The sequence below is a fragment of the Juglans regia genome, chromosome 11 (genome assembly GCF_001411555.2).
Source record: "Juglans regia cultivar Chandler chromosome 11, Walnut 2.0, whole genome shotgun sequence".
NCBI classification, from domain to species: Eukaryota; Viridiplantae; Streptophyta; class Magnoliopsida; order Fagales; family Juglandaceae; genus Juglans; species Juglans regia.
Genome location: NC_049911.1, coordinates 17,486,742 through 17,558,830, shown reverse-complemented (window position 1 = coordinate 17,558,830; position 72,089 = coordinate 17,486,742). Strand labels below are relative to the sequence as shown.

At 37.1% G+C, this 72,089-nt stretch overlaps 1 protein-coding gene and 1 long non-coding RNA gene across 2 annotated transcripts; one reads left to right on the top strand and one right to left on the bottom strand.

Annotated features, from left to right (window-relative positions):
- Positions 1-28,799: 28,799 nt before the first annotated feature.
- Positions 28,800-32,161, bottom strand: LOC108993644 (auxin efflux carrier component 5). The gene is made up of 5 exons (XM_018968630.2): positions 31,342-32,161; positions 31,043-31,128; positions 30,790-30,947; positions 29,236-29,312; positions 28,800-28,999 (listed from the first exon to the last, which is right to left on the bottom strand). Exons 1-5 carry the CDS (start codon positions 32,028-32,030, stop codon positions 28,927-28,929), a joined length of 1,083 nt encoding a protein of 360 aa, XP_018824175.1. The 5' UTR covers positions 32,031-32,161; the 3' UTR covers positions 28,800-28,926.
- A 14,098-nt stretch (positions 32,162-46,259) lies between these two features.
- On the top strand, positions 46,260-49,219 carry LOC108993593. The gene is made up of 3 exons (XR_001996531.2): positions 46,260-46,721; positions 46,817-46,888; positions 48,997-49,219. It is a non-coding gene; the product is annotated as an uncharacterized LOC108993593 (long non-coding RNA).
- Positions 49,220-72,089: the final 22,870 nt, after the last annotated feature.

The following is a 72,089-nucleotide window of genomic DNA, read 5'->3' as shown; positions in this document are numbered from 1 at the left end:
AAAATACGACTTTAGATCCACAATCTCTGCTCCTAATCTATAATTCGTAATGTTTTCAAATAAGTAATATATGGTTGCAATAGAACTAAATCTTAACTAATTACGCGGGATTGTTGATACCCGAAACTTTTCCTTAATGAGGAAACATGAAATACATTGTGAATCCTTTCGTATCCCGTCAGTAATGCAACTCGATATGCTATTGGGCCTACCCTTTCTATCACTTAGTCTGGCCCAATGTACCTTGGGCTTAATTTCCCTTTTATTCCAAATCTCTTGACTCCCTTCATAGGTAATATCTTGAGGTACACCAAGTCACATTCCTCAAAGGTCAATTCCCTTCCCACGTCAACGTAGCTCTTCTACCTATTCTGAGTAGTGGCCACCGTCACTCATATGAGTTGGACTTGTTCTGTCATCTCTTGTATGATCTCTGGTCCTATTAATTTGGCTTCTCCAACTTTATCCCAACATATCGACGATCTACATTTCCTCTCGTATAGTGTCTCGTAGGGAGCCATTTGTATGGCTAACAGATAACTATTATTATATGCAAACTTAATAAGTGAAGCACGACTTTCCTAGGGTTCTTTAAAATCCAATATGCATGCTCTCAACATGTCTTCCAACGTTTGAATGGTCCTCTTCGACTAGCCGTCGGTTTGGGGATGGTAAGCACTATTGAATTTTAGCTTGGTGCCCATCACTGCTTGTAAACTCTTCCAAAAATGAGAAGTAAATCTTAGGTCTCGGTTCGATACTACAGACTTAGGAACTCCGTATAACCTAACTATCTCTCTTATGTACAACCGAGTGAGCTTGTTTAGTGCATCCATGATAGTGATTGATAAAAAGTTGGCACTCTCATCAAGCGATCTATAACTACACATATAGCAATCCTTATCATTGGGGATTTGGGGTAACCCAACCACAAAATCCATGGCGATGTGTTCCCATTTCCTTTTTTTTAATGGAAAAGGGCTATGGTTTCCAACCGGTATTTGATGTTCAGCCTTCTCCCTATGAACGTAATGCATCTTTTAATGAAGTGAGCAATGTCCTACTTCATTCATTCCCACTAGAATCCTTTCCTAAGGTCTCGATACATCTTCGTACCTCTAGGGTGTATTGAATATGGCGACGAGTGGACCTCGACTAGGATTCGTTCTAGGATTTCAAAATTAGTTGAAATCACTTTTCGTTCTCTTTATTTATTTATTTATTTTTTTAAAAGAGCCGGAAGCCACTCACAAAGCAACCTCGTCCCAATTTTATTGAAGAAAAACCTCACTTATGGCAGAGGAATACCGTGGAACAAACAAAATATATCCAAAACCAAATATTCAACAAACCCAAACCCCAAAAACCAACAAAAAAAACTAAGGAGAACTTAGAAACCATTACTTCCTTATGGAAGGACATCCCAAGGCATCTAACCTAATAATGCCTCTCAATAGCCTCAGTATGCAATCACCAGGAAGAAAAATCCTATTTAGACCCTCCTCGCCTTTCCTTGCCAAAAAATCCACAGCTTTGTTACCTTCTCTAAGTTGATGCACCACTAGGAATTGAACTCCATCTAGTTCTTGAAGGAGAGAGTCCCAATAATCCCAAAGATACCATAAGTTACAACCTCGCTTCTTCACCCAATCAACCACTACCTTAGAATCGCACTCCAAAATAACATTTCGACAATCCATCTCTTTACATAGCCGAACCCCTTGAAGTAAAGCTCTTAATTCAGCCTCATTGTTTGTTCCGAACCCATAGTGAGCAGAAAAACCTGCCTTCATCCGACCCCTATGGTCCCACAAAACACCACCCCCACCACAATTCCCTGGATTGCCACGACAACTGCCATCCACATTCAATTTCCACCATCCCATAGGTGGTTTTAACCATACAACTTGCAATGGTTTACGTACTACCTGTTCCGGAATATTCATTTCCAAAGCCTTCAAGACCTGTGCATCAACTTTGGAGACCTTCTTATCATGCAAATCATTTACCATAATACCCAGCCATATCCGAACAGCTCTCCAAATTTCCATAGTGTTGATATGAACTCCCTCCATCCTGGCTTGACAACGTCGACGCCATAATTTCCAAGTAATGACGCTTGGTAACAGGCCAACTAAAATGCCCTTCTGCGTTCCTTTTTTCGCACATGCCATCCAAGCCTCCACTCGTTGCCACCAGGTTCTGGTTTGTACACCAATGCCCAGTGCCAGTGAAGCAAAACGCCAAACCTGTTCTGCAATCTCCCCCGTAGCAAGCACATGGTCTAGTGTTTCAGTCTGTGGGGATTGACAGCAGTTATACTTTGAAGCCATAACAACTCCACGTGACTGCACCTTAGTATCCGTAGCTAAGAATTTAAAACGGGCCCTCCACATGCAAACTGATATTTTCTTCGGCAAATATTTACTCCATATCCAATCCAACCAACCATGATAATCTCCTCTCACTTGGATTAACTCCCATGCACTGGCTATTGTAAAATCTCTCCCCAAAGTAGGTTTCTAGATTAAAATATCTTGCCTAGTGCGCCCTGCACCAATTTCCCTCATCACCTCATCCGCCAACTCCTCACCAATTAGCTGCTGGAGCATGTCACAGTCCCATGAATTCCCAACCCACACGTCTTTAATTTGTAATGAAGGCGTACTAACTAGCCCCACCAAATTGCATAAAGGACCATTCGAAAACCACCTATCATACCAGAAGGACGAGCTCCCCTCTCTCACTCTAACTTTGGAAGCCTCACAAACATCATGCATAACTGAGACTATAGAACTCCAAATTCTCGAATTGTTGCTGCGAGCTACCATCAACGAAGCATGCTGTCCTCTTCCGCATTTCAATGCCATGAACCGAGTCCACAATGAGTCCACCGACAAAATACGCCAAGCCAATTTCATATGCATCGCTTTTTGAATTTCCAGAAAATTCCTCAAACCCAGCCCACCCTCTTCTGTTGGCTTACTGATCCGAGACCACTCACACCACTTCTTTTTTGCTTTCCCATTCTTCTCTCCCAAAAAGAAAAGTGGCTAGAATTGAATTACTTTTTTTAAGCACAACTTGAGGGACGTTCATCACAACCAAACAATGGGAAGCCATACTAGATAGTACATGTTTGAGCAGAACCAATCACCCCCCTTGCGACAGAAGCCTTGCCTTCCACCCCGCCACCTTAGCCCGAATTTTCGCAACCAAATGATCCAGGTGAACAACTTTCAAGCGCCCACATACCAGCAGAACCCCCAGATACATGACTGGGAAATTACCAGGTGCAAACCCCGTTAAACGCACCAACCCACACTGCCTAGCAGCACTAATTTGTGGCGAGGAAAAAATTGTCGACTTCTCTTCACTAACCCGCTGGCCTGACCAACGCTCGTAGCATGATAAAATAGACCCCAATCGTCTTTGAGATCTTTTTTCACCATTCAAAAAAATTAGAATATCATCCACATATAACAGATGAGACACCAACGGTGCCCCTCTAGGATGATAATACTTACCAATACGACCCTCCTCAAATTCTTTCCGAAGAAGCCTTGAGAACACTTCTTGCATCAAAATAAATAAATAAGGCGACAAAGGGTCACCTTGCCGTAGGCCTCTCTTGGACTTGAAAAAACCTTTATAAGACCCATTCATCATCACCGAATACCAATGGGAGACCACACATTCCTTCACCAAGCTACAAAATTTTTCCTAAAAACCAAAGCTAGACAGAACATTTAATAAAATTCCCAATGCACCCTATCATATGCCTTTGCCATATCCAACTTTACCATCACATTTCCTCCAACTATCTTTCTCTTCAACGCATGAACCATCTCTTGAGCAAGAGTTATGTTTTAAAAAATACTATGACCCAGAATGAATGCCCCCTGTTCAGCCAAAATTAGTCTAGGCAGAAAATCCGTCAACCGATTCACCAAGATTTTCGAAAAAATCTTGTAAGCCATGGAACATAGACTTATTGGCCTGAATTTCTCAAAGCTCTTGGGATCCAGCACTTTCGAAATTAAAACAATATATGACGAAGTATAGTACCTTGGTAACAGAGAACCCGCAAAAAAATCCCTTGCGGCCTCCACCAGCTCTTCTTTCACAATATGCCAGCAAGAAATATAAAAAGAGGAACCATACCCATCCGGACCAGGGCTACTATGCTCTGGAATCGAGAAACAGCCTCTTTCACTTCCTCTTCCAAAGGCCTGCGGCACAAAATGGAATTATCCCCCTCAGATATTTCCAATCCCAAAAGAGAAGATAGATCTGCGTGTTCAATCTGCGGCATTTTTGTAAGAAACTTAGTGAAATAATCCACCACCCCCAAGTGCACCTTCTCTCTGCTGAATCCAACAAAGTACCATCTGCCAACCTCATCTGAGGAATAACTGAACCACGCCTACGCTGCGATACAACCGCATGGAAAAACTTGGAGTTCTAATCACCTTCTTTTAACCACTTATTCTTTGCTAATTGGGCTAGACGACTCTCCTCTCGCTTCTCCCAAATATCAATCTCCAATTTAGTGAAAATATAATTGGCTTCAATTTCTTTTGAATATCCAGACTGCAATTGGGCTTCCAAGACTGCCATCCTCACTTCTAGCTCCTGTATATTAGTATCCACTCTCCCAAACATAGATTTATTCCATATCCTCAGCTCCATCTTAAGTCGCTTCAATTTTGCCGCCAGCTTAACCATTCTCGAGCCCAACGTAGGCTGTTTCCATGTCTCCTCTACCAACCTTTGAAATGAACCATGAGAGCACCACATTTTTTGAAACTGAAAAGGAGAAGGCCCGTACCTAGTATTAACATGGGATAAACGAATCACCATGGGACTATGGTCCGATGTCTTTCGTTTAATATCCTCCATCTGCGCCAAATTAAAATGGTTCGAAAATGCCACATTCATAAGGATGCGGTCAAGCCTCGCCCACTTTCGTGCAGCCCCCTCCTGCCCATTACACCAGGATAGAGGATTTCCATGATAATTCAGCTCCACTAGACCACAGTGATCAATACACAAATTAAAATCATCCATAGCTTGAGAACCTCTGGGACAACCCCCCACACGTTCCCGGTCCTCTCTCGTATAATGTTAAAATCCCCCATAACAATCCATGGAGAACCAGCAGACCTACAACCAACCAGACTCTCCCATAACTCTCTTCAACCCATCTGAGTGCATTTAGCGTAAACGAATGAAACCAACGTCCGTGTCCCATCTAACAAAAACCATCCCGTAATCATCTGCGTTGACACACTAACAACCTCAAAATCATATGGAGCTCTCCACAACATCCAGATTTTCCCCCCTACACCCTCGTTTGAATAAAAACCATCGAAACCCAACGAACTGACTAAACGCTGAAGTTTATCTATTCTTGCAAAAGGCTCAAATAGCGCAACAATAGATCCATTATTTTTCTGAACCAAACTACGCAACACACGTCGAGAACTGCCCAACCACCTTATATTCCATGCAATGATGGACTCTGTCATAGATTAAGTTTATTGAGACGGGTAGACACCCGCTGAGATTGACGAAGCACAAGATTTTTTTGTTTAATACCTTCACCCTGTTTCGGAGAAATATTAGAATCATATCCTTTATGTTTGGCCAAGCCAAGAACATTTTCCTCCTCTTCCACATCAGTACCATACGAATCTGGTGGCTCTTCTATTGTAAACGACTGTAGGTGACACTCCATATCAAGCACCGTAGAGACCATCTTAGCTTGACCACGACCCCCACTACGCGGCGATTTATATGCATCAACTAGTATCAAGTCCATAGCAGGACCATCCCCCTGAGCATCCTCAACCGCCAGCGACACCGTGGTTTCTATTTGGATTGAAGGTTGCTCGACCACCTCCTCTTCCTCACATGGTTCCTCCACCATTTTCATCTCAATATTCACTAGCTCTCCTATTGAAATGGTCTATGTTTCCTCCCTAGAAACTGCTACCTCTTTCCCTTGCACTGTTTCCACTTCAACCCCATTTTCCTTCTGGATTTCCTTCAACCCATCTCCTGGGACCTCCTGCGAACTCTTCTGTTTAGGAATCTCTTGCCATATTTTTTCATCACCCCTTTTGCCACATCTCATCCCTTATGCACAACCTCTTCACTAGCTCGACATACAACCGACGTGTGACCCTAATGGCAGCACTTGTTGCAATAGAATCCAGGTCTTTCATACCGAACCTCCTGCCAAATTTTTTTGTTTGCCATTACAATTGGAAAGCTCTAAACCAGTTCATCTGTAAAGTCTATTTCCACACACATTTGAGCCCCCGAAGCTCTGGTTCTATGCAGAGTAGCATTATTAATCCCCAAAAATCGTCCAAACCTTGTTGCTAGAATTTGTAGAAAATCCGTGCGATACATATGAAGAGGCAAGCCTGGCAGAAAAATCCACTGGGGCGCTAGCGTTGATTCTTTCCGCAAATCAAAATCCTTTGTCCATCGAAATAATCGAAAAACTGATCCAGCAATCAACCGACCCTCTCGTGCCCAACCATGCACAAAATCCCTTTCAGTCTGCATCTTCACCAAAACATGATAGTCATCCATAACACTCACCGTCAGAATCTCCAGTAAACCCCATGACTTAATAATCGCCAATCATATATCATCAATCGTAGGCCTCATACACACAAACTTCATAACAATAGCATAACAAAAATCCTCTGCAGCCTCCAACATCTTTGGTTCCGTAAAAATGAAACTGGGCTCCCCATCCACATCCACAGGATATCTCATAGGAACCTTGAAAGATGAAGGTGTCACTGCCTTCGGAACAATTTGTACATATGACAGAGTCCCTCCATCTCCACCAGTAGCCCCTTCCGATGAAGGAAGGGCAGAGGGCGCTGCCATGGGCACACCCTAGGTGAACCCCGAAAGCACATATTGAGAAAAACCTTTTCGTTCTCTTTAAAATAAGGTTCCATCATTAAAATGTACAGGTCCCTTTCCTCACCCAATCCAGAAGTGCTTAAATATAGTTAAATAAGCACTTTGTCGTACGTGTCGATGAGTTTTGGATCCATATATATATATATATATATATATATCTTATAAGCTTGTACATTAAGAGTTAAATACCACAATATCACATCATCACGACCACTGATGTAATTCCCTGCTAAAGATTTTTCTTCAAGTTAAAATTTCCATTTTTGTAATACGGACATTAATTTTATGTTCATTGCAAATGGTCGATTATGAACTTATAATTGGCAACAACAATTAGGACTATAATTGAGCCAAGCTTTAAATTGACAAGTTCAGCTCAACTTAAAAAATTCGAGTTCAAGATTTTTATCTAATCATTGTTCGATCTAAACTCAATTAGCTAAGCTTCCAGTTCGAGCTCAACCCAAAAACGAGCTCGAGCTGGCACAACTCGAGTTATTTTTTTAATAAGATTTAATAATTAATAATTAGAGAAATTGTAAAAGAAGTTATAAATTTAATGAAATTTTTACAACTAATTCTTAGATCCTCTATTGAAATTTAAAATTGTAAAAATTTATAAATAATTAATATATAACTAGTTGATATTTATCCACTACTAATATATGATAGTAAATATCAACATTTCATATTTGGTTCCTACATACTAATATATGAAATTATTAAATCATACTGACTAACTATTGCATAAATTATAAAACAAAACTATGAAGTAAATTCAATATATAGACATAAGTGACTAAGCATAAGTAATTAGATTACATACTATATATCTATTTATAAAATGTTTGATGCTTAAATTATTAACTAATACACAGACACAGACACACACACACGCATGCACGCGCGCGCACGCACACACACACACATTTATTGATGTATGAATGAGCTTTAATCGAGCGAGCATAAATGAGCGGGCCTTAACTTAGCAAGTATGAAGTGGGCTATCGAATAGAGTGGTTCATTTACAGCCCTAACAACAACATAATATTGTACGTGCTTTATATATATATACATATATATGTATGCACTACAACATAGTTGAGTTTTTGTGACGGTTTTGCAATTGTAACAGTCCCTAAACCGTCACCAAAAAGCATTTTCTGTGATGGTTTATGGAAACCATCACTAAAGGCAGCCATGAAATTGAATTACATTCAAACGTATACATATTCACGTTCAAATGTGCCTTGGACATTCGAACGTTGAGGCTACTTACGTGTGAACGTGTAAATTTTTGGCGCCAATGTTCGAACGGTAGTCATTCACGTTCGAACGTTAATTGATTTAATATCAAAGTTGGATATTTCAAATTAAAAAAGATTGAGAATTGAAATTCAAAAACAAAACAACATGATAAAAGCGGAAAATACTCAAAACGAGTTGTTTACAAATGTATTAAATTCTTCAGTCAATGTATTGACCTTTTCATTTAGGATATCTAACCGATGGCCAACCTCGATGACACTCTGTTGTACTGACACGATCTGTCACTCGATGTGTGCAGTAATGTTTGAGACCATCGCATCATCCTAAGCAGTATGCACATCGAGCAAAGTTGGTCAAGCATCCCCGCAGATGTACCCGTCGACAGCTGACTAGTACTCCCAATATGGGGGGAGCAACATCAGGCCCAAACTAGATCAAAGGAACAAGATCTGGTACAGGGCCAAGCTGACGTCGAGCATGCCCCCTCTCCTGTTCAATGCTCCAATGGTGTGTGGTTAGGTCGATAGGGCTGATCTGCTCTGTTAGCCACTCCTCCTCCCAGGGTGTCACACTCCAGGCTAGAAATAGTCGGGGTAATAATGACTCCATATGGGAGGTTGTTCGTGGAGACGATGCTCACCTCATAATGGATCCTCTAAAAAATACTAAGCAGCAAGTCGATGGGCTCTCCACGTGCAATCATATAAGGAACTGTGCACGAGTTTGGCTAAATGTGGCCTTATGTGTCACAGGATCCACATTTGTTGCAACAATAAGATAAAACATGCAAAAAAAAAGGGAGGCTTTGTACCTGCCTGAATGAGTTCTTCCTATCGAGCTACTCTCTGTCTCTCCTAGTAAGGATGTAGAAATTCTCATCACGATCGTCATCCACCTCATTAGTACCCTCAGCCTCCGACCGGTCAATTGGGCTAGTAGATGATGCAAAAGTGCCTATGCATCTACTCGAGAACCATCCCTAGGCTTAGCATATCCTATAGTCGATGTCTCAGCTATGCGACGAATCCCCAATAGCTCGACAATGACATCCGCCAAGACCTCGAACTAAACACTGTGTACAATCACGATGTGAGAGGATGCATCGTGAGGCATGGAGCACATCCTCATATAAAACTCTAGAACCATTGAGTGTGCAAATACTGGTCCAGCCTTTCATAGCGAACACGTCTTTGAGGTTTGACGTCTCCCATATGAGTTCGTTGAACATGTTGATTAGGACTTCTCATTCCGCCATCACTATTCAAGCCCCGATTCGAGCAGTGTCCTAACTTGTTCCTTCCCTCCCTTGTTTCTTAGTAGTCAGAAGATGAGCCATATCATGAAAGAAAGAAAAACATTGAGCAATATTAGTACTATGATGCATATTATGTACTGTAATCTAAATTATTTCAGAAACACGTTTGAATGTTAACCTTCAACATTCAAACGTTTTAGGCTTTACATTCGCACACTAATTTTCTATAGGATAAGCATTTGAACATAAGATGAGTTACGTTCGAACGTGATGCTGGCAAACACACATTCGAATTAAACCAAGTATATATTCGAATGGTATTAATAAAATAAAAAGAAAATTATTATATTCGACTGTGAGCAAGCTCTTTAATGTATCTATTAAGACGTTTAAACGTACATTAACAATTAGGTCGAACGTTTCTGACCTTTCTGGAAGCTGAAAGGTTTTACATTTGAACGAATGTAAAATAAATGTTCGAAGGTAAGACTAACGTTTGAACGTATGTGACACTCAAGAATATGAACAATTTGATGTTCGAACATTACAAACGTACGTTCAAACGTTACAAACATATGTTCAAACGTTACAAACGTTACAAACGTACGTTCGAATGTAAAGTACACATTCAGATGTACTCTTATGTTCACACATACTATAGAACATTTGCACGTATTGTAGAACATTTGCACGTTATTTGATTTATGTTTGAACGTATTAGCCATCTTCCTCATTTGAAAGGTCTAACGTTTGAACATGAGGATGTAACGTTCGAACGTTATTACATAGAAATGGCTGAGTCGACTCAGCCATTCCCATACACCTTAAAAACAATGAAAGTGACCAAAAACAACTGTACAAATGAAGTATACACTTCAAGAAAGGTTTATATGGTGGCCGTTTGACCATTGGTAACCCGTGGTTGCCGAAAATCAAGATGAAAGTTCAGCCACTAGTGGGTTTCAAAAACTCCCGAAATCTCCGTTAAACATAAAAAAACATACTAAGGGTTAAATATGGATGCCTACATCTTTTGTGACATTTGTGGTAGTGTTTGACGATGGGGCGATGTATTTGGTGGCAGTGCGAATGGTTGCGACGAACGTTAAAAGCAGATTAGGACTTTTGTTTGAAATGTCGTTCTGCGTTTAGACGACATCTTATATACGCGTGACGTTTGAATGTTATAGTATTAACGTTCAAACCTCACTTAATGAGCGAGAGAGCCATCCGAATGTTACAATTTGTACGTTCGAATGTTTGACAATTAATTCCCGAGACATACGAACGTTATTTTTGTACATTCGAATGTTTGTCACTTAATTCCTGAGACATTTGAACGTTTTTAGAATGAATTTTTAATAATTTATACTAAATAATATATTATTTATAATATAATATATAATAGTTGTTATATATTATATAATGTAATAATATTATTATTGATAATATAGTTGTTATATATTGTGAATATGTGATTATCGATCAAGAATATTATTACTATACTATATGTAATATACTTAATATACTATACGCATACACTATGTACTAGTATATATACTATACTAGTCTAGTGTTGTTAATATATTAATAAATTATAAATAAAAATTAATATTATGTACTAATATATTATATAATAGTCTAGTATATATTAGGCGGTTAACGTTTGAACGTATAGTGTTAACGTTCGAACGGTCCACTTTTTTTATGCGGTGACTTTTCATTTAAAAAGTCACTGCCATAAGTCAAAAAAATTTCAAAAAAAATAAAGACAGGTCATCATTAGAACGCACGGGTTGAAGGCAATTCATCCCATTTGCCTTCAACCTGTGCCACATAGTGAGAGAGAGTTAGAGTGAGAGAGAGCTTGAGCGAGAGAGCTTGAGTGAGTGAGTGTGATCTTTCTTTGTTCTTGGAGAGAGGTTAGTATTGTATTCTTTTTTTTGTTTATTTAGATTTATTTAAGACTATGATTAGAAAAGGTTGGATAACAGAGATAGTCTCTAGGTTCTTTAGTAGAGCTGATATTACTGCTTGCGTGCAGTTTTCACCGTTGCTTTGTGCTATTCCGGTTCAAAGCTATGGAGGATAATCTGAATGATTTGTATCAGTGTCTGTCGTTGACGGAAGAGGAGAATGAGAAGGTGGTGGTGGAACTAGATAAGTTGGAAAATGCACTATTATGTGGGGGGAAGTATTTGATTCTAAAGCTGTTCACTGATAAGCAATAAAATAAGGAAATGTTTACGGCTACGATGAGGAAAGCTTGGTGGCCTGTGCACCAAGGTCGATTCAAGAATCTGAATGTAGAGTTGTTCCTTGTGGAGTCTGATGATATTTGGGATAAAGAAAGAGTTCTTAGAGAGGGTCCTTGGTCGATTGACAATTAACTTATTTTGATGAAGGAAGTTGATGGTGGTTAGCGAGTTCATCAGATTTCGTTTACAATGGCTTTGTTTTGGATTACACTACATGATCTTCCCTTCATGGCTAGGAATGAGTACGTGGGTCGTTTGGATGGCAAAAAAGTTGGCAGTATAGAGAAGGTGGATCTGGTTGAAGGGGAAATAGCATGGGGCGAATTTATGCTAGTGCATGTGGTTGTTAATGTGCTCAAACCTTTAATGTGAGGAACTAAAATTAACATTGGCATTGGGAAATCTTTCTAGGTTCAATTCTCCTATGAGAGAATGCCCAACTTCTGTTATAGAAGCGGGTGTATAGATCATGCTGATAAGGACTGTGTTCATTGGGGAAAATCCCTGATTTCTAATGCGGTTGAACTCCCACATGGTGCTAGCTGAGCGCTACAGGGTCAGGTGAACGTGGTAAGGTTTTACAATCTAGAGATAAGTCTGGATTAGTGAAACACAATTTAGGTCCTGTTATGGGATCTTCTTTGGTGGCGAAACCTGGTGATCGTTCGGCAGGTGAAACTAGTGGAGTAAATCTCGGAAGAGATAAGGGACTTGATATTCAGTTTGTTAAAGACATAGAGATAATGGCCATGTTGAACAAAGGGAAGCAAATGGCGAGTTTTCAGGATATGGATACTGAGATCATGGTTGTACAGGGTCAACTCAACGGCTTTCAATCAAAGGGAAACCCTTATGTTTTTGAATCTGTGAGGAAAGTTACTTTTGAAGGGCTCGTGGATGGGCTTCCAAAGTCTCAAGGCCCAGGAGTGGAATTTATAGGAACAATGCTGGATGGGCCTCAGGAGATGCATGGGATTAATAAGTTCGTAGATAGTGTGCTATTGGCAAATGATTATGGGTTTTTTGATCCACAAGTGCTGGTAGATTCAAGTGTAGTCCATGTAATTAGTGGGCCTGATGGTATTACTAGTAGGAAATGAAAATGGATTTCATCTTTTCATCGAATAACTAAGCTACCGAAAGAGGAAAAGGGGATTATGGGCATCTCGCGAAAGAGGAAATTCAATGAAGCAGAGGGGGATCAAGGGATTTCTAAAGGCAGAGAGGCTAAAAAACACAACCTGGTCTCGTTGGCTGCGGGCGAGGTCAATGGTGATTCAGCAAATTGATTGGTGGCGGTTGGGGTCCAGCGCCGCCTAGAACCATGAGAATTATGAGCTGGAATGCCTGTGGGCTTAGGAACGCACGGGGCATTCGTACCATCTGTGATTTGATTAGGAGGGAAGGGCTTGATGTGTTGTTCTTGCAAGAAACAAGGCTTTCAATTTGTGAATTCGAGCACTGTAAGTTCAGATTTGGTTTTTCTAATTGCTTACCAATGTGGAAGAAGGGGTTTTAGCTTTGTTACGGGGAAAAAATGTGAATTTATCTACTATTAATTACTCTAATTTCCATATTCATGCTGTTGTTCAATGTGATTTGAATTCTTGGTTTTTATCTGGTATTTATGGAAATCTTGATGTTAGTCAAAGGTTTCGAACCTGGGAGTTGATGAGGACTTTGAGAAGTGCGAATGGGAATCCTTCGTTGGTCCAAGGGGATTTCAATGAAGTGTCGTGTCACTCTAAAAAAAGGGTGGCAGGCCCTGACCTAAGAGACAAATTGAATCCTTTAGGGCAGTTGTTGATGACTGTGGTTGGAGAGAATTGGGATTTAGAGGTAGTATTTTTACCTAGTGTAATCGTAGGGAAGGGGAACAGTGTATCAGTGATGTAACGCCCCGTTCCCTGAGGTCCTGAGAGTTAACTCTTAATACCTCAAATCAACTTAAATAGTACAACTATAAAATCCGAAAAAATCCAATAAAATATTAATCAATCTAATCAATCCAAATATCTAAGTTCCTCCATAGGGACAATAAAGAAAATCTCAATAACATAAATTAAAAACTCTCTAAAACTTGAAATTATCCTTAACTCATCAAATCAAAATATCTGAAACATAAATTTGGTTTACCCATGCTCCATATCCTTGATCCTCAACTGAAACATTCAAATCATCTGAAAAATATTGTGGAGATAAGGGGTGAGTTATCAACAACTCAGTAAGCAGAGAACATATACTAGTATGTAAACATGAGCATTTTCAGAAAGTTCAATATGCAGAAACAAAAACATTTTATTTTTATATGCAGATCTCAGAAAAACGTGTTATCAGAAAATCAGAGCGACTTTTCAATCTTTTCATACTCAAAATCAACAATTCATATTTAAGGATCAATTTCATATTCAAAAGCGCTTTGGCATAACTTAACTGAACATCTTCATTTTATCATATCATATCATATACCATGTTTAACCCCCGTGGTAGGGTTGTGCTATCCCCGATGGCCAAACTAGGCATGTATCATATGGTGAACTTCCCCTTTTTCAATCTCGGAGCCCCGAGTGTGCACACAGGAAAGAACACGTAAAAAGACTACTTTGTTTCCAAAGTGGGTGCACTCTATCATATCATGGTAGTACCAACCATATCACATGAACCAGTATCATCATCTCAGAACCATATTCAGAACAGATAAGTATGCCAAAGTTTTATCATATCCATATCATATCAAAACACGTGCGAAACATATTCATATCATTTCCATTTGATCAAAAACAGATCAAAATCATTTCATATCACATGCATAAAAATCTCAATGATATCATATTCGCTCTTTTGCATATTTCAAAAACATGTCAAATATTGCTCATGTCTACACATTTCATGTCAAAAACATTTCTTTTCTCTTTCATATGTATCTCATGATGGAATGCGAAACATATACTGAGGTTGTTTTTTACTTTTTCTTTTTAAAACAACATGCACATTTTTTTACAAACCAACCTCAGTTCATTTTTTTTTTTATGCAAATCTAGTATAAGAACCCCGCTTACTTGGACGACTTAACTTTTCCTGAATTTTCCTCAAATATGTGGAGTCGACTATAAATCGTCACCTATAAAGATAACCACGTAAGTTTCCGTAAGTTTCCAATCAATCACGTATTTCGATATTTAAGTCTAAACTTCAAAAATAACCTATTTTAATTCCTCGAAACTTAAAACCCTCATAATTCCAAAAATATATCATCACTTTCTAAAATCATCAATATCCACCATAACCAAAGTCAAACTCAAAACACCAATATTTAAACCCGAAACTGTCAATAAATCTCACATCATAAATCAATCACTCAAACAACTCCATAATTCAATCCAACCGACCCCCCCTTACTCCTCGGACTCAGTCCGGCACAACCAACCAATTTACAGTAAATATGAGTTAGCGCTAATGTAACACCCTGTATTTTTTAGTGTATTTTTTTTAATTGAATGATTATTTGTTATTAATTTAAAATTAGATTTTCAGATTTTAGTGGGTTTATTTTTATGATTTTTAATTTGTGAAAATTAAATTTGACATGTTTCCTTAATATTAATTATTGTTATGCATTTAATTTTCTTTTCATATTAAATTAACTTATTGTTGGATTTAATTATTTATTTTCATTTTAATCACTGCGTTTGAATTATCTTATTTCACTTGCTGTTTTAAAATCGTCTCCATTAGATTATTTTTTTTTTGTGACCCAAGATGTGAGGACTGGACCTCATTTCTTTCCTTACATTTTTCTCTTTCCTCTTTTCTTTTCTTCCTTTTTCTTTTTTCTTCTTTTCTTTCTTTTCTTTTTTTTCTTCTCCCCTGGTTTCTTTTCCGCGCGCCGCAACCCCCCTTCCCTCTCTCCGTCCGATCCTCCTTCTCACCCCAGCGCCACCGTGCGCCGGCGGTGGTCGACACCGCCTGGCTTCCCAGCACCCCCACCCACCGGAGACCTCCCCCTCCGGTTTCCGGCCCCAGCCGTGCAGCCATTAGCCTCCATGCACCACACGAAGCCGCGACATTCCTTGCACCGCTGCGCCGCCGTCGCGCCATCTCCGACGACCATCTTCTCACCACATCGTCATCTACCTTCTAGCAACCTAATGCACCAATCCTTGACTCCGATTTGTCACCAGTGAAGCCCCATCTATCTCCATCTCCGATTTGAGCATTTTGGCCTTAAACCGCCGCCCACGCCGCCATCCACGGCCAACCACCACAACCACTAGCTTCACCGACATCCCTAAGCCCTACCCTATCAATTTCGGGTCTTCGTTTACACCCGTTCAAAAGTGGGTTTTTGAGACCCACGGCCACAGTGCATTTCTCACTATTTTGTTGCTGCATTGCCGCTTCTAGCACCTTCATGATCTTTCAAAAATTATATTATATCATTGTAAGTATTTTTCCCAAATAACTTTTGAGATTAAATGTATTTTTGTGCTAATTCATTTTTACTGTGAATTTGTTAGTTGTGCCGACTGAGTCCGAGTAGTAAGGGGGTCGATTGGATTGGATGATGGAATTGTTTGTGTGAGATTGGTTTATGCTTTAAAATTTGTTGGTTGTTTCGGGTTTAAATATTGGTGTTTTGAGTTTGACGTTGGTCATGGTGGATATTGGTGATTTTTAGGAAGTGATGATATATTTTGGGATTATGAGGGTTTTAAGTTTTGAGATATTAAAATAGATTATTTTAGAAGTTTATGCTTAAATATAGAAATCCGTGATTTATTGAAAACTTACGGAAATTATGTGATTATTTTTATAGGTGAAGATTTATAGTCAACTTGACATTTTTTGAGGAAAATTCTGAAAAGCCAAGTTGTCCAGGTAAGCGGGGTTCATATACTAGTTTTGCATTAAAGAAATGAAATGAGGTCGACTTTGAAAATATGCATGTTTGTTTGAAAAGAAATATGAAAACGACCTCAAATGTTTGTTCTACATATGCATAAATTCTATATAAGAGAAATTATTTTCTGACATGACTGGTGTAGACATGAGCTAGTTTTGTGCACTTTGTTTTTGAATTATACAAAAAGAGCGAATATGAAAGTCTAAAAGTTTGTTATGAACAAATGAAAATGTTTTGTTTCTGTTTATTTCGAACATGTGAAATGATCTGAGGTGATTCAGTATTTTGTTTTGATATGATGTGTTATCTGAAAACCTTGGCATGAAGTTCTGATTCTGTATATGATTGTAATCGGATTTTCGATGAAATCTGTTCTGTTTTTGTTAAGGCCCAGCCACGGGTATAATGGTGGTTTATAACCCTACCACGGGGGTGAAACATGGTATATGGCCCAGCCACGGGTATAATGGTGGTTTATAACCCTACCACGGGGGTGAAACATGGAATATGGCCCAGCCACGGGTATAATGGTGGTTTATAACACTACCACGGGGGTGAAACATGGAATATGGCCCAGCCACGGGTATAATGGTGGTTTATAACCCTACCACGGGGGTTAAACATGGTATTGTCCCAATGTGATACTAAACGATGATGTGATTATAATGTTTCAGTTTGGAAATGCCAAAGGATTTTCTTTTCGGTAATAAGTTTGTTTTTCTGAAAATTTCGCTCTGATGTTTTTGTACAAAGTTTTGTTTATGCATTCGGAAAGAAAATATTTTGTTTTTGCTTTCTGAAAGTAAATGTTTTGTTCTGCTTATCAAATGTTATAAATCCTCATGTTTACATGCTAGTATATGCTCTCTGCTTACTGAGTTATTGATAACTCACCCCTTATCTCCACAATATTTTTCAGATATTATGATGGTTCATTTGAGGATCAAGATTATGAGGCATTGGGTGAGATGTTTTAAGTGTGGTGGTTCAAGCATAGGAAGTTTTTTATGAGTATTGTCGATTTTATTAAGAAGTTTTATTGTGTTATAATGACTTGGTATTTTTAAAAATTTGTTATATTGAGGAAATTAGATTTAATCGAATTTTCTATATGATATTGAGAATTTGGAGTATTTTTTTTTATATTGTTGAAAGGTGAGTTTAAGTGTTAGGAAGTAACTTTCTGACCCCGACCGGGGCGTTACAGCTAAAATACATTTAAATCTCAAAAGTTCTTTAGAAAAATACTTACAATGCTATAATGTAATTTTTGAAAGATCACGGAGGTGCTAGAAGCGGCAACGCAGCAACAAAACAGTGCCAAATGCACTGTGGCCGTGGGTTTCAAAAACCTACTTTTGAACGGGTGCAAACGAAGACCCGAGATTGATAGGGTAGGCCTAGGGATGTTGGTGAAGCTAGTGGTAGTGGTGGTTGGCCGTGGGTGGCGGCGCAATAGGCGGTTGAAGTGCAAAAACACCTAAAACGGAAATAGAGTTGGAAGTGCTTCACTGGTGACGGATCGGAGCCGGGGTTGGGTCCAATGGGTTGCTAAGAGGTCGAGGATGAAGTGGTGAGAAGATGGTGGCCGGAGGTGGCGAGACGGCGGCGCGCGAGCACAAGAGGTGCCGCGGCTTGAGTGAGCTCATGGTGGCTAACGGCGGTGCAGCTGGGGAAGCTGGGGGGCTGGGCGGTGTCGACCACCGCCGGCACACGACGGCGGGCTGGGGAGGAGAAAGATCGGATGGAGAGAGAGAGGGAGGGAGGGGCTGGGTCGCTCATGGGAAAGAGACAGGGGAGAAGAAAAAAGAAAAGAAAGAAGAAAAGAAAAGGAGAGGAAAGAAAAATGGAGGAAAAGAAATGAAGTCCAATCCTCATATCTTGGGTCACAAAAATGATCCAACGGAAACGATTTTAAAACAGCTAGTGAAATAAAATAATTCAAATGCAGTGATTACAATGAAAATAAATAATTAAACCCAATAATAAGTTAATTTAATTTGAAAAGAAATTTAAACGCATAACAATAATTAATTTAAGGAAGGCACTTCAAAAATAATTTTCGTAAATTAAAAATCATAAAAATATTCCAATTAAAAATCCAATAATTTTAAAACAAGAGAATAAATTCTGAATCATTAAAAAGAATTCCTTCATTAAAAATACACTAAAATATGGGGTGTTACAGAGGCAGTTCAAATTTCTTTTCAACATCAAATATGTATATTTTCCAAAATTAACCTCAGCTCATTTTATTTTAAATGCAAAGTCTAGTATAGGAACCCCGCTTACATGAACTTCTTAACTTTTTCGAAATTACTCAAAAACGTCGGATAATAATTAATCGTCACCTATAAAATAATCACGTAATTCTCATAAATTTCCAATTAATCACGTATTTCGATATTTAATCCTAAGCTTATAAAATAATCTATTTAATTCCTCAAAACCTAAAATTACCAATCATCACTTTCTAAAATCTTCAATGCTAATTTAATACTATGACTAAAACATTTAAAAGTCAGACCTATTTACTAATGAAAACAACTTATGAAGCTTAATACTAAGTAATATAATTATCCCAAAATATTTTAAAATAAACCATAACTATTATTAAAAAGACTAAAATATATCTAAAATGTAGAAATAACATTACACCAATATTGTTTACTCTTAAAATAAACCTTTACTTAATAACGTGTTAAAATATTTAAGCGATTCAAGGTAAGTACAAGTAAAAATTTCGTTAAATAAAAATAAACAAATAGCTTTAATCGTAATTTAAATGTTTAAAAGAAAAAAAATACACAATTACTAAAATAATTTGTTACCAAAGTAAAATTTGAAAATCCTATTTATTTCTGTAAACTTTTCTTATACCACCCGTATAAACCATGTAAAAACAGACCAAAAATATCAACTTGAACACATTCTAAAACTAAGGGAAAAACTGTAATTCCTTATTCAAAAGTTTACATATACTGGAATTGCATTCACGCAGTCTCTGTGCACAACCGTGAGAACAGGGGCACGAGGTACTCATTGCCAAGGGAGGAGTTGTGAGCGACGCGGCGAAGAAGGTCACGGTGGTGAGGCACTGCGGTGGTGCACTGGAAGAGAGAGAGAGAGAAAAAGAAAAATACGGTGAGATAGAAACAAAGAAGATGGAGAAGCAGTGCAAGCGTTCGGCAAAAGCTCACTGCGAGTGACAAGACAGAACTGAGGCGGCTCGAGGTTGACGAAAAGGTGACAAACGGCGGATTCTGTGGCTAGCCCAAAAGTTTTCCCAACATACGGTGGTGACCAACCGAAAAAGTGGTGATGCTCTGTTTTTTAGAGGAGAAACAAGGGCTCTCCTATTTTTCTTGGTGATGGTCAGCGGAGGTTCCATGTGGGTTCACGGCGGCTTAAGGAGGTGTAGACCAGGTTCGTCGGGAAGGCGGCTGCGATGGCTTCCTGCGGCATGCAACTCGGTGCACGCTACGCGGAGTAGGAAGGCAGAGGCTTCCTGTTAAACTGGCGTGGTGCTTTCCGAATGGGTGAGGACAGGCTGTGTTGCTGCTGGGACGGCGTGGGTCGAGACCGAGCTAGAGGGTGAGCGTTGTTTGCAAAGAGGAGGAAAAAAAAATGCTAGGCTAAGGTTTCGCGTAAGAGGGTAGCGGCGGAAGCTTTCTTCGAATAGAAATATATAAAATATATATAGGTGGATGAACAAGAAAGAAAACCCTAGAGGAGGAGACGTGTGAGTGGATGAAGATGAGTTGTGTGTGAGCATGCACGACGTGAACGAGAGAAAAAAAAAACTTACGCGAAATAAGAGATAAAGACCGAAAGAGAAAAAAAAACAAAAACAAAAAATGAAACATGTGGGAAAATAAATAAATAAATAAATAAACGTGTGCAGAAAATGAAATAAAAAAATCATTACTCTAGTCCGTACTATAAAAACTTAAAATATCAAGCTCCAAAAAATAAATAAATAAAATCCATAGTCAAACTATACCAATTTTGGGTCCGGGTGTTACAAGTGAAACGCTAGATCGTTGTCTAGCTAATTTTTCTTGGTGGAACTTATTCCCAAATGCCACTGTTACTCATAGCTTGGTAGCATACTTGGATTATGTGCCAATTTAGGTAGATATGGAAGATGTTTTGGAGCTTTCTAGAGTTAAAAAGCCTTTTAAATTTGAGGCTATATGGGTGGCTGAGGAGGCTTGTGTGAGAATTATTCAAGAAAATTGAGAAAGATGTGCATCTCAGCCCAACATGGGTGAGGTGATGAATCTCATTAAAAGCTGTGGAAATCAGTTGAGTTCTTGGAATAGATAGTCTTTTGGGCATGTGCAGTAGAAACTTCTCAAAGCAAAACAAAATTTCGCTTTGCTTCATGATAAAGGCCTATTATGGGTTGGTAGAGAGGAATATGATTGTGCAAGAGATGAGGTGTAGAAATGACTTGAAAGGGACGAAATTATGTGGCGACAAAGGTCTAAAGCGTTGTGGTTGAAGGAGGGAGACCAAAACTCAAACTATTTCCATATGAAAGCTTCAAAGAGGAGGAGGAAGAACAAACTTATTAAAATATAGGATGATTATGGGATTTGGCATGAATCTCAAGGTCGGGAAAGAATAATCTTGGATTACTTCCAGAATTTGTTTACTTGCTTTAATCCGAGTGGTTCTTTGGATTTTTTGGAGTCTTTATGAGGTAGAGTGAATACTGCAATGAATCATGAGTTGATATGGATATACATTGTGGATGAGATCAAAAGTGCACTTGTCCAAATGGATCCCTGAACAGCTCCAGGTCAATATGGTATGTCTCCAGTCTTCTTTCAAAAATATTGGTATGTGGTGGGTGAGTCATTGACTTATGCAGTTTTGGAGGCATTGAATTCAGGTTATTTTCCAGTCTCTTTAAATCACACATATATTACTCTTATACCAAAAAAGAAATCTCCTTTAAAAGTCAGTGATTATAGGCCCATTAGTCTTTATAATATGGATTATAAATTGATTGCAAAGGTGATTTCTAATAGATTCAAAACTGTTTTGAATGGGGTTATTGGGGAGAGCCAAAGTGCTTTTGTTCCTAGTTATATGATTACAGATAATGTTCTAATTGCTTATGAATTAGTGAATTCCTTAAAAGAAGGGGTTTATGTCTTTGAAATTAGACATGAGTAAGGCGTATGACAAAGTTGAATGGAGCTTTATTAAGTCAGTAATGGAGATGACGGGGTTCAACCAAAATTTCTTTAGATTGATTATGTATTTTATCAGCTCTGTTTCTTGTTCAATGCTAATCAATGGTTATCCAAAAGGCCCTGTAAATCCAACTAGAGGATTGAGGCAAGGGGACTCTTTATCCCCTATTTATTTCTTCTTTGTATTGAAGGTTTGAGTACATTATTAAAGGAAAAAAGGGTTAAAAGGGGATATTTGTGGTTTGAAAATCTGTAAAGGTGCTCCAAACAATAATCATCTACTCTTTGTAGATGATAATGTTATTTTTTGTAAGGCTGAGGAGGGGGAAAATAGAAGAGTGCATGCTATAGATAGATATGAATCTGTTTCAGGTTAGAGAATCAACAAGGAGAAGATAGCTATGGTATTTAGTAGCAATGTTTCAAGAGAAGTTAGAAATGAAATAAAACAACTTTGGGGAAATAGATTCAGCAGTATGAACGATACCTGGAACTTCCTCCTATTGTCGGTAGGTCTAGGCATAGAGCTTTTCACTCTATAAAATAGAAAGTTTGGGAAAAGTTTCAATGTTGAAAGAAAAGTTATTATCTCAAGGGGGAAAGAAAGTGCTTTTAAAAGCAGTGACACTCTCTATACCTTCCTATTCCTTGGGCTGTTTTTTGTTACCTTCTTCTTTGTATTCTGATTTGGAGGGATTAGTGTTGAAATTTTGGTGGGGACAAAATGGAGAAGAAAGGAAGATTCATTGGATGAGTTGGTCTCGAATGTGTGAGACAAAGTCTTGTGTGGGGATGGGGGTTTAAAGAACTCATGTTATTTAATTTAACACTTTTGGCAAAACAAGGTTGGAGATTGCTGCAAAATGATAATTCTCTCATATACAGGTTGTTTAAGTCAAAATACTTTCCTAATTCCACTTTTGCACAAGCTAGGTTAGGAAGGAGTCTTTCTTACACTTGGAGGGGAATATGGGAAGCAAAGAAATGAATGTTTGAAGGTTGTAAATGAAGGATTGGTGATGGAAGAACAACTTGAATATGGTCTGATCAGTGGATTCCAGGGCATGGGGCTATGCTTTCAGAGGGTTTGATTGGGCCAACCACTAGTACTAAAGATGTTGTTAGTACTCTCTTTGAAGCCAATGCAAAAAGTTGGGATATGCATAAGCTGAGATCTCTCTTCAATCCAAATGTGGTGGTAGATATTCTCAAGATAGTAATCTATCCAAGAGCAAATAGTGATAGGCGAATCTAGGCTCATGAGAGAAATGGAGTCTTTAGCGCGAAAAGCTGCTTCAGGTTTCTTAAAACAAGGTTGGGATCACATGGTGCAGAAACTTCATCAACTAGCTCTACCAAGGTTGTATGGAGACAGATTTGGAAGATGCCAGTGCTAAGTAAAATTAGAGTTTTTGCTTGGTGTGCTTGCAAAGAAGGACTCCCCACAAAAGATAATTTGTTGAAGAGAAAAGTAATAACTGATGCACAGTGTGGGTTTTGTGGTTTCTAGTGTGAAGATCTCAATCATGCTTTGATAAATTGTGCTAGTTTACAGGGTATTTGGAGGGAGATCTTGCCAGAAATGAGCTTTGCTGATGATATGAGAATATATGATATTGTTTTATCCGTTTTTAAAGGGGTAGTCAGTGAGAAGTTGCCTGTATTCTTTGTATTGGCGTGGAATTTCTAGTATAGACGTAACAAAATCGTACATGATCAAGTCATTCTAAGTCCAAAATTGTTGCTGCCAATGCACTGAGTTTGCTTAGAAACTATAAAGAGGTAAGATTTCAGCCTAATGCCTAGTTGAAAAAGTATTTTTGTTGGAAACCTCCACCAACAGGTTTATTAAAGTTAAATGTTGATGGAGCTGTTTCTACGGAGGTAGGCAAATCTAGTATGGGTTGTATTTTACATGATGACCATGGTAAAGTTCTAATGGCATCTAGTAAGCTTGAACATGAGGTTGAGGAACCAGAAGTTATTGAACTAACTGTTGTTTTTCGAGGGCAAAAGCTGTGTTCTAGTATGGGCATTACAAACATTCAAGTTGAATCAGATTGCTTATTAGTAGTCGAGGCTTTGCAGCGTCATCCAATGGAAAATTCTCTGCTTGGGCTATTATATCTAGAAAATAAGTTATTTTCCACATATTTTGCTAAATGTAGTTTTATCTATGCACATAGAGAAGAAATAGGGCAACTCATTGTTTAGCTCGTTATGCAATAAATGTAGATGATATCGCTATGTGGTGTGATTGTATTCCAAACTTTCTTTCTCAAGTCCTTTGCCTTGATAAATGTCTGTAATCTCCTTTTATTAATGGAAGTTACGATTCTTATAAAAAAAAAATTATTTTGTTGTAACTATGTATTGTTTAGTTTGAACCAACATAGTATTGTGTTTTTGTCTGAAGGATTATTTGTTGGGGCTTGTTGAAACTTTTTCATTTGTAAAGGGATATTGTTGTGCTAGGTATATTTAAAAACTTTGTTGGGAATATGTTCTGAATGGATTGTGAATATGTTGTGATTTTTTGTGAATTGATTGTGAATATGTTCAAAATTTAATAAGAATATGTTGTTAGTTAATTGATTTTGATTTAATAAGAATTGATTGTGATTATGTTGTGAATATATTGTTAATTTGTTGTGAATATGTTGTGAATTTAATAAGAATAGCGAGTGGAAGGCAACAGGGTGTGATTTTTGCAAATAGTTGCAAGGTGTGAAGTTGCCAGATAGTTATGCCTCCAATCTCGGTAGACGTGTAAACCCTGATGACTAGAAAATAAGTGGATTGAAAAGTCATAATTGTTACATATTTTTGTAGAAATTGTTACTGGTGGGAATTTGTGGGAAACTGACTTCCAACGTGAGTGTCGCCATAACTGAATTTTGCATGTTTTTCAAAGATTTATATTCTCGGGTAGTAGATTGAGATATCTTATGGAAGATGGAAGAAGACGTTGCTACTATACTGTGTAAATTCAAGTTGATATTTTCAACATAATTTTTTGATGTAATGGTCCATTTACCTTGAGAGGTACTATTAGGTAGCCCGATGCAGTTCCGTTGGATGTATCTAGTTGAAAAATATTTGGGTAGATTGAAGCGTACTGTTGGGAATAAAGTCCGAGATGATGGTTCAATAGCAGAGGCTTATATACTCAATGAATGGTTGACATTTTGCTATCTATATCTTCGTGGTGTTGAGACATGATTTAATCGTGAAGAGTGGAATGCTGATCTTGCTACTCCTCCCCCTTGTGAACTACTAGTAGTGTTTTCTCAGAATGTACAACCCTTGGATGCACTAACGAGATACGACTTAATTGGTGAAGAGTTAGGAAAAGCTTGGTAGTATGTGTTGAATAATTGTCGGGAGATTGATGACTATCTTAGGTATGTCGACGCATGCTTAGAATAATTCTAATTAAAAAAAATTGAACTATAACGACTGTGTTCAAATATTCTATTCTTTTATACTTCTATATAGTGAGCACATGGACAAACTTAGGACAGAAGGCGTATAGAATATATAGGCAAGTCACGAAAAAGAATTTTTCGGATGGTTTGAACAACGCGTATGCATTTAAATATCCCATGACTTAAAATCATTTTGAACCATTTTAATTCTTGTTCACTTTTAATAATTTTGTTACTATTTCAATTGTTAGATTTTGGATCAACGTGCACATGATCCTGCATCAGTTTCTTCTAAATTGCATTCATTGGCCCGTGGTCCTTCACATAGATCACTTTGATACACTACATGCATAATTCAAGGTTATAGATTCCATGCTATAGACCGTAAACGTAATTGAAAGACACAAAACTATGGTGTGTTGTCGAGAGAAGTCATGGAACAAATGATATTGACTACTATGGTGTCATACTTGATATTATCGGATTAAAATACCTGGGTGGGAATGTGACATATGTTTTTAAATGTGATTGGTGAGATATAGGCAGTGGTCGGGTTTCGATATATAGGGATAGTCACTTTACGAGTGTCAATACTGCATGTAAATGGTATGAAAATGATCCATTCATATTGGCTTGCCAAGCTACCCAAGTCTTTTACTTGGTTGATCCAATGAAATGGGCCGATGAAGATAATGGAGAGATAACTTGATGAGCAGTACAAAAATTTGCTCCTCGGAATATTTGTGATGCATGAATGGTAGTGGATTACGATCAAAGTAGAGATGAATATGACACTCATATTATAGAGGCATTCTAGGAAGATGGAGAGGGTATTAATTTATTTGTTGACCTTGGTGCACTAGAACTAATCCTCTTATGTAGAGATAACATCTCACCCGTACATCTCGACCCATCCGTATTAAATAATCATTCAGTTCATGAAGTAAGTGAGGAAGAAGAAACAGTCTGAAGAAGAAGAAGAGTGCGAAGAGCAAGTTGACGAAGAAGATGAAGAAGAAGATGATGACAACAAAGATGTTATTGAAGTCGATTCTAAAACAAGCATGTAAAATACATTTGGAGATGAAGAATAAAAGTATTAAATATTTTATTTACATAAGAGACAATACAATACATTTTTTATAAATATGTCGACCCAGCAAACTGATAACGAAGAAATATGCCTCCTCTAAGTCCCTAAACCGTTCACGACTCCCCAATTGAGAACTCCTCTCCTAAACAAGTTGATACATAGGAGACAAACAACCAGTTGACATCTACCAGTAAGGAAATTTTGTTGATAATTAATTATATTTCAATATTTGGGGACTGTATTTAACAATTTTAAAAATATAAGCTTATGCCTTGTCACGTCGCAGACGTGGCTTAACACATGGCCTTGCTCTGGAAAAAAATATAAGGCATGAAAAAATCAAGGTCAACATTCCTGATAACTTCATTAGGGGAGTGGATGACAGTACAACGTCGCTTTCCTCTTATGTCGACACACTAGTCCGAGTTTATGCCCCATTTTATGTGCGATCATGGAAAGATGTTCCGAATAAGGTTAAGGATCATGTTTAGAGTCGTGTACTGGTGAGTTTATATACGAACATAAATCTTTTTAGAGATATTTTGATTTCATATTTTTGACGCAATTTACTTCTTACGATGAATTCGACCTCAATTTTAGCCATAGCGAGGATGTGTGAACTGTGATTGAGTTGATGGCTACATTATTCCGACGTCACAAGGGACGATGTCATAACCACTTCAAGAAGTTCGAGACATTGGAAGAGGTTGTTCAGTCCCCTTTTCAGAAAATGAAGTTAGATGATTAGAGGAAGTGTCTTGATTTTTTCGCAAGTCCAGATTATCAAATATTCTAGATTTATCCCCTATATCTTATTTACATCTATATTGGTTTCATATATTATGTTTAACATTGTTAATTTGTCCTGCATCACTTAAGTTCTATTAATGTACATAATAGAACGACTTTGACAATCCACCATCGTGCTGGTTCAAAGTCATTCCAACGTCATACCGATAAAATGATAATTAATAACTTCTTAAAATTCACTCATTTTTATCATATTCTTTTATTTAAATACTAATATTATTTTTTAAAATTACTGCTTTGTTAGAAACGTGATGATCCTGAAAATTTTTCTCTCATTCATGTCTATATTGCTACTCACACTAATAAGCACAGTGAGTGGGTTGATCCTGTTGCTAAAAATAATTATGTAAGTGAGGTTATTTTCTATGAATAAATTATTCAACATGTGAATTCATATTATGTTGGATTACTCATTTCTTTTAATAAGTTAGTTTGGTTGTAATTGCAGAAAAAAAATGATTGAGATCCAGTCAGCCTCTGAGGAATCCTCTCCTATTGATATGAACATATTCATGCAAGTGCAGAGCAAGTCTAGTTTGGAAAGAGGTTTGGGACATTCTTCCAAACATGTCGGTTCATCCTTTACGACCTCGACTTCTGAAATTAATAATCTTACTAAAGATTTAGATGCAGCACGCTAAGAAATTGAGCAAATGAAGTCGAGATAGTAGGAGTTGAAATCTCTCTTATCGCGACATCTGATTTACATACGTGTTTGCAAGAGCGACAAAGAGACCCGGAGTAGAGAATACGCATTGAAGATCAAGAGCAAATACAAAGGGAGACGCTAGTCCAGATGGAATATGTTATGTCACTACAGCAGGATCGCGGGGGGCGAGGAAAGAAAAAGAAATGAATATATCATTATCATTATTAGAAACTTTTTTTGTCTGTTTTTACAACTCTATAAGACGTTATTAGCTGTTATATTTATAATGTAATATGATACAATTTGTATCTTTTTAATTTTATGAAATTACTATTTCTAATTAGTACATTCAAATGTAAAGAAAAAACATTCGAACTAATGTTCAAATATAATACCACCGAATTCCAACAAAACGTTCAAATGTAAGTCACTTTGTTTGAATGTTTCCACACACAAATGATCTAAACGTTCTAATGATTAGAATAGATATGTTTGAATGACAACCCAACATCCGAACGTTAAACTTTCACATTCGAACGCTTAATCATTAACATCCGAATGCTACATGCAAAACGTCTATGAGCAAACGTTCAAACGTAAATATTAATCGTGTGAAGCAAAAGCAATGAACGTCTATTTTTTTACGTTCAAATGTTAATCAGTCGAGTTAACGTGCAAACGTCAATTTTGACGTGCAAACGTTATTTTCTGTGACGGATTTTAATTGTTATAAAAAATATCATGTTCGAACGTTACATTTCACGGAAGACTTACAACTGTCACAAAAAAATTTGTTGTGATGGTTGAACAGTAAATTGTCACAAAATGACGCCTTTTAAGTGACGGTTTCGTTGGTCACAAACGCCAAAATCTGTTGTAGTGATGTATATGTATTAATAATGTTTGTTGTATTCATGGGATCGATGCACGCGGTATCTCTTGAGGTAAAAGATTGAAAGTAAGTACTAGGCAACAATTAGGCTGAAGTTGAACATGTTCAAAAGAAAACAAAATGGAAAGGAAATAACTAAAATAAAACAGAAAGACCAACGATCTTTAGCTTTCTGATCCCTTTCTTTTGTAAAAACCCTCATCCGAGGGTATCAATATACAAACTCTAAAATAGCATAATAAGCTATCAACAATGGAAGTGAAACCATCATGCCAAAGATCACCCTGCAAAAGAAAAAAAAAGACGAGCCAAAAAAGAATAGTCAAGTTGAATTTATGCATGTATAATAGTAATCAATCCAAGGCTTTTGTTTTAGTTTTCCACGCATAAGAAACATTCTATTTTGCAAAATATTCTCTCGAAATTTCATTACTGAATAATTTTCATGAAAGTCTTCATGTATTGTAATAGTGAAAGTTCATGTGAAGAGATTATATATCATGAGTTTTAAGCGACTTACGCAGTGCTAAGTACGTCTGCATGTAATCCATATTCTTTAGCAAAGATGAAGGACGTAATGGATTGTGGCAGTGCTGCCTGCATGCAAACATCATATCAGAATAGAATAGATTGGTACTGATATGATCTTTACTGTTTATGTAAAAAGTATATATACTAAAATGTGCGAAAGAAGATGCCGATCGAGGATCAAAACCAAGTGTTCAAAGGCGAATGTAGAGAACATCTATTCCCAATCGTTAACTGATGATCAGAGACACATGATGATCTTGTCGGTTCATATATTATCATTGATCGAACGTATATAAGCAGTAAAAGCATGAAGATAGTGGACGAGGAGATCTTCATGGGTATACTTTATAATTCTATTGTTGATCAGTGAGACCTTATAAAGACTTTAATGCCATATATTGAAAGCTATTAAAGGCTTTAAACAGTGGATTATCATCACTAATGTCTTAACAGTGGATTCCATGAATTTATTGGCAACGGTACTTAATTTCCCTTGTATCAATATCACCATGCATGGTCTATTTATATGTAGCTTTCTATTAATAAGGCTAAGGAATATTCCTATAAAAAAAGTACTGCTTATATATTACGACAATATGAGCTAGCCCACAACTTTGTGTAGTACTTCTACGTTCATGACAAGCTTCCACCTGTTGATGAGGGGCAGAATTTCTAATAGCTAGAGATAGACAAAGTAGATGTCTGTGTCCACTCATTTTAATCATATTATTTAATCTTGAATAAATTTCATAATCGTTAGTGAATTTATCCTAATGGCCACGTTGCCAGACAGCAGCAGCGACAATATTCAAACTTTAAAACACTAGTTCAAAACTGCGTGAGACAGCCAACCTAAAAGTTTAAAGCATGCTTAGCATTTATATGACAACAACAATATATATTATGTTATTTATGAAATAATTTTAGATTAAAAATAAAAGTTAAAAAAAAATATTATTAAAATATTATTTTTTAGTATTATTATTATTTTAAAATTTAAAAAAATTAAATTATTTATTATATTTTATGTGAGAATTTAAAAAAATTATAATAATAAGATGAAATAAAATAAAACCAAACATTTTCTGAGTGCAAACAGAGCCCATCTCTCTCTCCCCACTTTTTTTTTTTTTTGGTTCTTGTTTTGACCAAGGAGCCACTTTCTTGCACCAAGAAAGGGTAATTAATTCCTTGTTATCCTTGTCAGCATCTTAAGGAAAAAAACACAAAATTGGTGGTTGACATCATTCAACCTTTGACGTGTTGTACACTCAAAAGTAGTCGTGTATGAAGTGAATTAAATAGTCAAATGCACACCAGCCATGCATTTTCTACTATTAACTATTACATCTAGTTACACTATGCCCTTATAAGCATGAATGGAGGACATTGGTAGCATAGATGATCAGTGGCTGACCTGGGTATATATATATATATATATATATATATATTATATATTAATTTGATACTCCAATATTGACAAGTCGCATGCAACAAGTACTTATGCTAGCTGCATGAGTTTATAAAAAGGGGAAAAAAATACCTGAATGATAGCAATACGTAATGCATCACCATGCAAACCCACTGCGATAGCACCAATAGCCATAGCGGCTGGTCCCGCTATGAACCTTAAAATCATCCCAATCATAGTGAGGCCTGGGCCGCATGCAACCAATTTTTCTTGAAGTGCCATGAAGATCCCTGCACATGATATTTAATCAAATAACGACATCAAGATTGAACAGAACACGGAATAAGATTAATTAGCTAGATCGATCTCTTAATAATGTTCTCACCCATGCTAAACATGGCAGTGCCTGTCCCAGCTTTTGACATGATCAGTATGGATCCCTCCACGATGCTTGGCATCTGCAAATGCCACCTGAAAACATATGAAACTAATAAATTAACAGAACTCAAATTAATATAAATGGTATACAACTTCATCCACGAACGTCTAAGACAAGATCATGTTCTATTTGCTGTTTTACTCTTTCCTGATCAACACTACTTGATCATCATGTTCTACTATGTACATACGTACTTGCAATAATAGTTAAAGAAGCATGCTTTACATATATATATATATACATACCTACTTGATATAAATGCCCAAACAATGCCTAGTATACAGGCATACGAGTTCGGATTCATGGCTAGTTTCACCCACACCGTCCTCATCAAATACCAGAACGACGGCCTGGTGCTTGGCTCAACATTGACACTGCTCTGCTCTAAATCTTTTCCTGGTTCAACCCCAGATTGCACCCGAGAATTATCACCAACACTCGTATCGGAAGAAAAATCAATACCCGTCCGTCGAAATTCCAGGACGAACAAGAGAACAGTGAGCCAAAGGATTCCCTGCACAATCGATGATTGAACGACCATGTCCACCGCCAATTGGCCATACATGGCCTTCATTAAGGGCACCCCTACAACAAGAGAATTGGTTAGAGTACACAAAGAGAAGCTCGTTATGGACCAGCGATAGCTTCCTTTGCTAGTGCACTTAGCCCACAAAGCGAGCACCACCACGATAATGAGCTTGGAAACGGCGTCAGCACCAATGAAAAGAAAGTTCCATTCGAAAGGATCGGCGTGGGCGGTGAATTCAAAGGTGAAGAGTGGCAGAGTGAAAAAGCAAACGAAGCGATTGACTGCGTCGCACTGTTCACGAGTAAAGACACGCCACCACCTGACGGAGCCGTACCCCAAAATCAGTGCAAAATAAAGAGGAACCATGGCCACCACCACTTTGTAAACGTCTCCCCACCCTATCATTTTTAATCTCTTCTCGATGATCAGCTACGTACGTACGTGAAAAACTAGCCCTGATTTCGAAGTAGGAGTACCTAGTCTAGTACTACTTATAAGTGTAGGGTTGAATAATATTGAGAGAACGTAACTTGTATGACAATATTTATATGAGCTGGGGTATTTATACACGCATGCAGTACTGAAAAATTGTTGTTTCTCTCCAATCCCTTTTTCTTTTTTCTGTTTTCTTTTTTTCTTCAGAATTTTTTTTTTTTAAGAGATTGAGAATTGGTGGGTGCATACGATTCTATGCCCTGGATTCTTTTTAAGGGTGATATAATTTTTGTGGGTTTTGTGAGTGCTTGGAAGTGTATAGTTGCTTTCACTCATGGTTTTTTGTTACGCCAGGCCAGCAATTGTAATAGAATAAGGAATGAGGTCCAGCAATAATTCCACTCAACTGTGCAAATAGGGTTCCTGAGTACGTGTGGTTTTTATTTAATTATATATATATGCCGAGAAGTGGAGGCTTAGAGGCTTCAGACGTGTGAATTTTTTGATTATGGCATATGCAAAATTATATGCAAGTGGACTGGTGAAAAAATTGTTCCAGGTGATGCATATATGCATGCTAATGACTTATGCATTATGCAGTTCAGATGAGATGAGATCAGATCATATGAGAAGATATGTTTTATTAAAAGTTGAATAAAATATTATTATAATATAATTTTTATTTTGAAATTTGAAAAAATTAAATTATTTATTATATTTTATGTGAAAGTTTAGAAAAATTATAATGAATATATGGAATAAGATAAGATGATATAATTTAATTTTGTGTAACTAAAACAATCCTTAAGAAACAAAAAAAATAATAATAATTGAATTATAGAAGTACTAGAATTCTCAGATTGAGTGCTAGCTCCTCGTGATCATGTGACAGACACTAATCATATATTGATCGCAACATTGTGACGATAATTTATTATTGATGTTTAATAATTCTAAGATTTTTGTATGAATAATTGATCTAAGAGTAATTAAATATTAATACGTTAATTATATAATGTGATAATGATAAGATAGTGATCTATCTATGCAGTTTCTAGCATTTTCTTTCAGGAAAAACAAACAGAATAAGTTCCATTTTCCGATGATTGATCATACGTACGTACTACGTACGCTAGCCCAAAAGCAATTAATACTACTACTACTCTTAACTCCAATAATTCCCATCCTTCAATGTTAGCTTTACATTCTTCGAGCTCGTAACTTGATCCACTCATTATATTCCTGTGTGCTGATCTGGCTTTCGATGGGATGTGCTGTTTACGACGTTTAGGGTAGAAATTGTACGGAATTCCATCGAGTGGAGCTCGTTAGTTGATCAGTGAATCAACGAGCTTCTGTTTTCTTTTCTCCTTTTCGATTGAATGGTATAGGACTAATTAATATTAATTGGTCGTGTTCCTGCATAAATTTTTTGGATATTATTATAAAATAATTATTTATTTACGATTAGTTAATTTTAACGAAATGATTATTTATAATTAAAATTAATTATAAATAATTTTTTAATTATAATAAATTAATCACAAAAATTTATTTTTCTTATAATACGTGTGGAATAATAACTTTGATCGTTCTAACTACTAGGAAAGGTTTAGCTTCTCGATCCATGAGTACGTACATTGTCAATTTCGATCATTGCATGCATACGGTGTAGGTACTACTACTACCACTTTGAGCCTCAACCACCAAATTAAATAAATATTGTATAACCTTTTTCTATGGTTTTTGTGTGCATCGTACATATGAATGGAGGAGTTTAGTGCGCAGATCAAGATATTGTGATAACCTTTTTCAGTTGGAATAAAACTGGCTAGCTTCTTTTTTTGGGCAAGTAAAACTAGCTTCCTTTTTCTTTATTCTCCACAATAAATTGTTGGTAGGGTGAAGTACACTATCAACACAGCAGAATATTTTCTATCTTTTTTGTGTAAATTAAATCGATAATTTAGAAATTAAAATAAAACCACAAATGGAATAAAGAAAATCAAGCAATTCACAAGCAAAACACCAAGATTTTTATGTGGAAAATCCTCCGACACGACGGAAAAAACTACGGGATCTAATCTAATTAAAAGTTCCACTATGAATAATAATAGGTTTACAATTTGTCTTCTCTAGAGCAATTTCTAGTGGCAAACACTACATGATCAAGATCAAGATTTAGATTCTTGATTTCATCACCTTATAAACGGATATCAACCTCGACGATAAGAAATATCTCACCAACTGGGTATTTGCATTTAACTAGCGAAGAGGGATGTTGTAACAACCCGATCTTAAGTTTAGGCTATAATATAAGTTTTATGTATTTTTTTCATATAGCTATAAATATTCTATTATTATTATTATTGTGATTATTATTATTATCAGATTTTACAGTTATTTATTTCTATTATGATTTTGTTTGAATTTACTAGAGTTTTGTTTTATTATTAATAATTATTACTAGATTTTATCAGATTTCTAGAGTTTTTGTTGAATTTAAATCTTGTTTCTTCCTATCCCTACTACATTCACGGCAACAACTTGCATGGGAGATATACGTTCACATATGCAGTTTTTCTACCTTTTGTTTCTCTAGGGTTTTTATCACTTTCTCTCTATATATATGCGTTTCGCACTTCACGCACACGGCCCAACCCCTTATGCATGTGATCATCTTCAACCTAAGCTAGAGTGCCGTCCACCACCCTTCTCTCTCTCCCTCTTGTTTCGGCATAACAGAATCTTGTCCTCTCTCTCTTGGTGTTGCACTACCCAGCTTAGAGAAACCAGCCGCAGCAACTCCACACCACCACCAGCCACCACAAAAGACAGCAGACCATCCTCAGCGGCCAAGGCACGCCACAGTAGCCACGGACGTGGAGAAGCCTCTACTTCTCTTCCACGGTAGCGACCACACGGACGCACCTCTGTCTAGTACTCCCAAAAACAGAGCATCCCGATCGTCCGAAACCACCATCACCCACATTCCTCCATGGCGACTCCACCACAGCCCAGAACATGCCGACGCCGCCACCACTTTCAGATCACGCCGGTGCCAGCTCATGGACCGCCACTGCCGAGAAACCAACTCAACCACATTGCGGCCTCTTGCACCCGTAGACGAGCACCTCGGGGCAGCCTATCCAAGTGGTTTCGCCAGCCACCTTAAGGACGTCGGAGCACCTCTCGGGGATCACAAAAACCGCCGGTGAGGACTTTCCGTCACCCCAGGGATGCCGCGCGCCACCTCAGCCTCGACTGCCTCACAGTGATCTCCCCCCGTTATTCTCGGCTAGGCAGTCCTCTCTCTCTCTCTCTCTCTCTCTCTCTCTCTCTGTGTCACGGCATCGCACCACCCTGCCCAGAGACCCCATCACGCCGCCTCGTTTTCCAGCCACCGGAACCACCGCACCGTCGCGTTTCCTCCTCTCGGTGAGTTCCCTGCTCTTGACCATCCCATTGTTTTGAACCTGTGTATTTCCTAAGGTGAAAGACACTTCATGATGAGCCATGGGCCTTAAAGCCCATCCGGCCGAAAGCCCTGGTTCTTAGTGGACTTCTTCAAGCGGGCCTCAGGCTTTCTTGTTTTTATGTAAGGGGCTAATTTTTGTAAATTGGTATATGTTTTTTTTAAATGGGCTTGGACTCTTGTGGGACTGATTATTGCAATTAAATAGTGCTTAAGAAAATGTTAAAGGAATTTAAAATTTGTTTTGAAGTATATTATGGAGCCTATTATTTTAGCTAATTTTCCTTTATCTTTTTAGTCAGATGTTAATAAAATTATTATGTTATACTTTAAAAATAAATTAAGGAATATGTTATAAGTGTTGAATAATATATGATTGAGTCTACTTTTATTAATCGAATGTTTCCACCAATTATTTTAGATTCATATAAATATATATATATATATATATATATTTATATATAGTTAAATTATATTGAAAGATTAGATATCATATTTCAGCAGTAAAAGTTGTTAAATTATTTTGAACGATTTATTAAATGAGATTCTACTGTCTACTTTAATAGATGTTGTTATAATTATGCTATTAAAGTTGTAGGTTGAAAATAAAGAAATATGTTAAGAATATTTAAATGATATTATTATTTATATTTCTTGTTTAATTATGTTAATTATAAGAAATGAAACCTATTTTAAGAATTGAAGTTTTTATGACTTATTTTTAATAGAATTGATTATATCTCAAGTATTATCTAAATCATATTTTTAAAGTAAGAATATGCTATTAGTATTGTAAATAATTTAAGATATCAGTATTCATTAATTTTGTGATAAATAGAATATTTATTTGATTATGTTCTACGATGTGAATTTAATTAAGTAGGATATTCATACTTATTCGTTTCCAAATAGATTTAGTGATAGTTATTATTGTGTATAGGTGTCGAGTTACGAGGTGATATTCAAGAAGTAGCGCAGCGAGGTAAGTAATTTGATCATAAATTAGGATCATCACAATTTAGCTTATATATAGGTATTATTCAAGCCAGTTCATTGACAGCCATTATTTATGAACCACTCATGTCATATGCAAACATGTCATCCAGCATAGCATAAGATCATGTCATTCCGCATCATGTTCAGATTCAAAAATTATAATTATGTATGTATTATGTCATGCATCTCATGTGTATAAGACACATAAGCTATCTTAAGTTCAAAGTGCAAGATAATATCAGATCAGTTTAATAAGATGGTCATTCAGATGCATGGTACCAATGCAGTTCAGTTCAGGGTGGATGTGCAAGCCACGAACTCAATCGTGGTCCACCATAGTATGCTAGAATACTATCAGCGGTTCCCCTTGCTGCATCGGGATGTGGGGCCGGTGCACAACCTCGCACACAGGGTTAAGTGTGTTGGCCAGTCAGATAAATCAGTTAAATCAGTCAGTTAATTCAGATAAATCAGTCATGCATAGCATAAGTATCAGTATGAACAGTCATGAATTTTAAGCTCAGCATGAAAGTTTTTTATGAAAATCTTATGTTTATTACGTTTACGTTGTGATGGATTTCTTACTGAGTCTTCGACTCATTTTAGTTTGTTTTCATGTTTTTAACCACCCAGGTGAGGATGATGATTATGAGCAGGCAGGCCAGGAATAGAAGGAGCAGTTAATTGTAGTTTCAGACTTTCTAAAAATAAGACATGCTTTTATGACATGAATTTTTTTAGTTTATTTATTTAATGTTTTTAGAAAACATTTTTATTAGACAGTTTTTCTACAAAATAAATCCTAAGTTCATTTATTAAAAATGAGATATCTTGCCGAGTTTATTTTATGAAAAAACACGTGACACACCTAGCCTACGGGAAGGGGGTGTTACAGATGTCAACGATTAGCACGAACCAAAGAGAAACTCTCACCTTCAAAGAATAACATAGTGAAATTTCATCAAAATCAGACCACAGATCTAAAAAATCTATAGAAGTGTGAGAAAAAGAATAAATTCTCACTCTTTCGTATGTACAGCTGCAACTTCTTCTCTTTATTTTATTTTATTTTCTCTCTCTTACCCACACCAGCATACACGGCACACTTTTATAAATAAAAAATCCCACCTATTTTGAAATTAACAAATTGTCACTAAGTGGCTTAAATGGGCTTCACTCACATGGAGGAACCTAACCAACAAATATTCCCCTTTCAGCTATGTGAGGGACTCCACCAAGCTTGTTTTTCTTCTACATACTTCAAGCTTTCGCATAGGTAGTAGTTTTGTCATCATATCTTACCCTTTTTTGTCAGTGTGAATTTCCTCAAACTATAACAACTTCATCTTCAATGCATCACGAATCCAGTAATACCTCACATCAATATGCTTAGATCTTGAACAAATAGTTAATTTCTTAATGAGATGGATAATACTCTCACTATCACAATAGAAAATATAATTCTCTTATTTCTGAGTAAGTTGATCTTTTAAGAACATTTCCATCCATAACAATTTCTTGCTAGTTTCAGTGATGACAATATACTTAACATCTGTAGTAGACAAAGCAACACATTTCTGCAATCTAGATTACCATGACACAACTTTCAGAAAGTAATCAAGTGCCCTAAAGTAGACTTCCTAGAATCAATGTCACTAGCTATAACTGCATCTGTAAATTCATCCAGCATTGGCTTACTATTTCCAAAGGATAAACACACCCTAGAAGTACCTCTAAGACACCTAAGAATCTAATTTCTAGCTGGCCAATGTTCTTTGCTAGAATTAAAGAGGAATCGAATAACAACTTCAAAAGCACGAGTGATATCAGGTCTTGTGCAAACCATGATATACATTAAGCTACACACAGTTTATGCATAAGGCATATTTTGCACCTCTTCCTTCTCCTTCTCACTTGTAGGAGTCTGCCTTGAACTTAACTTCAAATGGCCTGCAAGTAGAGAAACATGGTTTTGCATTGCCCATATTGAACCTATCTAGTACCTTCTTGATATAACTCTATTGAGATAGTCACAACTTGGCATTTTTTCTTTCACGAGAGATCTTTGTACCAAGAATCTATTTTGCGATTCCCAAGACTTAACTATCCTTTTAATTTGTCAATCTTTTCATAATCACGACCAACTATCAACTGTCATCCACATATAGTAAGGGACTAATAAGTTCACCATCAGATAACTTTTTAACAAACACACAATGATTAGAAGTAGTTTTATCATACTCATGCTCAACTATAAAGAAATCCAATTTCTTGAACCACTATCTAGGTGCTTGCTTGAATCCATATAAACTCTTTTTTAGTCAATGCACAAGATCCTCTTTGCCCTTTACTATGAACCTTTCTGGTTACTCCATATATATTTTCTCCTCCAGGGTGACCTGGAGGAAAGCGATCTTCACATCAAGCTAGTCAATCTCAAAATTTATACTAGTAGCTAAACTCAAGACAACTTTGATAGAAGACATTTTTACTACGGGTGAAAAAATTTCTTCAAAATCAATACGGCCTTTCTTATGACTAAACCCATTCACAACCAAATATGCCTTGTACATTGATTTTGAACTATTTGGCTCAATCCTCTATCTAAAAGCTCATTTACTCTTCAGTCCTCTTTTACCCTTTGATAGTTCTATCAACTTATAGGCAAGGTTCTCATGTAGGGATTTCATTTGTTCTTGCATAGCTCTCAGCCACGCATTTTTTCTGATCTTGCTACATAGCCTCTTGATAAGATTCTGGCTCTACTCTATTTGAAAGTAAAACATACTTAGAACCAGAAAACCTAGTGGAAGGTTGACAGTCTCTAGTAGATCTTCTTAACTGATCTTCTGTAGGTAATTCTAAATGAAGTTGCTCTGCTTGTTGTTCTTGTCTCATATCATCAATTTCAGGTTCATCACTTTCAACAGTATCAACATGTTCTTCCAATTCAACTCCCTCATGTTCATCAAACATCACAAAAGAAGAATAAATTGAATCCATGTCAACAAGTTCTTCATTGAAAGACTCAGACTTTTTACTTTGATCCACATCTTCAATGGTTTGATCTTTAAACAAAACAACATCTCTACTTCTCTGATTTTCTTCTTAACTGAATCCCACAGTCGATAAACAAATCCTTCATGTTCATAATACCCAGGAAGATGCGCTACTTGGATTCGCTATCAAGCTTGGATCTCTCATCGTTAGGAACATGAACAAAAAGTCTTGCAACTGAACACCCACAAATGTCCAAGAGAGAAATCTTCCCTTATACAAACCCTTTCAAGAATGTCACCATCCATAGGAATGGAAGGAGAAAGGTTGACCAAGTTAACTATTGTCCTCAGTGCCTCACTTTCAAAATGAATTAGGCAATTTTGCATGAGAGAGCATACGCCTAATTCTTTCACAAATTGTTCTGTTCATTCTCTCTACTACACCACTCGGTTGTGGTGTCTTAAGAATTATTTTCTTCAGCTTGATGCCATGAGTTTTGCAATACTCTTAAAATGGTCATCCGTACTCACCACCATTATCTGCCCAAACACATTTTAAATGTCTTTTGATTTCCCTTTCAAAATTCTCATGTAGGACCATGAACACATCTAGCACTCGATCTTTAGTTTTCAGTAAAAAAGCCCACTTTTTTCTAGAGTAATCATCAATAAAAGTAATATAATAAAGTGCACCACCAAGACTTTTGGCATTCATAGTGCAAACATTAGTATGACCAATCAAGAATATTACCCTTTCTAGATAGAGAATGCAACACCCCAAGGCAAGGTGTGAATCAAGAATTTTGGTTATGGATATTTGGACCATGGAGATCACGGGTTGAAATAAATCTTAGGCCCAAGAATTCAAAATGACCTTAGAATTGGTCTAGCTTCTCATAATTTTTCAAGGTCCATAAGAGGATCATTTGACAAAAAAGATTTTAGAATTTTTAGAAATTTTGTGCAATAAGAACTTTCTGATGACATCACCAATTAGTGGCCCTTGACATGTGGCAACCCACTTTATCACCTCATTCTTAGGGGCCTAGCACCCATAGCCACCTGGATAATGGGTTTTGATTGTTCTAAATACATGACCAAGTCACCTCTTACTTCCATGCATCATCATATCTTACACTTGATAAAAAGACTCTTCTCAAGTCTACTTTTTCAAATTTTGTCCCCCATGCCATAGCCATGTGCGCCGCCCGCCCCTCTTCACCAATAGAATTCACTATCTTTGGCCAGCTTTCTAATCATTTTTAGTTGGAGTAATTATTAAGATTCAAATCTTGTTAAAGCTGGAAATTTTGAGAGGAAAGCTAGAGGCTTCGCCGAAAATTGGAAGCAATCTTCATATTCTCCTCTGTTGATTGCCGCCCCTCTCCGCTGCTCACGCTTTACAGTTTTTGGTTTGATTTATAATCATTTTCGGTCAGTTAAATCAGTAGAATTCAAAGTATTTTATTTAGAAATTTCAAAAGGAAGAGAAAGCAATAGGGGTGTAAGGTCAAGCCCCTCTTGCAAGCACCAAATCTATTTTTTTTTTCTCTAATGCGTGTTGCCTTCTTCCACCATCTAGATTCATGAAGATTTTTATTACATATTTTGTACCGATCCAAAAAACATTCGTTAGGAAATTTCTTTAGACCGTAGAAACGTAATGAAATCCTTTTGGATTTCATGAATTGAGCAATCGATTAGGTTTTAGTCCATTAGCGTGGTCGGATCCCAAATCCACTATGGCGACAAAGTTGTCTTTTTTGTTTAACTAGAAAACTTTGGAGTATAAGTTTACGAAACAAATTGCATCATTAGATTGATTTGAATATTTATGATTTTATGGTGCAATAATACATTTCCAATGTTTCAAATGAAAAGTAGTTAGGATTGCCTTTTTATTTAATTAAGGTACTTAGAAGTAAATTTTCGTGAAAAAAGTTGTACCATTTGACTCATAAGAATATTTAGGATTTCATGGTACAATAAAAAGTTTCAAATTTTATGGGTGAATAATAACCCTCAGGAGAGCACCACAGGGCAATTGCTTAAAATAGCTATCAAATCGCCGTGTAGGATGTCCAAATCCACTTAGTATCACTAGAATTACCTTTTAGTTGGATGCATGCCACAATCCTAACCATCCATTTGGAAACCCTTGGACACATGTCAAGTGGAGGACAAATGTGTAAGTGTTGGAGCGTAAATCAAGCCATGTGATCACGTCACTTACACCAAATACTATTCCAACCAACCAAACACTATTTGGTTAATCTTCTAGAAATAGGGTCTCAACCCTAATGAAACTCCAAAAAGTTGGAAGCCAACCGAAACCAAAATCCTTGGAGGTAACCAAACCGCAAATTAGTTTCCAAACCCTAAACCAACTAGATTTTGATTAAAAGTTTTATCACTTAGTTAAATCAGTTCCTCATGAAATTAACTAGTCAATCACACACTCTTACACCCTTAACTACTCCCTTACATCTTGGTAATGTTATTTAATCAATAAAATTTTGATTTGAGCCCACCAATTAACGAAACCCTAACGAGACCCAAACTAGATGCATTTCGGTTAAGTCCACTTAGTCCCACTAAAACCACCCCTTTTGGCCAATCTTCTTGAGAAAGATTCCTCCCACTTTCACAGCCATGCTTTGGGTGTCATGCCACCTTATGAATAGCCTCAAATACTGGCTTGATGGCAATCCCAACCACCCACATCAGCCCCCATGTGATTCAAGTAGCCCGCCCCCATGTCATTCAAGAACCATCCATGTCAGGCCTTCCCCTATACCACACGTCCACTCCATTCACTTCTCGCACTTTGCATTTTTCACTTGTCTTTCAAGAGAGAAACGAAGAGAGATTTGAGAGAGTTTTATGGCAACTTCTTGTTCTAATGTTCTAGCCCTTTGTAAGTTAATTTATATGGATTTATCCTATGGTACATTGTTTATCATTGAGTTTAGTTTACTTGGGTATGTGTTGAAAAATGTTTCATGGAGCTCTAATTGATGAAAGTCGGGTTTCATGATGGAAAGATTTTGGTGTTGACAATTTTGATGTTTGTGTGGAACTTTGAAAGTTTTATTATATTTTTTTATAAAATATTAGGTCGATCTTGATATGGTGAGCTCCTAACATGTCAATATGCAAGTTATGACTTGATTCAAAGTATGTTAGTCTTTTTATAAAAGACTTTTGCATGATTACAAAGTACTAGAAATCGATTGGCTCAAAATATTTTCTGTTTTGGCTTAGGTTGTTATTTTGGCTCTTGGAACTTGATTCTATGGCATTTATTTTCATATATGTTGTTCTTGAGGCTTGATGTATGTATTAGGAGTTTAATTTTGAAGCATTATGCTTTAGATCTTTGATGGAGTGTTGATGAACATGCAAGAGTTTGGTTTAAACCCAATCTAGAGGCTCTCGGGTTTGATCGTGTGTTTTGTTGAAATATTTGCCATGACATGCTAGTTCTAATGCTTAGATGTAGTTAGAAATTGAATGTGAGGTATATGGTTGTGTTAACTCAAGATTTATTGCATAAAAGTAAAGGATCTAGTCACTTTGTTTCAAGTCCAAAGCATGCTATACTCAATTTTATGGTCTTTGTGCAAACCGATTGTATTGAGTTGTGTTTTGTGATTTTTGGTTGTTTATTCAAGTATGATATCACTTAGGTTCGAATAATTAACATGCTAGAAAATTATTTATGGACTTTTGGATTCCTTAGAGTTGATTTAAAAGTGTTAGACCAAGAACATCAAGAGTAGGTTCTATTTGACATTGTCTTGATTGGTTTGGGGAGTGAGATGAGAATTTTTAGTTTTAGATGAAAATTTAAAATATTATGTTAAAATATATTATTATTATTTTGGGATTTGAAAAAGTTGAATTGAGAGTTGAAAATGTTGAATTGTTTATTATATTTTATGTGGGAGTTTGGAAAAGTTATAATGATGAGATGAGATGAAATGGTAACATGAGATGATATAAGAATTGTTTATTATAGGATTTGGCATTTTCTATGGTGTAGTGAGTTGAAGTTTTCATGAAATGTGTAAATTAGTATCTTACCATGATTTTCTAACTAAGGATGTGGTTTTTTACAGTTTGTAAAATCAATTTAAGCATATTAGTATGTTGAAAGATCAAGTAGCAATAAAATCATGTTTTGGCCTAATACATGAATCGGATTAAGCATGTTTCTCATAGTTGTGATGAGTTTTAAATTTTTCTAAGTGCATATTTAGATTTAGGAAAAAAACATAAATGAGGAATGTAAATTTTGATAAGTTTTGGATTTTTTTTGAAAAATCCTTATTTTAGAAGCAAAATTATAATTTTCCACAAGTAGAGGGATAACTTTGTAAATTTAGCCTTAAGTTAGTGAGTTTTATATTTATAAGAATTTAGAGGGATTTTCTAATCCTAGAAAACATCTTATTTCAGTTCACGCACTTTTTACGCTCGCTTTATGTTACACTATATCACTGTAAATTAGCCTCTAACTTACTCTCGATATATTCATGTATATACGATGGTAAAATTGCTAATTTTTATCATGTCATTATGGTTATTGTAAATGTTATAATATACCATGCCATATCTCTACTATTGTTGCACATTTATTTGTTACATGAATACCATGTCATTGTTACATGCCATGAATACCATGTCATCTGTTACATGTTATTATGTTATATATGTCACGAATGTCATATCATTTTTCATACGTCATTCTATTACATGTCACTAATGTCATGTCATCTGTTACATGAGTATGTCATGAGTTATGTCTAAGTCATGCATGAGTTATTTATTTTATCACGACCCCAAGTGCTAGAATGAGGAATTATTATTGTGGTATTCCCTTATCCACGCTGGAGTGTTTAAATTAAATGCGGAATCCCCCAGGTTGACAAGGTACAATCAGCAGGATTCGAATGGGACCTAAGTAACTAGTTACCAGAGCGAAATCAAGCACCCAATGTCGATGGTGCCAACTACACGTTTACCAGTTTTATCAGTTCAGTTATCATGATATACTCACAGCTGGCGCATATGTCTGTGATGTAACGTAGTACCAGTAGGAGCACACAGTCATTGGGGAGTCATGGAGCATCTATAGTTCACGTTAAACAAAATATATGTATGTAACAAGGTCATATTCATGTCAAGTCAAGGTCATGTTCATGTCAAGTCATGCTACATTTACCTCAAATCATGTTACGTTCATGTATAGTCATGTTATTCACAAGTCACGTCATGCATGTTCAAGTCCATGTCATGATTCATACATGCCATTTTACTATCATGCATGCCTATGTATATTGTTTGTAGTTTAGTAGCTTACAAATTTCACTCGATAATCTCAACTACCATTCCCCATGGAATGGTAGACGATGTGTCAGGACTTGGAAAATCCACGCACAACCAATTAGATGAGGTTGAATAGACCACAGAGCGATGAAGAGGAGCTGATAGCATTGATACTCCATTTTTTGGATATGATTTTGGATACTGCTCATGCAGCTCATTGATTTAGGTCAGTCTACATTTCATGTTTGTATTATGCAGCATTGACTCTAGTACCTGTTTTGACTCAAGCTTATGTTATAACTTTTGGATATTTGAATTTGTGAAGTATGATTATGTTTTGGGATATAGTAATTCTGGCGCATTGTATATTGCTAAAAAAAAATATCATTTGTGAATGCTGCATATTGTTAGATGTATGCTAGGTGTACTGCATCTTTAATTGTCTTGATCGAAGTATGTAACCTTGTGTTACATATCTCGAATGGAGTTTGGGGGGCGTCACATAGTTGGGAAACTTTTGAGCAATGAATCATTGAATATCTATACCGTTCATTGGACACATGAAGGAGAGAAACTTGTAGAAACAATCTTTGGGAACCCGAGCACCCCCATTCAACTTTTATCCATCATTGTTTTGCTGTCATTTGCGCCACATGTCCAACATCCACAAGGTTGGTTTGCACCCTGATAGTTCTCAAGTATTAGCTATAATCGAGTAGGGGTGCTACTCACCCCCTATGAGGTGGGGTAGCCCCCACCCCGTCCTCCGCCCCCTCATGGGCCAGGGGTTGTTTTTCTAACCTAACCCCTGCCCCCGGAGTGCGGGGCCGGGGGACCCCATCCTGGATAACAGGGTGCAAGTGAAAGGGGTCCTCCGTCAGCCCCCCCGCACCCTACTGGGCCATTTTTTGCCCAGAAACCGCTTAAATGGGCCGAAAATGGCCCAAAAACAGCTTCTGAGCCATTTTGGGTCCACAAAAATAGAAGTTTTTTTTTTTCATAAAAAAAAAAGAGTTTAAAAAAGAAAAAAAGTAACAAGAATAAAAATAATATATACATACACATTTTTATATAATTAAGACTAATGAAGTACTCCTATTGTAATACCCGAGTCCTACTACATAGGTCCTTACGTCATTTTATTAATTCTTTAAGTTAAATATTTAGAGATGAAAACTTTCAGTAATTTTATTAAATTATTTTAAGATGGGTGTGCTTTTATTTTTAAATGGGTCATTAAATAATTCATGGGTATGATTTTTATGACCTTACAATATTTCTTTCAAATGTTTTAATTTTATTTACCCAAGAAATGGCCCAAACTCTTTTTAATCTTCACCATTCATTCCCTAGCTTATGGGACAAGTTTGATTATATTCATTGATTTTTCATTCTCCCTTACCTGTAGCTTCCCCCATAAGCCAAGTGAATTCATTTCCTTCTCCTACAAGTTGGCTTCCTCAACAAGCCATTAGACTTTCCCATTCCTCTCTTCACCGTAAGCTTCCTCAAGAAGCTGAGTAAATCCTCTTGCTTGCAGCTTCCTTCAGAAGCTAATCAAATATCATTCCCTTCTCCTATACGCCAGCGTCTAAGGCAAGGCAAGTAATACTCTTCTTCCTTCTCTTACACGCTGATTCCAAGGGACAAGAAAAACAAAAACAATTCCTTTCTCTTCCTCACTTACCCATCGGTCCCAAGGCACACGGAGGAGAGAAAACTTCTCTAGTCTCCTCACTCACACGAAGAACCCTTCGGTTTCCCCTCTCCCAACCGCGCGACCTCTTCTTCTCCTCAAGCTGATTCTCCCATTTCGTAAACCCAGGTTTCCACCGAAAGCCTTCAAGGAAAATCCACCGTGTAAGTGCATTTTTGTGGCTCTAAATTCTAGTTTAGAAATCTTAGATTTATGATTTAATCTAGGGTTTGTTTTAAGAATTCTTCCGTTATTCCAGCTTTGAGGTTTCGAACTTCTCTTCATTTCTTGTTGCTGTGTACTTCCGTGACTGCAAAAGAGACCCAAACAGGTATTATATCTCCCATGAGTTTTCTTGTGATTTAGGAGTTTTCAAAATATTGTGTGAACCGATTGTTGTGTAGTAATTTCTAGGTTTAATTCTCATTTGTTTCCCTTGTTAGCTACTCTAGTGTGTGTATTCGGTTTTGGTGAAATTCCAGCTGTATGTTCTGTTTTACGGTGCTCTATTTTGAGGTGGTTTTGCCATGGATCATGTTCTGTTTTGATGGGGTTCCAGCCATGTGTGTGTGTGTTCTGTTTTATGGTTCTAGCAGTGTGTGTATAAGTCCTGCTTTGTTGTGTTCCAGCCGTGTGTCCCAAGGGTGATTTTGTAGTCCTTCCTCTTATGTTTTCCAAGTCCAAGTCATGTTTTACTTTTGTTGAACTCATGTCTTTTTGTGTTAAAATTAATGAAGTTAAGATTTTAATTTTAAACATGCTTTGCTCAAGATTTATGGCCTAAGTAAGCCACCAAGACTTTTAAATTAAATTGGTAAGCTTACCTTAGAAGTTTTAAACATGCCAAGAGTTTGTATCTCCTTATTAGTATGGTTTCCAGAATATATATATATATATATATGAGGCTTTCTTGAGTTCTACGTCTCTTGTACTAGTTAATTGGATGATTGATATTTGATTAAGTAAGGGATGTTTAATACCATGAAAACATTGAGATTTGCTAGCTGTCCATGCATTACAGAAACTAGAAAACAGGTTCTGTTTTGGAAGCCTAAACCAGTCACTTTACCTTTGCTTAACCTTACCCCTTCTCGTTTAATCAAAGATAAACTTTAGCATGAAAAACCATTGGAGAATGAGTGACAAAACCAACCCTCTTATTAGCATTACCCCTTGTTGGATCTATCTTCCATATGATGATGCAAAACTGTCAAAATGCCCTCCTTTATGAAAATTTCCAGATTTATAGCACCTCTTCATTTTTAACTTATGATTTCCATCTATTACCATTATAGAAAACAATAGCCTTTAAGAAATGGACAGCAAGCAAGCCTCATACTCTCATAGGTACTTAAATATTGTAATGAAGATACTAAGAGTTGACTTAGTGCCATGTATGTAGCTAAATAGGTTAAGCAAGACGTCTTAATTCCACTTGGAATTTAAGTGAGCACGTATGGGTATTAGATAGTCAAGTCTTAAGTGAAATGAATATTAATATGTTTATTTCATTTCATTGAATATGAGTTTATTTTCAAGATTCAAGGAACTTACTTGTAAAGCCATGAGGTAAGTAGCTATGACCATGCTCCTTACACACAAAGCTCTTTTATGAAAAAGTCTCTCTCTCTCTCTTTCCAAATGTTTCTCTTATGAAATAATAGATGCATGTATAGTATGTATAAGCCTTTCTTGGTAACTCCTGTTAAGTACCTTGTTAATTACCATTGTGTGTATGTAAGGTAATGCATCATGAGATTTTATGCATGCTCTCTCAAATAATTATGCCGTACCTATATGTATCATGACATGAAACATTCCTTTCAAAGAAACGCATATGCATTGGCACTAAATGAAGATGATGAAAACGTTACTTTTTCTAAAGAAAGGAAAGGAAAAGGAATGAAAGCATGGATGTATGAATGTACGTAATGGCCACATGTATGAAAACGGTACCAAATGAATGGGCAGATTGCAATGCCGGGTAAGTAGTACTGGAAGTGCACCTAGTGCTGCCCCCCATGAAAAAGGGGTTCCCAACCTGCTGCCGCGGGCGGGAATCCAGGTCCAAAAGACCGCTAACCCCAACACACGGGGCGTAATAGTGTGTACTGGCCCAAGAAAGTGAAACGTAAAGCAAAGTCATTTCTAAATAATGTTATGCATGAAAGCAAGTAATGTTTATGCATGAAAAGTATAGTTAAGCATGAAAAGTATAGTTATGCATGAAAGGTACAGTTATGCATGAAAGGTACAGTTATGCATGAAAAGTACAGTTATTCTTAAATTGTTATGCATGAAAGCATTATCAAGAATAAGCAAATGTTTATGTATGCATGTTTCAAAAAGAAAAGAATAGATGCCTAGTATGTTTATTGCATGGTGTACTACTTACTGAGTATTCGACTCATTTTTGTGTTAAATGTTTTAAACGTCCAGGTAATGATGAAAAGGCTGGGGAGTAAGGCATTACTGCAGAGGGAGAGGCAGACGCTTAGGACTTTCCCTAACGAGGACAGTTATGTTACGAATGATGGGTTATGTTATGTATAGATATTTTAATTTGAGATGGACTCTGAGAGTCTCTTATGGATGAATGTTCGAATAGAACGTCCATTAAGTGTTCCCTTTTATTAAACGAAAAATTTAGAGTGCATGTGTGTCATGTCCATGCCAATCGCATATTATTAGGAAAAAAAAAAAAAAAAAAAAAGAACAGCCATGTAAGTCAGGATTCCGTCCTTCCTGGGACGGGGTCGTGACAACTATAGTATAGACTACAAGTCTACTACCTAATAAACTAAAAATAATAATAATAATAATTAAGCTATTACAAAAATAAAATGGAAAGTCTAAATAATTACAAAATTACAAAATCAAAAAGTGTCCAAGGGACATTGTATCAACATTACAAAATTACATAATACGTACAACTGATTCAAATTTCAATATTATAAGAAATTAATAATCTAAAGAAAGATGCGAGATGTTTAGGTCTTTGACTGTGACATTTAGGGCAGCCGGATGGGTAGTATTTTGAGGCTTGAGCACATATTCATATTGCAGTAGAGGAAGACATCGTTTGAGTCGTCTCATGTGTTGCTACAATAATCACTACTAAAATTAATACTGATGAAATTGAAATAAATATAAATAAATCAAAATAATAAAATAAAAACAACAATTATCAGATGGTCCAGATCTAGACTAATCACCACCCTCTTCGTTGGTCTCTTTAAAATCTAAAACATCCAGAACATAAATATATTTTCCCATCATCCAACTTTGTGTGCATATCAATGCCTCCACAGTTGTAGGAGACAATGAACTACGAAATGGATCTAATATGCGTCCTCTGGTACTAAAGGCAGACTCCGAGGCAACGATGCTAATAGGGATGACCAACATACAACGGGCAATCTCAGAAAGGATGGGATATTTCTTTGATGCTGCCTTCCATCATCCTAATATGTCAAAATCATCATCATCTTGAATAAGATCCCCTGACAAATAATTATCTAACTCTGAAACCACCTCCGTAGATTGATGGACTAGTGTGGGATTATGTGCAAGGGTCTTAGTCTATGCCAATCTACGCTTCTTTGTTGCCCCGGTGTCTTGAGGAGGTGTTGGGGTAGGTGTAGCTGTAGTAGATGCAGTACCACCCTTAATTGCTTTAAACTTATCATAAAATTTATAAAGGATATCTCGGGCCATCTCACCAATAAGATCAGTCCATGCCTGATCATGTGCAAGTCTCAAACCATAAAATATGCCTGAAATTTTTAGACGGGAATCAAGAATAACAGCCACATATAACAAAATATTTAGTCTAGTCAAATCTCCCCAATACTTGTCATATATGACCCTTATGGTCAATGTCATCCCCCTCATCCTTAGATTGAAACCCCTACACATGTCGTCTAATTCTTCTTTCACCCTACATATTTGTTGACAAAATTCATGGGATGTAGGGTGTAAAGAAGCAGATAACTTCAACGTGACATCGTAAAAAAATCCGAAAAAATCAACAAAAGTAGCAACTACCTCCCAATCATCATCATTAGGCTTTCCTAAACCCCCGTGCTCATCAAAGTATTTGACATATTGAATGTCTTCATCACCCAATAATTGAAAGGCTGCCTTATATTCTTCGGCCGCCTCCAACATCAAGAAAGTTGAAATCCATCTGGTAGGAACATCAGTACAAAGACCATTCTTTGATGTTATGCCTACACTCTTCAGTAATCTTGAATTTCTCCAAACTAGAAGGAGAAGACCTCACAAATTTCATAGCTAATTTAACTCGGGCAACCGAGTCATTGACATCTTTCAACCCCTCAGTCACAATTAGATTCAAGATATGTGCAGAACATCTAATATGCAAATATTCACCACCCAAGAATGTCTTATTTGCCTCTCTAAGATAATTCTTCAGATATCCCAAAGTGACGTCATTAGACGAGACATTGTCGACCAAAACTGTCAAAACCCATGCCAACCCCCACTCCTTTATTGAGGCCTCTAAGGCCTTCCCAATCATCTCACCCTTGTGATCAGTTATTTGACAAAACTTAATAATCTTTTTATGAAGAATCTAATCAAATTCAATGAAATGAACCGTCAAAGACATATAATTAAAATTTTGGACAGAAGTCCAAGTATCGGTAGTGAGGCAAACTACCAAACCCACCAATTGGCCATTCAACACATCTTTATCTTTCAAGTACATCTTTTTAATATCCTTTGCCACAGTATGGCGAGAAGGAAGCATAAACCTAGGTTCCAATTCTTGAACAAATTCTTGGAACCCTCTCCCATCCACAAACTAAAAAAGGTAGCTCGTCTATGATAACCATACGAGCTAACTTCCATCTACACTCATCAGCATTATATTTTGTAAACCCCTTCAACGTTGGACCCCCACTACTCTCATCCGCCATTTTTTTCAATCCAATTTCTAGTTTAGATTGACTGTTCTTCTGTAAGGATCTTAATACTGGACTCTTCTTGCATTGTTCCTCTAGATGGACCTTTATCTGAGATGTACCAAATTTCCTATAAAGACATCCATATATTTTCTCACAATAATTACATTGAGCTTCGGGGTTATTGGGGTCACCACCCTCTAGTTTGGTAAAATGAGACCAAAGTACAGAAACATGTTTCTTGCTTTGTGTGGGCTTGGGGGTGGGGCAAGGCATATTCCTACTCCCTGGGGTTTGAGTAGGGTTAGGTGCTGGGGTAGGGGTACTGGTAAGGGTAGGGGTACCTATACGGGTAGGAGAGCTATCAGTGAAATCCCTTTGAGAAGACATTCTTGATTCTACAACACAATAAAAAATTATAAAAAAAAAATAGATAAAAAACAAACAAACACACAACGAATCAAACACATGCTCAAATTTCTCCACAGCACACAAGTTCACAATTATTCCCATCCTCCATCTCCGATTCAACCCATCCTTCCTCCAATATCCAATCCAAAACTAAAAAAATAAAATCTAGAGTTTTGGATTTCTTACCTTTGAGTGGCGGCGAATGCAAAGTGTCAACTTTCAAAATAGGTTTGCACGAGTCAACGAAGGTGGAGTGACTGGACTGTGGTCTTGCTCATGCAATCGTGCGAGATGGAGAGAGAGAATAGATCAAGTGAGAGAGAGAGAGCACGAGAGAGATCGAGGGAGAGAGAGTGGGTTTGAGAGTGAGAGAGATTGAGAGAAGAGAGTTCGAGAAGGTGTCTGAACGCGAGGGGAGGGAACCTTAACTAAAAGTGAAACGGCGCCATTTCACTTGACAAAACAGTATCGTTTCACTTACTTATGGTTTTTTTTTTTATTTATATATATAATTTTAATTTATATATAATATATAAGCGGGGCGGGGGAAAAGTGGAACAGGGCTTCGCCTCCTCCGTCCCACGCCTTCGCATGAGCCCTGGGGTGCAGGCGGGGACCCCTACACCCCGCTTGAGCAGGCCGGAACCCCTGCCCCGCATGGGCAGGGGCGGGGCAGGGGTTCGGGTCAGCGGGGCATGGGGCCCCGCTGCCCACCCCTATAATAGAGTGAGATTTTGGGGGTTATCTGTTGGGCTGCAAAAAGTTGGAGTAAGGAGCATTTAATGGGCAGTTTTAGCACAAGACTTGTGTGGATTTCTCTTATTTTCCCATTTGAAACCAAGAGCTTCATAGAGAGTGTTGTCTACTTCCTTCTCGCTTCTTCTTCTCTTCTTCTTTTCATAACTTGTTTGCCATGCTTACATCTTTGTTTGGGAGTATCCATAAGTTCTATCATAATAATATTTATGATCTAAGCCATGCATGCTTCGCATCGACATTGTTTTGCACATACAACTTTTGAGTTGATCTCATAGAAGAATAATGCTCATGCATGTTACAATACTTGGAGATGTAAGTATGATTTATAGATGAAAATAGAGTTGTGTTTAAGAAAAATCATCAATGTGCATAAGAGTGTGAATCAAGGAGTAAGGTTATCAAGCATGTTTTGGTTCCAATCTTTATGTTTGCATCTATTATTTATTTCCCAGGTTTGTTTCGGCTTAAGCATTCATGGAGGGTTTTTGAACTTGGTTGTGATTATGATCTTGATAGTATGGATGATTTATTTGTTGAGAGCACAAAGGCGTAAGATCAATTGACTTAGTTTAAGTTTTAGGGTTCCAATGTTCTTGAACATGTGCTTAATTGTTTTCCTTTAAGTTTGTGTGTAAATAGAATGAACCAAGGTAGTAATGTGCTTTTCAGATCTATTTTGGGAGTACGATGAGTGATGTTTAGCGCTAATGATTTCTCTATGCTTAAGTCTATGTTTGAATGCAAGATTACGACTCAAGGTTTTGATTTTTATCTATCATGTTTGTGAAGTTTATGTAAATACCCTTTAAAGGACAAAAATGGGATTAGCATTGAAGTTTCATGATGATTGTTAAGTTTCATAAGTTTTGGGGTTGGTTTGTGAATATAGAAAGTTTAGGGGTCGTTTGTAATTTTTATGGTTAAGGGGCCGATTTGCTATTTTAGAATTTTAATGCTTCTTTATATGACATTTGAAGTAGTCCTAACATTAAATTTCACTTCTTGCAGCATGGCAACTTTGTTTTAGGCAAAAATTTGTACGTTAACCTATAACTTACTCTTAAATCATATAATTATGTTTATGTATACAGAAATGCTATATCACACTCTACTGTACATTGCACTCTCCACACACCTCACATAGTTTTTTTTTTTTTTTCAACCCAGCACGTTAGGTGTGCTGGGGCTTATTCACACAGTAGAGTGTGAAGAAGATTTTTTCTTATGTATATATGTTTTATGCTCTCATTGCATATGTTCTATTTATTCCAAGCTATTCACATCCCATGCTTATTGTATATCTTCTGATTATTTCAAGCCATTCACATGACATGCCATTATTAAATGTCATCATCATATGTCCATGCAAAGAAGTGAATGTCGTGCATTCAAAAAATAAATTTTTGTCACAACCAAATGTAAGATGAAGAATTATCCTAGTGAAACTTCTTTATCTACTCTACAGTGATTACAAATGGAGTGGTATCATCTCCTGTGTTGATGAAGAAAAATTGATGACTTTGAATGGGATCGTAACGGTCCCAGAGCATAGGTATGAGCACTCCCACTAGTGGGTGTGCTAGAGAACTCATGGTGAAGAATGTTACATGAAGTCTAACTAAACTTACTTTAAAAATCACCCGCAATATGTAAAAACACAACTTCAATATTTAAAATGCGTAGACGAGACTCGTGATCAATTGAGAGAGAAATGAGCAGGTTGTTACACATATCACATGTACAAAAATTCTCAAATTTCATATTCGTTCTTTTGCACATTTCAGATTCATGTCAAATATTGCTTATGTCTATTTTCATGTAAACAAATATTTTTCTTTCATATAGATTTCACGAGTGAATGCAGAACACATAACTGAGGTTGTTTTCACATTTTCTTTTAAAACATAACATGCACATTTTACAAACCAACCTCAGTTCATTTTTCATTTTTATGCAAATCTAGATCCCGCTTACATGGACTTTTTAACTTTTCTAAATCTTTCTACAATCGTGCCGAATGAATACCAATCGTCACCTATACGGAAAACTAAACGTTACTAAACTTCTAAAAGGATTTCTAAAACTCTCCATCTACTTAATCCATACTACAAAAATAGTTTTATAAGTATTCAGTTTAATACGAAAATTATGAATGCTAATATTTTAAATTATTTAAAATACTAGTAACATATTTTTACTTTTAAAATATAATTTTGTAGAGTACTCGGGCTATGTTCATTCTGTTAAAACAAGTCACGAAAACTAAAATTCTTAAAATATGCTTATTTTCTTATAATTAACATTATTATTCAATATTTATAAACTATTATTGAAATCATAATTTAATACTACTAACATATAATGTAGTAGGAAATAGTAAATTTCTTAAAAATCATTGCAAACTACTAATCATATCTAATTTAAAACAATACAAGGTTTATTTCATATAATAGGCTTAAAGTGCTTAAAAATAAAAAGGTTAAATACTTACAATTTACTACCAAAAAATCAAACTGTAAAAATTAATACTAAGTAATATAATTAAAGTCTTTAAATATTTTCTGTGAAATCAAGTTTATAGCTAATATTTTTATCCCAAAGAGATCATGCCTAATTTAAAAAAATACTAAACATAATCTAAAATTAAAAATAATGCATTAGTCTCTTAATACAATAAAAATAAAGTTCATTAAAAATCGTTAACGTAGGTTTCTGTAAACTACAACAAATCCAATTTAAAAATCAAACTCATGTGAAATCAACACATTTGAAAATATAATTTTTGAAACAAGGTACAACGAGGCTACTACGGGCAACAGATAAAATTAGTAAGTCCAAAACATGATATCTGTCGTAGATTAAAAATAAGGGTAAAAACGTACGCACATATTTATTCTAACAACTTAAAAGGCATGCATGGGTTTTACTTAAAATGCAAAACCAGCTGGCTGTGCGACGAGGAACTCACAGAGAGAAATGGCCAAGGACGACGGAAGTGGCGGCAAGACTAGATCAACGTTGTATGGTTTGTCTAAAGAACACTGAGAGAGAGAGAAAGTGATGAGAGAGAGAGAAATAGAACTTGAGAGAAAGAGGGAGAGGGAGTTATGAACCATGCAACGTGGGGGCTGTAGTCCGACCATGGAGTCTTGCTTTGTGATCTGCGGTGGCTCCACTTTTGGGTTCACGGCTAGGCTACAGCACACAGATGGCAAGTGACTGGGCAGCTTGCATAGAGGTAGTGTTCGAAGGAAAACATGCACGGTGAAGGGTGGTGGCAATGTGGAGCTTCATCGTGAAGTGGTGGCTAAAACTGAGGGAATGTGGGAGAAGCTTGCATGTTGGTGGTGTGTACGAGGCAGTGGTTGGGTGGTATAAAACAGGGTGCTACTTGTAGTGATTTTTAGTGTTGGGTTGGCGTGGAGGAGCATGCGGTGGAGGAGGGAGAGTGGTTCACAGTGGTTGCGTGTCTCTCTTTCAGTGGTTCTGCGGCATGATGACAACGATGGTTTCTGTTTGCCATGGGGAAGACGTGGGTTAATGGGTTCGACGATGGTGGTGAATGGATATGAGATTGGCTAGTTCACAGTGGGTGGAGGCTGGCGTTTTGGCTGTGTTAGGGTAGCTTCCGTTGTGCAGGAGTTGTGGCTAGTGGTGCTACACCATCTCTGTTTTTGTTGGATTAAAATAGGGGAGCTTGGACGGAAAGATGTTGGCCTTACTGTCCATGGTGGTGGAACTAGTTATGACCTCACGGCTCTCCAATGTGAACCTCTGTGCATGTACTCCTTTGGTGCAACAATTGGGTGGTCCGACAATGGAGGAAGAGGATTGGTTTGCTAAGAAAAGAAAAGAAAAACTTAGAGGGAAGGAAACTGAAGATGCGTGGGGAAGAGAAAATCTGGCAAAGGGGTTGTTTAAAAAATGTGAGAGAGAGTGTAACTCCCCAATGAAAGGCCCAAACCACATGGCCAATACTCCAAAAGGACTAATCAATGATACAATTGGAGTCTCATTGGAACCTTATAAAGTGCAAGAACTTCTCCTTCCCAAGCAATGTGGGATCTCATACACCACTTACCCTTATCCTTATCATATGGGGCATCACAATCTACCTCTCTTAAATTCTCGACAACCTCGTCAGGCTTGTTTGTTGTAGGTGGCACGGCTCAAGTCTCACATTTTTTTGGGATAGTCTCTGATATCATTTGTAATGCCACAATGGAGGGTCTAAACCACATGGTCTATACTCCAAAAGGACTAGTCAATAATATAATTGGAGCTCCATTGGAACCTTATAAAGCGCAAGAACTTCTCCTTCCCAAGCAATGTGGGATCCCATACACCACCTACCCTTATCCACGTCCCTGGCCTATGGCCCAGCCAGTTGAAGCCCAGCCTGAAGACCCTCGAAACGGCATCGTTTTAGTAGGTTAGTCATCCCCTTTATTTTCCTTCCCCCACTCCCCGATGGTTTCCCCCCATTTCTTTTCTCTCCTCTATTTTGCAGAAACTTCCCCCCCTAATTCTATTATCTCCACTCGGCAGTTTAGTTTTGTCCCTTGTGGTTGGTTTTTCTCCTCAAAACTTTAGCTCTCTCAACAGACTCATCTCCTCTTCCTCTCTCACTTGGTGTTCTTTTGTCTACAGGTATCTCTCTCTCTCTCTCTCTCTCCCATTTTACACCTTCACTCCGAAACATAAGGCCTTCACAGTTGACACTCTCTCATTCTCTCCAGTGCAGATTTTTGCTGTGTGATTTTTGTGCTGCATTTTCGTTAGTCCCTGAAGCCTTGTAACCATCGAAGCCCACCACTAGTGACACTATCATTCGCCGGTAACCCATTCTCATTCTCTGTTTCTCTTGCCCGCACACACATATTCACTTCAAGTTATTTTTTTTTTCACTCCAATGAAATTTCTGGGACATGATTTCATATTTTGTAGTCCATGGGTTTTCTTTGGGCATTTTTGTTGTGTAAGCAAACACCATGTTGGAATGGTTTATGAGTTTGGATTATTTAGGTGGGACGTGCAGTGAATTTAATAGATACTCGGGGTTGTGTAGTGGCTATTTTTGTACTATTCGGGTTTTATACGACCGTTGGTGTGGAGCGTAAATTTTTTGGAGGTACATTATTGCTGAATTGGTTGAGTTGTTGGTGGTTGCTTGGAGTTAGGGGCCATTGGAGGGGGTTGATATATTGATTATTTGAGTTTGATGTTGGCTTCGGTGGGTGTATAGGTCAATATTGAAATTGGTATATGGTATTTTGGGTTGAAGTGTGGGTAGTCCAAGTGATTATATGGCTGTTTGAGTGGAGTTAAATTTGTTGAAATATGGTTTAGAATTTGGGTCTTAATTTTTAGATCGAAATTGTGTTATTATTCTTTAATACTTAGTTTATATATTTTTATTTTTATGAATAGGTGATGAGACTGATAGAGGTCATTTTCAATGCATAGATAATACGCTGCAAGAGTCAGGTAATTGGGGTTCCTATGCTAGATTTGCATAAAAAAAATGAACTGAGGTTGGTTTGTAAAAATGTGCATGTTATTTTAAAAAGAATAGGTAAAAAACAACCTCAGCATATGTTTTCCATTCACTCATAAGATATATATGAAAGAGAAAAGAAATGCTTTTGACATGAATAGTGTAGATATGAACAATATTTGAAATGTTTCTGAAATGTGCAAAAGAGTGAATACGATATCTGTGAATTTTTGTACATATGATATGAAAATGATTTGGGTTTGTTTATGATCAAATGGAAATTATATGAATATGTTTAGCACGTGGTTTGATATGATATGGATACGAAAAACATTTGGCATACTTATCTGTTTTGATTCTGATTCTGAATATGGTTCTTATATAATGATACCGATTCACGTGATATAGTTGATACCAACATGATATGATATGATATAAGTGCACCCACTTTGGAAACAAAGTGGTATTTTATGTGTTCTTTCCTGTGTGCACATTTGGGGCTCCGAGATTGAAACATGGTATATGATATGATACGATACGATATGATATGATATGATAAGATGAATATGTTCAGTTATGTTATGTCAAAGCATTCTTGAATATGAAAATGGTTTATGATTATGAAAAGACTGAAAAGTCGCTCTGATCTTCTGATAATACGTTTTGAGATGTGCATATGAAAATGAAATGTTTTGTTTCTGCATACCAAACTTTCTAAAAATGGCCTAATGTTTACACACTAGTATAAATTTTATGCTTACTGAGTTGTTGATAACTCATTTCTTATCTTCATTATTTTTCAGATGATATTGATGACCCAGCTGGGGGTCAGGAATAGAAATTGGAGTTTGACTAGATATGGATAGAAGGTCGAGTACCTAAGGGTACCATTGTTAGTAGAAGGGTTTGAATTGAGTATTTGAAGTTCTTTATGTTATTTGGATCTATTGAGACTTAAGATGTATCAGTTTATTATGTTGAGATTTAATTATGTTTTTGGTTTAGTAGGACTTATAGATTTATCAGTTTGGTATGTTATAACTATCGGGAGATTGTGGACCCCTTGGTTTATTATTATTGCAGTAATGACTTTGTGGAGTTTGTAATGTGTATATTTAGAAGATATGAGATTGATTTTTGCTTATGAAGTCTTTGGAGATTTTTAGATGTGCTGGGAGATATGTTTATAAGTGATAGGTAGTAATTCTCCAACCCACTCGGGTATGGGGTGTTACAGAGAGAGAGAGAGAGAGAACATGTGAGTGCAAAGTGGGGGGTGGGGAAGTGGGGAGAAATGGTGAGAAAGAAACCAAAATACAAAATGACAGGGGAGAAACCAATGTGATCATGGAATTCGGGGAGAGGGATTTTCGGATGAGGGGAACTAACTGAAAATCTAAGAGGAAGGGGGAAGAACCATCGAGTGAAGGAAAAGAGAACTAGAGAAAAAAATCTTGCCTGCCTAAACGACGCAGTTTGGCTCCTCTGCGGACCTAGGTATTATGAAAACATATGAAAACAAAATAATCAAGCTAGTCTACACTATGTCGGCCATCTCCCAAACCATGCCCTCAGAATCACAAGGATGGTTCTCCAAGTCTGATAAATTATCCAAAATCTGGGTAGCATCATCTTATAATATCAGTGTACGCAGATCCGTGACTACACTAATAGTGACCGTCAACAAGTGTGCGTGGATCTCCATACTTGTAGTATCAACGGGCTCTGAACTCAAGGTGGAGATACTATCACACAATGTCGATCGGCTACGTATCAAGTGGACCCACTCTAACAACCCTCCAAGGTGGTTGCACCACCCGACTCTTCACCCTTAAAATGAAGTAGATCGATGTGTACCCTAGCTAAATACCTGCAACTAGCTAGCTAAATGGACACTTTGAGATGATCTTCATTGCATGAGAAATCAAGATAAAAGTGTATCCTTGCGATCTCGTGTCTCTGATCCACATATAGTATATATATCAGGAATTGTTTAATGTTTAATGGACTGCCAAAACGACAAGTAGTGCATGCATGGTAAGGAACTACACCTCGTATCAAGCCATACTAAAAGTTTGATGTGGTAGGTGATGATCGTATATTGCAAGCAATTTAGTAAACTAACTGTACGTACGTTCTTACTTCATACCAATTGATCTTATGCTACCTAAAATCTACGTTTTATGCCACAATGAGTTTCAATAACATCTTCTAATTATCCCGTCGAAATGGAGAATGGACCAAATCATATATCTTCAAATAAATTATCGCCATTTCTTTCGTATATGAAAGATGTGGTAGGTACTATACGATGACATTGTGCTACAATGGTTCCCCCCCATCTAGGCATCTAAAACAATTGCACGGGTTAGCTGCTGTTTTAATTAAAGAAGTGTAAATAAACACCCACGTTTATGATTTTATCAATATTGAGTTTCTGAAAGCCTAATTCCAAGAGGTTTGATCCACTTGACCACCATATTTATTGTTATAAATAACTTACAACTTGAGTATGTAGTTTTTGTGAGTTATATTTTAGTTAATTAATTGATTAAGAGGTTGTCATGATCGATCTATATCACCATATATTCAGTCTTGATGTGCCGATAAGTTGAAAGTTTCAACCAAGCTGTATATAGGGACCACGGAATACATCAAAATGAACCAATCCAAGGCATTCCCCACAATTATCAAAATTATTAGAAAAGCAGCAATGGTTTTTAATACACAGATAACTACTTCACACGATCCTAAACTAATGCAAGCATTCTAAACGTGGACATGGTTTTTGTAGACCTAATTGTCGAAAGACTTAATGAATCGCTCGGTCTAGCTTTTTTTAAGTAAAATTTCATTTGTAAAAAAATTGATATTAAATTTTTAGTTTGAAAATTAAATGTTGTCATGTCAATGCTATGAGGAGGAGAGTAATTAACTTATGATCTTGAATTGGCTGAAGGTTTACATAGAGGTAGGTCCATTTTTTGTGGACAAGTCAATGGAGAAAAGGCAAGAAAGCACAAGGCCTACCAACAATGGTACAAGGCCTACCAATAGTGCTACAAGGCCTACCAACATTACTGCATTCACTCAGGTATTCTTTTCCTATCTAAAATCCATGTTATTGGTGTTATTTACAATTTTGTGATAAATCATTATTTGATATTATTTCAGGAAATATCAAGACCATTTTATCCAGATTGATCAGCATATAGCTATATCCATGTTTATCATGGGACTATGCCACCGACATTTTTTCCACCATTTGTACCGTGTCCAAATGCCAACCCTTATCCATGGAGAAATGAGACGATAAATTTTGTTTTGGATGTATCTACGTTTAAATTCACTATGTCAAGGTTACATTTATGATTTTTTTATTGTAAATTGCAGCAACCGACGGGAGTACCATTTAGACCACCAATTCCTATCCTTTTACTTCTTTAATTCCCTATCTAGGATAATAATCCTAAGGAGATGACAGAACCCACCTCATCTACTAGGTGATCATTGTTTTCTTCTGAAAGCACTATTTATCAGGATAGCTCAAATGTGGGAGACGAGTTAATTGAACAACAGCAGATATATAAAAAATTGTTTCGTTCATGTACATATTAAACAACCAAGCTTTATATATTGAAGTTGGGTTTATACCTTCCTTGCCCTCATCTACGTTATGGTATAATGTAGGAGACTGATGCACTGTTACTGAGAGAAAAACATATAGAGATGTGCACTACAATTGATTTAATTGTGCATTCAGGGAATATTGATGTGGATCTCATTTAAAACTGAGCACGAGCTCTTGGACTTCTACAAACAATATGGAAAACATATGGGATTTGACGTAATGACCGAAGAAATAAAAGAGAAAATGATGGGATTGTTAGATATTTAATACTTGGTTGTGCTCATGGTGGTAAGGCAAGGAACTGTGCTTCAAATATTTCTAGACCAAGTCCAACAATGAAGACGGATTGTAAGGTGAAGATTAATACAATTTTGCTTGATAGGGTGTTACATATAACAACATTTGAGAATGCACACAACCATAGGCTAAGTCCACGAAAGGAAGGGTTCTTTAAATGTAATCGAGCTAATGATGAGTTTGTAAAAAGACAATTAGATATCAAAGACAAGATAGACATAAGTATGGCTAAAAGCTTTAGCACATTGATTGTCCAAGTATGTGGATTCGATAAGCTTACATTTGTGGAGAAAGATATAGAATTATATTGACAAGACTCGACACCTTAGGCTTGGTAAAGGAGGTGCAGATGCACTTCTTCAATATTCTGAGAGAATGCAGTATAAGAATAATATATTCTATTCCTTAATGTGTTTGGATGACGATGGGAGATTAAAAAATATTTTTTGGGCCGATCCAAGTAGCAGAGAAGCATATGGGTATTTTGGGGATGTTGTGACATTTGATACAACATACCTAACAAATATATATGGCAATTCACCCCTTTTGTAGTTGTGAACCATCATTGACAATCTATACTTTTTGGAGCAGTTTTTATTTCAAGTGAAGATACAGATACATTTGTTTGATTATTTGAGACTTAGTGGAAATGTATGGATGGGAGAGCTAATAAAGCTATCATCACTGACCAGGACAGGGTCATGAAAAATGTGATAGCAATAAATTTCCCGAATACTTGACACAAATATTGTTTATGGCCCATTATGCAAAAACTACCAGAGAAGTTAGGTTCTCATTCTAAATATAATTATGGTTAGCAGAGTGCATTGCACAAATGTGTTTACGATTGCCAAACTTCGGAAAAGTTTGAGAAGTCTTGACAGGTGTTTCTTGGTATGTACAATTTGCACGAGAATGGATGGCTTCAAAGTCTATATAGTGAGAGAATGCATTGGGTTCCTATATATCTGAAACATACATTTTGGGCAGCAATGAGCATAGCTCAGAGGAGTGAGAGTACAAATGCATTCTTTTATGGTTTTGTGCATTCGGAAACCACGTTAAAAGAAGTCGCTAATCAGTTTGACAATGCATTGTAGAAGAATGTAGAGAATGAGATGACAAGGGACTTTCACTCATTCAACTGCACAATTCCATGTATAACCTATTTACCCCTGGAGAAGCAATTTTAGGAATTACATACTAATTCTAAGTTTTAAGGAAGTACAGTTTGAAATAATGGGGATTATTTATTGTATTCTCATCAAGATAGAAGGGGCAATTTCGACATATCAAGTTAATGATCAGTTGCAAGTGGAATAGTGCATCAAACGAGTTACATATCAGGCATACTTCAAAGAAGATGAGTGTGAAGTGAAATTCATGTGTGGACTATTTGAGATGAGAGGCATTTTATGTAGACACATTCTTGTTATTTTCTCTGTAAAGGATGTCCAATCGTTGCCTTCAAAGTACATTATGGACAGGTAGAGGAATAACATTAAATTTAAGTATGCTTTAATTTGAAGTAGTTATAAGGATTTTTGGTAAACCAGTTGCTGGAAGGTACTCTACCTTGATTAAGCTATGCTATGAAGTCACCACAAATGCAGTAGAAAGAGATGATAATTCAATGGATATGGCAAAAACCAAGACCCAGCTTACAATAGCGAATACCAGTACTGAGGCCAATGAGTTGAAATTGGAAGTTCGAAAACGATGTTGAGTCCTTGGATTGTTAGGGGTAAAGGGAGGCCCTCATCGAAGAGGATGGCACCTATAATAGAGCAGGTTACAAGGAAGTCATAAACAAAAAGTAAACAATCTGAGACCGATGCCAAGAGAAAGAGGAAAAATGTATTTAATTTTTTTATCGTACAATTGATGCAAAGTTGTTTTTCGAATATATTTAATTTAATTATGCATGGTTGAAATGTAGGCAAGCAAACTTCCAGAAGATGTCTTTAACAAGAGTAGAAGATGTCTTTAACAAGAGTGGTGTTGCAGCAACAACAGATGAAGTCCTGAATACAAGTGCCGCTGCAGTAACAACAGATGAGATATTGAACACAAGTAGGCACTGCAGTAACAACATATAAGGTGTTACTTACTGGCACACAACAAAGTATTATTACACAAGTATGCAATAGTTCATTTGGATGTTTCTAATTTGCACCAGTATGTTAGTTTTTAGCTGTGATTTTTTCATACTTTTTTTACCCTGGTGTTACAGGTGGATCTTTAACATATGCCTCTCTCTACCAGGTGGATGTTCACATTATGGTCATGCATGGCTTCAGACTCTAGTTGTAACGCTCCATTCCTGGAGGTCCGGAGAGTTAGTTCTTATTACTCAAGAACATCTCAAATAAAATCAATAATAAATAAACAAAAACTCCACAAAATACTTAACTTATTCGTTCGATCCAAAAATCCATGTCTCTCCACAGAATACTAGACAAAAACCATAATAAAATAAATAACAACTCCAAAAAGGCTCAAATTATTCGTAACTTGACGTACCAAAATAACCACTAGAGATAAAACTACTAAATATGATCTTCCAAAATACGTGTACCCTTAACACTCATTCATCTATGATAATCAGACTGTTCCAATACTTCATACTCTTGATCTCCAGCTGAACCATAAAAATATCTGAAAAATGTTATGGAGATAAGGGGTGAGTTATCAACAACTTAATAAGTAGAGAACATATGCCAGTATGTAAACATGAGCATTTTCACAGAGTTCAGAATGCGGAAACAAAACAAACATTTCAGTTTCAATTTACAAATCTCAAAAATACATATTATCAGAAAATCAGAGTGACACTTTAAACATTTTATATTCAGAAACCAACTTTTCATATTCAAAGACTCATTTGGCACAACATAACTCAACATCTTCATCTTATCATATCATATCAGATCATCATATCAGAACAAGGCCATGTTTAACCCCCGTGGTAGGATTGTGCATTCTGCCAAAAGCCAAGCAAAACATAAATCACCATGTTATCAAAGCGATCACACTCAAACCAAAGACCACTATTATATCCCGTAGTAGGGCAAGAGGACACTATTATATCCCGTGACAGGGCACATATCAAAGCAAAACAGAATCAAAATCACCATATTAGAATCAGAATCAGAGTCAGAACAAAATCAAAAAGTCATGCCAAAGGTTTTTCAGATGCCACATCATATCAAAAGAAAGTACTGAAATTCCAATCATTTCACATTTTCCCAAACATATTCAGAACATGTTCACGTCATGTGAAAATTTATCAAATTTTCATATTTGCTCATTTTTCTCAGTTTAATAACAAAATGCTAAAGATAAGCTCATGTCTACACCAGTCATGCCAGAAAAATACCTTATTCTTATACAGAGTTTCATGAGTGATGCAAAACAAATAATTGAGGTCGTTTCAAATTTCTTTTCATAACAAAACATGTATATTTCTATAATTGACCTCAGTTCATTTTATTTTATACAAAATCTAGCATAGGAACCCCGCTTACCTGAACTTCTTAGCTTTTTAGAATTTTTCTCAAAAAATATCGAGTCAATTATAAATCGTCACCTATAAAATAATAAAGTAATTCCATAAATTTCCAATCAATCAAAAATTTCAACCATTTAAGCCTAAGCTTCTAAAATATCTACTTTCATTCTTCAATACCTAAAAATTCCCATCACCTTAAAATATCCCTTAATTCTAAAATATCCTCATTCTCTAAATTTCCTTGATATCAATCAACACTTAAGATAAGTACTAGTAAAAATTTCGTTAAATAAAAAATAGCTTTAATCATATTTAAAATGTTCAAAATAAAATTACACACTTACTATAGAAATAACTTGCTACCAATAGTACAATTTAAAAATCCTATTTATTTTCTGTACAATTTCTTATACTTCCCCCAAAGACCACGTAGAAACAGATTTAACATAAACATAATTCCAAACTGAAACCATCCAATAATAAGGGCAATATTGTAATTTCATATCAAAATAATATGTAAAACTAAATTTGCGTAGCCTCTGTAACACTTAGTTACAAGAAAAACGTTTTCATGTGTTATGCAGTGCAATAGTTGGCAAGGCAGGGGCGCGAGATACTCACCGAGAAGGGAAGAGCTGGGTGCAGTGCGACAAAGAAGGATGTTGTCGAGGCAACATCATACTGAGAGAAAAAGAGACGAGTGAGAGAGAGAGAGAGAGAGAGAGAGAGAGAGAGAGATATGAGAGCACCGTGAGGGAGACGGAGAGGTCCTTACCTAGAGAGTTACATGCGGCGACGGCCTAGGTGACTACCGACAGCGGCATGGCTGGGCGTGGTGGCAGAGCACGAGAGAGAAATAGAGAGAGAGCGGACACAGAGAGAGATTGCATAGAGAAAACTAGAATATACAGAAATGAAAGTCACGGGGTCAACGTGAACATATTGGGAGTGAGCGGTGGCTAGGGTGGCTGAGATGCTGGATAGTGGGTTCTTCTCGGCACTAAGCAAGTGGTTCTTCTTGGCACTTTGGTGGTGGTATAGTGGCAGACAAAATTGACAACAGCAACGTGGTGGCTCCAGTACTCTAAGTGTTGCAGAAACGTCGTTGGTGATGGGTACATGTGCTTCTGGCTTAGGGTGTGTTTATGTGACCAAGGCATGGAGGAGTTTTGCAGTGGGCTATCTTTTGGTATTGGTGGTTTACGATGGAGGGAGTCTAGCTCATAGTTGCTCCGAGGGTGGTGCAGAGACGGCTTGTGACGGTTAAAATGTACAGGTTGGTTGCGGTTTCGTGTGGGCTGGTTGTGTTGTCGAATGGGGAAAGGCTGGGTGATTCTTGTGGCTGGTTGCAGTTATGGTAATTAGGTAGTTTCCAAAGGCATGAAATATATGTGCATATTTATTTGGGTGATATGAAAACCCTAGAGAATGAAAAGGGGTAGATGTGTATGGGTATTGTCGCAAATGGTGGGGAGTTGGATATAAAAAATGAGGGATTTTCGGGATGGAGAGGAACAGGGAAAGCAATATGCTGAGCGTTTTAAACGGTGCGCTTTGAATCAAGTAAGGTAGGGTTTGGCACTGGGCCAAGGTGTTACACTAGTTGTTTATGGTCGTTGTTGGCATTATGACCATGCTTGGCTTTGAACTCTGGTTATAACTTGATGTATTATTTTATACCTCGATGTATTTGGCACTCGATGTACTAGTTGTAACTCTAGTTATTAATTTTTTAAGAATGCAATGTTTTCCACAGCTGCCACATATTATAAATTTCAGCTTACTTATTTGTTTAAAATTATGTTATATTGAAGGGTTGATAAGTTAGGTACAGTTGTAAACATAAACTCTACATATTAATGAAGAATGTTTACAAGAAGCTCAGCCTGGCTATACTGAAGAACTAACAACTTTAACAAATTTGATAAACCTATTAACAACAGACAAAAATGTCCCTAACACAAACTTAATCTTCCATTGATCTTGATCCTAGCAAACAACATGAGATTAGAATTGAAAGTCTCCAATACACGTAGAGTAGCATGTGTGCATGACTAATATTTTTAACTTAACTTCGAAGCTCTTCCCGATCATATAGAAGAACCAACACTCTCTTTTGGATGTCCTCCTCTATTTCTAAATCACTCCATTGCATGCTAGAGTGCTTCCTCTCTCTTTTGGACTTTAACCTCTCTCTTTTGGAGTTATTCCTCTCTCTGCTAGAGTTCTCTTTACCTACAAATTAGACTTTCATTTCTTTATTCAAAATCTACCCACAAAAAGTAGTTGCAGTTTGGCTTTCCCTACAACAAACAACTTATAAAAATCTTTGTAGAAAACTGAGAGGTTACTTCAATAATATAGGAAATTAAAAGTATACGGACAGAAGTTGTTAGTAATGACCTCCTTATTGTACTTTTAAAAAGTAAAAAAATGTCTTCTTGGATTCCTTGAGGTGTTCGAGACATTGATACGTGCTATTGACCCTCATAAACATATTAGGGCATTTTTCAAATATCAATCAACCAAAGAAGATGATGAATGTGATTGCTATGAAGACATTGCAAGTTAGCAACACAAACACCCTTGAAACAAGTAATGGTAAGCATTCCCTCAAAATTGTCTTAAAATAACTTAAAGCAGCAAAATATTAGTATAAATCATTCATGGTTTCTGCAAGGCAAAGCACATATAGCCAAACAACTAAAACAAAACATTCATGGAGTCAGGTAAACGTCAAGTGGTTTTTTAGACACATTATGGCTCATTTTTATAGCTGTTATATCTTCTAAACACGAAAATATACTTCAACATGTTAAGTGATTAGAAATCAAAGGGAAACATGTGTTTAACAAATATATTAGGCTATACAATGGAATTTGTTGAAATCAAAGTCATTTCTCACAACAACATTATACAAATTATAAGCCTCTTCAAATATATTAATCTCTATCAGTACCCATGCAGTGTGACTGCTTTGTCAGAGCTGCTCTGAAGCCATGCATCATAACATTCCTTGTGAGGGTAGTGCGGCTTTATGGTTGCTAGCCAAAAGGAAACATGCTTGCTTTCCTCAATTATCGTCTAAGAAATTTATACAAGAGACACAACAATCAATCCAAAATAAGAATAGAAAATAAGATTAATGATGATTTCAAGTCCCAACTTGAAATCATAAGCACTGCACAAGTCGTCCCTCTCAAACAACAAGCACTAATCTTCCAAAATCAACCCTTAGATTTATTCAAGAGACAAGAATCAATCCAAAATAAGAATAGAAAATCAAATTAATGGCTATAACAAGTCCCCACTTGGAATCATAAGCATTGCACAAGCCGTCCCTTTCAACGAACAAGCATCAATGGGGCAATATTTACGTCATCAATTTCAAGAAAAGAGAATGTGAAAGTGCAGTTTTTGGTTCCAAAAAGAATGGATGCCAAGGAAATAAAAAATAAAAGGTAAAAGAACAATCGTGAAAAGATTCAGATATTCAACAAGTCAAAAATAGAAAAAAGAGTTTGGGATAGATCTGGCTAACCTCTTACAGATTCGATTCACAGCATGAGGAAGGGATAAAGGAACCATCGGCACAAAGGAAGGGGAAGAGGCACTAAGGGGACTCGGTTAGGGCTCAGACAGAAGGGGGCTATCACACACAAGGGGTGAAGTTAAGGCTCAATAACGGGAACAAACAAAGCTCAAGAGGAAGGGGAAGGAAAATATTAATTTCAATTGTTATCCTAATTAGTCCCTTTCATTATTTGATATTAATATTCTACATGCTTTAACATTAAATATTAAAACAAGTGGTTATCATATGATGAAAGGATCACATCCTTTAACCAGTCCAAAAAGTTATACATTATTATTACAATCTAGTACACCAAACTCTAGTATACAGATTCCTAAACAGATTCATTGGAATCAAATTACTCTTCCTGAAAATAATTGAAGGTTTAAGTAATAAGGTGGCCATATGCGATCTCTCACTCTGGGGGTTCTTCCTCTCTATCCTAGTACAAGGTTTTTTTGAGTTCTTGTGCTTCCCACTTAGGATTAGGGGTCTCTTGTTTACATTGCTACAACGACAAGGTTGGCAAACTTATGTGAACGATTATCCATTTCAGAGAAGGAGAAATAGGTGATTCTAGTGGAAGAAGATTTGTTGGAAGAACCAATTACGAGGGGGGGGAGATGCGTGATTATTTCCCCCCTTACAGATCAACATTATAACAAGGAGGCTTTTAAGCAAACCTTGAAAGCAATCTGGAGACTAGTGCATAGTATTTCCTTTAAGAATATGGGACCTTCCTTGATCTTGGTAGAGTTTGAGGATTCAAGAGACAGAGAGAGGATTAGGAACGAAGGCACTTGGTCTTTTGACAAAAAGTTGGTTCTAATGAAGGAAATGGAGGGTGATTTAAAACTCCATCAGATCAAAATTCGAGAGGCATCCTTCTGGGTGCGTTTGCATGACCTCCCCTTTCATGCTGTGAATGAGAAAGTGGGGAGCCTTGTGGGGTCTTCACTCAGAGTTGTAGAGAGGGTGGAAGCAGAGGAGGGAAAAGGAGCGTGGGGGGAATTCCTGCGAAGAAGAGTTAGGTTGGACATCACAAAGCCTCTGATGAGGGGTAAAAGGGTTACCCTGGGTATTCTCAGCACCCATTGGGTTCGTTTTACCTACAAATGGATGCCAAATTTTTGCTATGCATGTAGTCCGCTTGGACATGGCCATAAGGACTGCTATGTGTGGAAGGCCAATGGGGTAGCCGGAGAGGAAGAGAAACTACCCTTTGGGTAGTGGATAAGCATAGGTGATAGCTCAAGCAGATGGAATGAGGGACGTGAAAATCAGTTCTCTGTTTAGGAATACTCAGGGGGCCGAGCCAGAGAAGGGGAAGCAGGGGATAAAACAGGCGAGAGGAGTAGCATAGGAAGCCCCGTTGGCAGGAAAGTTTCATAAATCCTCTAATCCTGTTGCCAAAGCAGCTGTTTCTACAACTATGTCAAGGAAGATGGCGGTGCCTTGTTACACTAGCTTGGCACAAGACAGTCTGGGAATCAAGCAAAGTAGTACCTGACATGCTCATTTTCAGGCTGGGAAGGTCAATGAGGGGGATGTGGTGGGGGGACATGAAACTGCAGGAGTCTCTTTTGAGGGGAAAGGACCTTGAGACGAGGTAGTGACATAATTAAGGAAAAAGGGCTTCGTACGTTCTGCACAGATGTTGGACTCTAAGGGGGATTTAGTGGATCGTCTATTTCTCAATTGGAGGCCCAACCCATCTACCCGAGTGTAGACAAGGAGCCACAACTGAGTAAAGGCCCAGGGGCCCAGTTGCAGGTGGAAACCCACTCGTAGGTTCAAACCAAAAGGGGTATGCGCAAAAAAGGTGAAATGGCTGCTCGCCAATAGACAACTTGGAAAAGGCGAAAGGTGGCCGAAAGGAGGCAACAGATGTCAGGGGTAATATCGATGGAGGCTGGCAACCAGCCCTGCCGATCACCATGAAACACTTGAGTTGGAACTCCCGGGGACTTGGGAACCCCCAGGGAGTTAGAGCCCTTCGTGACGTTATCAGAAAGGAAGGTCCCACGCTTGTGTTTCTAATAGAGACCAAGTTGTTAGCTAGCGGAATGCAAGATTTAAAGTACAGAGTGGGTTTCGACTACTGCTTAGCAGTAAACTGTGAGGGATGAAGTGGAGGGGGGGCTGGCCATGCTCTGGCAATGGGAACTCAATTTATCAATTTTGAGTTATTCAAGATTTCACATAAGTGCCTTCATTACTATAGGGGAAGGTGACAAGAAGTGGTTCATCATAGGGATGTATGGCCACTTAGAGACCTCCAGAAGGGAGGAGACATGGAGCCTTCTGAGATCATAGGCTATCATGGTAAGTTCTCTACCATAGTTTGTGATGGGCGGCTTCAATGAACTGCTAAGTAGAGAGGAAAAAGCTAGGGGGAGAGACAGGCCTGAGAGATAGCTAGTTGCATTTCAAGCTACAGTAGATGATTCTCGACTGAAGGATTTGGGCTATAAAGGGGCACCCCTCACATGGTGCAATGGAAGAGGAGCCCAGGCAAGCATCAGTGAGTGTCTTGACAGATGCTTGGCCAATTGAAAATGGCACGAATGCTTTCTATTTGCTAGAGTGGTGCATTGGCAAGCAACACACTCAGATCACGTCCCATTTGCTTGCACTTGAGGGTCAACCATAGACAAGAGAGGAAAAGGAGGCGTTTGTTCAAGTTCGAAGCCATGTGGATCGAATCAGAGGAGTGTCACTAGATTATAGCATATGTCTAGAAGGATGTCGCGGCAAACCCATACTTTGAAATGGTGATGGATAAGATAGCTCACTATGGAAGGGAGTTATCTGCATGGAATTGGGACTTGTTCGGCAAAGTGCATTCCCGTATTAACCAGGCCAGGGATCAAATTCATCAACTGCAATTGAGGGACCCACAAGGTCTCAGAATAAAAGAGCGA

Excerpts from the sequence above, each read along its gene's own strand:
- LOC108993644 (XM_018968630.2), bottom strand. The coding sequence starts at position 32,030 with ATGATAGGGTGGGGAGACGTTTACAAAGTGGTGGTGGCCATGGTTCCT. Across the intron at positions 30,948-31,042 it reads CACTGCCATGTTTAGCATGG|GGATCTTCATGGCACTTCAA; the intron begins GTGAGAACATTA and ends TATCATGTGCAG. Across the intron at positions 29,000-29,235 it reads GCAGACGTACTTAGCACTGC|GGTGATCTTTGGCATGATGG; the intron begins GTAAGTCGCTTA and ends TTTCTTTTGCAG.